The 72,089-nt window shown below is 45.7% G+C and overlaps 1 protein-coding gene across 1 annotated transcript; it reads left to right on the plus strand.

Annotated features, from left to right (window-relative positions):
* The first annotated feature begins 18,679 nt into the window (after positions 1 to 18,679).
* Positions 18,680 to 19,534, plus strand: LOC134070475 (coxsackievirus and adenovirus receptor homolog). Its single transcript, XM_062526853.1, has one exon. It carries the CDS (start codon positions 18,680 to 18,682, stop codon positions 19,532 to 19,534), a length of 855 nt encoding a protein of 284 aa, XP_062382837.1.
* The last annotated feature ends 52,555 nt before the right edge of the window (positions 19,535 to 72,089 follow it).

Genomic DNA, 72,089 nt, shown 5'->3' on the forward strand with positions numbered 1-72,089 from the left:
GCTACTTCAACTTCCAACTATATCACACCGATGCAGGCAAGGACCCTCTACTTCAAGTCTGCGGGGAAATAGGCACCCAAAGCTGGGTAGGCATTAAGGTGTAATTCCAAAAAATGCTACTTCAACTTCCAACTATTTCACACCGATGCAGGCAAGGACAGTCTGCGGGGAAACAGGCACCCAAAGCTGGGTAGATTTTATTCCGGATTTGCTACTTCAACTTTCAACTACATCACACCGATGCAGGCAAGGACAGTCTGCGGGGAAACAGGCACCCAAAGCTGGGTAGATTTTATTCCGGATTTGCTACTTCAACTTCCAACTACATCACACCGATGCAGGCAAGGACAGTCTGCGGGGAAACAGGCACCCAAAGCTGGGTAGGTGTTATTCCGGATTTGCTACTTCAACTTCCAACTACATCACACCGATGCAGGCAAGGACAGTCTGCGGGGAAATAGGCACCCAAAGCTGGGTAGATTTTATACCGGAATTGCTACTTCAACTTCCAACTACATCACACCGATGAAGGCAAGGATAGTCTGCGGGGAAACAGGCACCCAAAGCTGGGTAGGTGTTATTCCGGAATTGCTACTTCAACTTCCAACTATATCACACCGATGCAGGCAAGGACCCTCTACTTCAAGTCTGCGGGGAAATAGGCACCCAAAGCTGGGTAGGCATTAAGGTGTTATTCCAAAAAATGCTACTTCAACTTCCAACTATTTCACACCGATGCAGGCAAGGACAGTCTGCGGGGAAACAGGCACCCAAAGCTGGGTAGGCATTAGGGTGTTATTCTGGAATTGCTACTTCAACTTCCAACTACATCACACCGATGCAGGCAAGGACAGTCTGCGGGGAAACATGCACCCAAAGCTGGGTAGATTTTATTCCGGATTTGCTACTTCAACTTCCAACTACATCACACCGATGAAGGCAAGGACAGTCTGCGGGGAAACAGGCACCCAAAGCTGGGTAGGTGTTATTCCGGATTTGCTACTTCAACTTCCAACTACATCACACCGATGCAGGCAAGGACAGTCTGCGGGGAAACAGGCACCCAAAGCTGGGTAGATTTTATTCCGGAATTGCTACTTCAACTTCCAACTACATCACACCGATGCAGGCAAGGACAGTCTGCGGGGAAACAGGCACCCAAAGCTGGGTAGATTTTATTCCGGAATTGCTACTTCAACTTCCAACTACATCACACCGATGAAGGCAAGGACAGTCTGCGGGGAAACAGGCACCCAAAGCTGGGTAGATTTTATTCCGGATTTGCTACTTCAACTTCCAACTACATCACACCGATGCAGGCAAGGACCCTCTACTTCAAGTCTGCGGGGAAATAGGCACCCAAAGCTGGGTAGGTGTTATTCCGGATTTGCTACTTCAACTTCCAACTACATCACACCGATGCAGGCAAGGACAGTCTGCGGGGAAATAGGCACCCAAAGCTGGGTAGATTTTATACCGGAATTGCTACTTCAACTTCCAACTACATCACACCGATGAAGGCAAGGACAGTCTGCGGGGAAACAGGCACCCAAAGCTGGGTAGGTGTTATTCCGGAATTGCTACTTCAACTTCCAACTATATCACACCGATGCAGGCAAGGACCCTCTACTTCAAGTCTGCGGGGAAATAGGCACCCAAAGCTGGGTAGGCATTAAGGTGTTATTCCAAAAAATGCTACTTCAACTTCCAACTATTTCACACCGATGCAGGCAAGGACAGTCTGCGGGGAAACAGGCACCCAAAGCTGGGTAGGTGTTATTCCGGAATTGCTACTTCAACTTCCAACTACATCACACCGATGCAGGCAAGGACAGTCTGCGGGGAAACAGGCACCCAAAGCTGGGTAGGTGTTATTCCGGAATTGCTACTTCAACTTCCAACTATATCACACCGATGCAGGCAAGGACAGTCTGCGGGGAAACAGGCACCCAAAGCTGGGTAGGTGTTATTCCGGAATTGCTACTTCAACTTCCAACTATATCACACCGATGCAGGCAAGGACCCTCTACTTCAAGTCTGCGGGGAAATAGGCACCCAAAGCTGGGTAGGCATTAAGGTGTTATTCCGAAAAATGCTACTTCAACTTCCAACTATTTCACACCTATGCAGGCAAGGACAGTCTGCGGGGAAACAGGCACCCAAAGCTGGGTAGGTGTTATTCCGGAATTGCTACTTCAACTTCCAACTACATCACACCGATGCAGGCAAGGACAGTCTGCGGGGAAACAGGCACCCAAAGCTGGGTAGGCATTAGGGTGTTATTCCGGAATTGCTACTTCAACTTCCAACTACATCACACCGATGCAGGCAAGGACAGTCTGCGGGGAAACAGGCACCCAAAGCTGGGTAGATTTTATTCCGGATTTGCTACTTCAACTTCCAACTACATCACACCGATGCAGGCAAGGACAGTCTGCGGGGAAACAGGCACCCAAAGCTGGGTAGGTGTTATTCCGGAATTGCTACTTCAACTTCCAACTATATCACACCGATGCAGGCAAGGACCCTCTACTTCAAGTCTGCGGGGAAATAGGCACCCAAAGCTGGGTAGGCATTAAGGTGTTATTCTGGAAATGCTACTTCAACTTCCAACTATTTCACACCGATGCAGGCAAGGACAGTCTGCGGGGAAACAGGCACCCAAAGCTGGGTAGAGTTTATTCCGGATTTGCTACTTCAACTTTCAACTACATCACACCGATGCAGGCAAGGACAGTCTGCGGGGAAACAGGCACCCAAAGCTGGGTAGATTTTATTCCGGATTTGCTACTTCAACTTCCAACTACATCACACCGATGCAGGCAAGGACAGTCTGCGGGGAAACAGGCACCCAAAGCTGGGTAGGTGTTATTCCGGATTTGCTACTTCAACTTCCAACTACATCACACCGATGCAGGCAAGGACAGTCTGCGGGGAAATAGGCACCCAAAGCTGGGTAGATTTTATACCGGAATTGCTACTTCAACTTCCAACTACATCACACCGATGAAGGCAAGGATAGTCTGCGGGGAAACAGGCACCCAAAGCTGGGTAGGTGTTATTCCGGAATTGCTACTTCAACTTCCAACTATATCACACCGATGCAGGCAAGGACCCTCTACTTCAAGTCTGCGGGGAAATAGGCACCCAAAGCTGGGTAGGCATTAAGGTGTTATTCCAAAAAATGCTACTTCAACTTCCAACTATTTCACACCGATGCAGGCAAGGACAGTCTGCGGGGAAACAGGCACCCAAAGCTGGGTAGGCATTAGGGTGTTATTCTGGAATTGCTACTTCAACTTCCAACTACATCACACCGATGCAGGCAAGGACAGTCTGCGGGGAAACATGCACCCAAAGCTGGGTAGATTTTATTCCGGATTTGCTACTTCAACTTCCAACTACATCACACCGATGAAGGCAAGGACAGTCTGCGGGGAAACAGGCACCCAAAGCTGGGTAGGTGTTATTCCGGATTTGCTACTTCAACTTCCAACTACATCACACCGATGCAGGCAAGGACAGTCTGCGGGGAAACAGGCACCCAAAGCTGGGTAGATTTTATTCCGGAATTGCTACTTCAACTTCCAACTACATCACACCGATGAAGGCAAGGACAGTCTGCGGGGAAACAGGCACCCAAAGCTGGGTAGATTTTATTCCGGATTTGCTACTTCAACTTCCAACTACATCACACCGATGCAGGCAAGGACCCTCTACTTCAAGTCTGCGGGGAAATAGGCACCCAAAGCTGGGTAGGTGTTATTCCGGATTTGCTACTTCAACTTCCAACTACATCACACCGATGCAGGCAAGGACAGTCTGCGGGGAAACAGGCACCCAAAGCTGGGTAGATTTTATTCCGGAATTGCTACTTCAACTTCCAACTACATCACACCGATGAAGGCAAGGACAGTCTGCGGGGAAACAGGCACCCAAAGCTGGGTAGATTTTATTCCGGATTTGCTACTTCAACTTCCAACTACATCACACCGATGCAGGCAAGGACCCTCTACTTCAAGTCTGCGGGGAAATAGGCACCCAAAGCTGGGTAGGTGTTATTCCGGATTTGCTACTTCAACTTCCAACTACATCACACCGATGCAGGCAAGGACAGTCTGCGGGGAAATAGGCACCCAAAGCTGGGTAGATTTTATACCGGAATTGCTACTTCAACTTCCAACTACATCACACCGATGAAGGCAAGGACAGTCTGCGGGGAAACAGGCACCCAAAGCTGGGTAGGTGTTATTCCGGAATTGCTACTTCAACTTCCAACTATATCACACCGATGCAGGCAAGGACCCTCTACTTCAAGTCTGCGGGGAAATAGGCACCCAAAGCTGGGTAGGCATTAAGTTGTTATTCCAAAAAATGCTACTTCAACTTCCAACTATTTCACACCGATGCAGGCAAGGACAGTCTGCGGGTAAACAGGCACCCAAAGCTGGGTAGGTGTTATTCCGGAATTGCTACTTCAACTTCCAACTACATCACACCGATGCAGGCAAGGACAGTCTGCGGGGAAACAGGCACCCAAAGCTGGGTAGGTGTTATTCCGGAATTGCTACTTCAACTTCCAACTATATCACACCGATGCAGGCAAGGACAGTCTGCGGGGAAACAGGCACCCAAAGCTGGGTAGGTGTTATTCCGGAATTGCTACTTCAACTTCCAACTATATCACACCGATGCAGGCAAGGACCCTCTACTTCAAGTCTGCGGGGAAATAGGCACCCAAAGCTGGGTAGGCATTAAGGTGTTATTCCGAAAAATGCTACTTCAACTTCCAACTATTTCACACCTATGCAGGCAAGGACAGTCTGCGGGGAAACAGGCACCCAAAGCTGGGTAGGTGTTATTCCGGAATTGCTACTTCAACTTCCAACTACATCACACCGATGCAGGCAAGGACAGTCTGCGGGGAAACAGGCACCCAAAGCTGGGTAGGCATTAGGGTGTTATTCCGGAATTGCTACTTCAACTTCCAACTACATCACACCGATGCAGGCAAGGACAGTCTGCGGGGAAACAGGCACCCAAAGCTGGGTAGATTTTATTCCGGATTTGCTACTTCAACTTCCAACTACATCACACCGATGCAGGCAAGGACAGTCTGCGGGGAAACAGGCACCCAAAGCTGGGTAGGTGTTATTCTGGAATTGCTACTTCAACTTCCAACTACATCACACCGATGCAGGCAAGGACAGTCTGCGGGGAAACAGGCACCCAAAGCTGGGTAGATTTTATTCCGGATTTGCTACTTCAACTTCCAACTACATCACACCGATGCAGGCAAGGACAGTCTGCGGGGAAACAGGCACCCAAAGCTGGGTAGGTGTTATTCCGGAATTGCTACTTCAACTTCCAACTATATCACACCGATGCAGGCAAGGACCCTCTACTTCAAGTCTGCGGGGAAATAGGCACCCAAAGCTGGGTAGGCATTAAGGTGTTATTCTGGAAATGCTACTTCAACTTCCAACTATTTCACACCGATGCAGGCAAGGACAGTCTGCGGGGAAACAGGCACCCAAAGCTGGGTAGATTTTATTCCGGATTTGCTACTTCAACTTTCAACTACATCACACCGATGCAGGCAAGGACAGTCTGCGGGGAAACAGGCACCCAAAGCTGGGTAGATTTTATTCCGGATTTGCTACTTCAACTTCCAACTACATCACACCGATGCAGGCAAGGACAGTCTGCGGGGAAACAGGCACCCAAAGCTGGGTAGGTGTTATTCCGGATTTGCTACTTCAACTTCCAACTACATCACACCGATGCAGGCAAGGACAGTCTGCGGGGAAATAGGCACCCAAAGCTGGGTAGATTTTATACCGGAATTGCTACTTCAACTTCCAACTACATCACACCGATGAAGGCAAGGATAGTCTGCGGGGAAACAGGCACCCAAAGCTGGGTAGGTGTTATTCCGGAATTGCTACTTCAACTTCCAACTATATCACACCGATGCAGGCAAGGACCCTCTACTTCAAGTCTGCGGGGAAATAGGCACCCAAAGCTGGGTAGGCATTAAGGTGTTATTCCAAAAAATGCTACTTCAACTTCCAACTATTTCACACCGATGCAGGCAAGGACAGTCTGCGGGGAAACAGGCACCCAAAGCTGGGTAGGCATTAGGGTGTTATTCTGGAATTGCTACTTCAACTTCCAACTACATCACACCGATGCAGGCAAGGACAGTCTGCGGGGAAACATGCACCCAAAGCTGGGTAGATTTTATTCCGGATTTGCTACTTCAACTTCCAACTACATCACACCGATGAAGGCAAGGACAGTCTGCGGGGAAACAGGCACCCAAAGCTGGGTAGGTGTTATTCCGGATTTGCTACTTCAACTTCCAACTACATCACACCGATGCAGGCAAGGACAGTCTGCGGGGAAACAGGCACCCAAAGCTGGGTAGATTTTATTCCGGAATTGCTACTTCAACTTCCAACTACATCACACCGATGAAGGCAAGGACAGTCTGCGGGGAAACAGGCACCCAAAGCTGGGTAGATTTTATTCCGGATTTGCTACTTCAACTTCCAACTACATCACACCGATGCAGGCAAGGACCCTCTACTTCAAGTCTGCGGGGAAATAGGCACCCAAAGCTGGGTAGGTGTTATTCCGGATTTGCTACTTCAACTTCCAACTACATCACACCGATGCAGGCAAGGACAGTCTGCGGGGAAATAGGCACCCAAAGCTGGGTAGATTTTATACCGGAATTGCTACTTCAACTTCCAACTACATCACACCGATGAAGGCAAGGACAGTCTGCGGGGAAACAGGCACCCAAAGCTAGGTAGGTGTTATTCCGGAATTGCTACTTCAACTTCCAACTATATCACACCGATGCAGGCAAGGACCCTCTACTTCAAGTCTGCGGGGAAATAGGCACCCAAAGCTGGGTAGGCATTAAGGTGTTATTCCAAAAAATGCTACTTCAACTTCCAACTATTTCACACCGATGCAGGCAAGGACAGTCTGCGGGGAAACAGGCACCCAAAGCTGGGTAGGTGTTATTCCGGAATTGCTACTTCAACTTCCAACTACATCACACCGATGCAGGCAAGGACAGTCTGCGGGGAAACAGGCACCCAAAGCTGGGTAGGTGTTATTCCGGAATTGCTACTTCAACTTCCAACTATATCACACCGATGCAGGCAAGGACAGTCTGCGGGGAAACAGGCACCCAAAGCTGGGTAGGTGTTATTCCGGAATTGCTACTTCAACTTCCAACTATATCACACCGATGCAGGCAAGGACCCTCTACTTCAAGTCTGCGGGGAAATAGGCACCCAAAGCTGGGTAGGCATTAAGGTGTTATTCCGAAAAATGCTACTTCAACTTCCAACTATTTCACACCTATGCAGGCAAGGACAGTCTGCGGGGAAACAGGCACCCAAAGCTGGGTAGGTGTTATTCCGGAATTGCTACTTCAACTTCCAACTACATCACACCGATGCAGGCAAGGACAGTCTGCGGGGAAACAGGCACCCAAAGCTGGGTAGGCATTAGGGTGTTATTCCGGAATTGCTACTTCAACTTCCAACTACATCACACCGATGCAGGCAAGGACAGTCTGCGGGGAAACAGGCACCCAAAGCTGGGTAGATTTTATTCCGGATTTGCTACTTCAACTTCCAACTACATCACACCGATGCAGGCAAGGACAGTCTGCGGGGAAACAGGCACCCAAAGCTGGGTAGGTGTTATTCTGGAATTGCTACTTCAACTTCCAACTACATCACACCGATGCAGGCAAGGACAGTCTGCGGGGAAACAGGCACCCAAAGCTGGGTAGATTTTATTCCGGATTTGCTACTTCAACTTCCAACTACATCACACCGATGCAGGCAAGGACAGTCTGCGGGGAAACAGGCACCCAAAGCTGGGTAGGTGTTATTCCGGAATTGCTACTTCAACTTCCAACTATATCACACCGATGCAGGCAAGGACCCTCTACTTCAAGTCTGCGGGGAAATAGGCACCCAAAGCTGGGTAGGCATTAAGGTGTTATTCTGGAAATGCTACTTCAACTTCCAACTATTTCACACCGATGCAGGCAAGGACAGTCTGCGGGGAAACAGGCACCCAAAGCTGGGTAGATTTTATTCCGGATTTGCTACTTCAACTTTCAACTACATCACACCGATGCAGGCAAGGACAGTCTGCGGGGAAACAGGCACCCAAAGCTGGGTAGATTTTATTCCGGATTTGCTACTTCAACTTCCAACTACATCACACCGATGCAGGCAAGGACAGTCTGCGGGGAAACAGGCACCCAAAGCTGGGTAGGTGTTATTCCGGATTTGCTACTTCAACTTCCAACTACATCACACCGATGCAGGCAAGGACAGTCTGCGGGGAAATAGGCACCCAAAGCTGGGTAGATTTTATACCGGAATTGCTACTTCAACTTCCAACTACATCACACCGATGAAGGCAAGGATAGTCTGCGGGGAAACAGGCACCCAAAGCTGGGTAGGTGTTATTCCGGAATTGCTACTTCAACTTCCAACTATATCACACCGATGCAGGCAAGGACCCTCTACTTCAAGTCTGCGGGGAAATAGGCACCCAAAGCTGGGTAGGCATTAAGGTGTTATTCCAAAAAATGCTACTTCAACTTCCAACTATTTCACACCGATGCAGGCAAGGACAGTCTGCGGGGAAACAGGCACCCAAAGCTGGGTAGGCATTAGGGTGTTATTCTGGAATTGCTACTTCAACTTCCAACTACATCACACCGATGCAGGCAAGGACAGTCTGCGGGGAAACATGCACCCAAAGCTGGGTAGATTTTATTCCGGATTTGCTACTTCAACTTCCAACTACATCACACCGATGAAGGCAAGGACAGTCTGCGGGGAAACAGGCACCCAAAGCTGGGTAGGTGTTATTCCGGATTTGCTACTTCAACTTCCAACTACATCACACCGATGCAGGCAAGGACAGTCTGCGGGGAAACAGGCACCCAAAGCTGGGTAGATTTTATTCCGGAATTGCTACTTCAACTTCCAACTACATCACACCGATGAAGGCAAGGACAGTCTGCGGGGAAACAGGCACCCAAAGCTGGGTAGATTTTATTCCGGATTTGCTACTTCAACTTCCAACTACATCACACCGATGCAGGCAAGGACCCTCTACTTCAAGTCTGCGGGGAAATAGGCACCCAAAGCTGGGTAGGTGTTATTCCGGATTTGCTACTTCAACTTCCAACTACATCACACCGATGCAGGCAAGGACAGTCTGCGGGGAAATAGGCACCCAAAGCTGGGTAGATTTTATACCGGAATTGCTACTTCAACTTCCAACTACATCACACCGATGAAGGCAAGGACAGTCTGCGGGGAAACAGGCACCCAAAGCTGGGTAGGTGTTATTCCGGAATTGCTACTTCAACTTCCAACTATATCACACCGATGCAGGCAAGGACCCTCTACTTCAAGTCTGCGGGGAAATAGGCACCCAAAGCTGGGTAGGCATTAAGGTGTTATTCCAAAAAATGCTACTTCAACTTCCAACTATTTCACACCGATGCAGGCAAGGACAGTCTGCGGGGAAACAGGCACCCAAAGCTGGGTAGGTGTTATTCCGGAATTGCTACTTCAACTTCCAACTACATCACACCGATGCAGGCAAGGACAGTCTGCGGGGAAACAGGCACCCAAAGCTGGGTAGGTGTTATTCCGGAATTGCTACTTCAACTTCCAACTATATCACACCGATGCAGGCAAGGACAGTCTGCGGGGAAACAGGCACCCAAAGCTGGGTAGGTGTTATTCCGGAATTGCTACTTCAACTTCCAACTATATCACACCGATGCAGGCAAGGACCCTCTACTTCAAGTCTGCGGGGAAATAGGCACCCAAAGCTGGGTAGGCATTAAGGTGTTATTCCGAAAAATGCTACTTCAACTTCCAACTATTTCACACCTATGCAGGCAAGGACAGTCTGCGGGGAAACAGGCACCCAAAGCTGGGTAGGTGTTATTCCGGAATTGCTACTTCAACTTCCAACTACATCACACCGATGCAGGCAAGGACAGTCTGCGGGGAAACAGGCACCCAAAGCTGGGTAGGCATTAGGGTGTTATTCCGGAATTGCTACTTCAACTTCCAACTACATCACACCGATGCAGGCAAGGACAGTCTGCGGGGAAACAGGCACCCAAAGCTGGGTAGATTTTATTCCGGATTTGCTACTTCAACTTCCAACTACATCACACCGATGCAGGCAAGGACAGTCTGCGGGGAAACAGGCACCCAAAGCTGGGTAGGTGTTATTCTGGAATTGCTACTTCAACTTCCAACTACATCACACCGATGCAGGCAAGGACAGTCTGCGGGGAAACAGGCACCCAAAGCTGGGTAGATTTTATTCCGGATTTGCTACTTCAACTTCCAACTACATCACACCGATGCAGGCAAGGACAGTCTGCGGGGAAACAGGCACCCAAAGCTGGGTAGGTGTTATTCCGGAATTGCTACTTCAACTTCCAACTATATCACACCGATGCAGGCAAGGACCCTCTACTTCAAGTCTGCGGGGAAATAGGCACCCAAAGCTGGGTAGGCATTAAGGTGTTATTCTGGAAATGCTACTTCAACTTCCAACTATTTCACACCGATGCAGGCAAGGACAGTCTGCGGGGAAACAGGCACCCAAAGCTGGGTAGGTGTTATTCCGGAATTGCTACTTCAACTTCCAACTACATCACACCGATGCAGGCAAGGACAGTCTGCGGGGAAACAGGCACCCAAAGCTGGGTAGGTGTTATTCCGGAATTGCTACTTCAACTTCCAACTATATCACACCGATGCAGGCAAGGACCCTCTACTTCAAGTCTGCGGGGAAATAGGCACCCAAAGCTGGGTAGGCATTAAGGTGTTATTCCAGAAATGCTACTTCAACTTCCAACTATATCACACCGATGTAGGCAAGGACCCTCTACTTCAAGTCTGCGGGGAAATAGACACCCAAAGCTGGGTAGGCATTAAGGTTTTATTCCGGAATTGCTACTTCAAATTCCAACTATATCACACCGATGCAGGCAAGGACCCTCTACTTCAAGTCTGCGGGGAAATAGACACCCAGAGCTGGGTAGGCATTAAGGTGTTATTCCAGAATTGCTACTTCAACTTCCAACTATATCACACCGATGTAGGCAAGGACCCTCTACTTCAAGTCTGCGGGGAAATAGACACCCAAAGCTGGGTAGGCATTAAGGTTTTATTCCGGAATTGCTACTTCAAATTCCAACTATATCACACCGATGCAGGCAAGGACCCTTTACTTCAAGTCTGCGGGGAAATAGGCACCCAAAGTTGGGTAGGCATTAAGGTGTTATTCCGGAATTGCTACTTCAACTTCCAACTATATCACACCGATGCAGGCAAGGACCCTCTACTTCAAGTCTGCGGGGAAATAGACACCCAAAGCTGGGTAGGCATGAAGGTTTTATTCCGGAATTGCTACTTCAAATTCCAACTATATCACACCGATGCAGGCAAGGACCCTCTACTTCAAGTCTGCGGGGAAATAAGCACCCAAAGCTGGGTAAGCATTAAGGTGTTATTCCGGAATTGCTACTTCAACTTCCAACTATATCACACGGATGCAGTCAAGGACCCTCTACTTCAAGTCTGTGGGGAAATAGGCACCCAAAGCTGGGTAGGCATTAAGGTGATATTCAGGAATTTGGACCTTACCTTACAACTTTTTGACATCCAGGCAGGGACCCCCCTACAGAATATCTGCAGGCTAAGCAGCACCCAATTTTGGGTAGGCAGGCAGTAGATATTCCGTAACTTGGACTTCAGATTCCACATTTTTTACTTTTACAACTTCTTACATTTTTGTTGAGATAAAAGAAGAACATTGATTCACTCTTTTTCACTTTTTTTATTGAGACAGTTGGACAACTTTGCTTCAACCATGTGAAGAAGAAAAATAAATAAATAATTTTTAGCCTGTCTGCTAGCACTCTTCATGGACTTCACTGCATTTCATCCCCATCACTTTCTCCCCCTGAGGATGCAGAGTCTCCTGACCCACTCGTGTCACCCCCTGAGGATGTAGAGTCCCCTGACCCACTTTTGTCAGATACAGAGCTAGAGGACTCTGCTCCTGCCTCCTGCTCATTCCCCTGCTCCTTTTCCTCTGGGACCTCAGATGTTGCCTGATCCTCATTTTCCTGACCCTGACCTTGCGCTTGCTCACCTGCCTCCTTTTCCTCAGTCTGCATTGCCATATCTGTACAAATCATCAGACATGTAAAGGATATATCATGACAATGGTTACAAAATCAAGAAAATGCCAAAAATGAGACCTACTTGCGGTGACTGCTCTCACGTATGACAGCAGTACATCAAGCCTCATATTTAGGTGCCTTCTGGCTTCTGGCACATCTGTCTGCAGGAGAGAAACAGAGAAAATCTTTACTCACTGGAATCAAGCTCAGAGCTACTAGGCTGTGCTTCCTTCTGGCCCTGCACCATTACCTCCTTCACCTGACCCTCAGTGTCTTCACACTGCTCTGCCTCAGTTATCCCTGCCTCAGTCTGCACTGCCTCAGTCTGCACAGGCTCAGTCTGCACTACCTCAGTCTGCACAGGCTCCTCTTCGATCCTTGGCATATGATCTGTACAATTCATCAGACATTTAGAAGGCACCCTAAATCGGTTAGGCAGCCAGGTGATATTCCGGAACTGGGACTTCAAAGACATATCATGACAATGGTTACAAAATCAAGAAAACACCACAAATGAGACCTACTTGCAGGTGGTTTGGCAGATTTCATGAGAGACTTCAAGATATCCAGCCTGGTTTGTCTGGTCTGCTTTGATGAAGTCTCAGGCACATAGTAGAGCCTGGCAGTTTTGAGGTCGTGGCCCATTGCCGTAGACACCTTCTGCCTATTCTCAAACGGGAGCACCACATCTGTCTGTGGGAGAGAAAGATTGAAGAATATGTATATAGAAAATGTTTACAACAGCCTTTTGGTAAACTTGATAGATGTATGAAGAAACTACATACATGGGTTGATATGGATGTCCGGATGTCACCCAAAGTTGGGGAACCTGGGAGACCACAGTCCTGCCACACTCGACGCATGAACACTCCCATTCGTGTCATCTCACCCCCTGATGTATTGAAGAAAAGTGTCTGCAGTGCATTGTGATAGCCAGGGAGGCTTGGTCTGACATCGCAAAACTCCCGTAGATTTCTGTAAAGTTCTTTTGCAATGCAGACCTTGGCAGCTCCAAAGCTCTTCGCGGTTTTATGCAAGGGTACCTAAGGAAATGGACAGGCCTTAGAAAAGACAAACTTTACCAGACAGTTTGCAGGAACTATGCAAGATTAGTATACTCACTGTAATGGTAAAAGAACTTTTGTATGGCTCTGCTTTTTGAGCATCCTCCACTGTCATCCCCAGGAATACGCATTTCCTGTGCCCTGTAGTTGCTGCCATGCCCCCCACCAACAGCCCTACCACTGGGGCCAGCAGAGCATGATTGCATGGATCTTCCCTGAGGTCCTGTAGCGCTTTAGGCAACAACACGTTGCTTTGCTGGATGAAGGCCAAGAGGTGTTCAGCCGAAATGAGTTTCCCTGTGTGACAAAACAGAACACCATGTTGAGACCAGATAGTTTTATCAGCATTCTTCTGTTATCAACACCTCTTTTCATTCAAACTTACCACATTTAAGTTTTCGGAACTCCTGTCTTTGAACAACAACTCGGGGACCAAGGCATTTTTTCCAGAGGGACAGCTTTTCTAATAGGCAGTTAATTTTTTTGGAACTGAGCCTATTACTATGCAATTTCATAAATCTCAAGAAGGACTCAATATCCACAATGATATGCACCTGACTTGTTGGCTTCAGTCTGCCATCCATACTTGTGAGGAATCTTGAGAAAAATAAATGGATAGGAATATATGAGCACTTCTAATAAGGACTGAATTTTCAAGACTTTTCATACAGGACAAAATAGTGAAAACAACCCACCTATTCAGGTTGTGCATATCATTCAGGAAATTGAAGTTCTTGTTGATGTCCCCCTTGTTTCCTGACATATAGAGAAGGAAGTCTTTGACATAGCTCTTCCTTTGCTTTATGTTTCTAATTGCCTGCTGGGACTGATTTGGCCCAATGAGGGTGGCTTCAAATCTGTCCAGCACTTTATCTGAAAGATAGTTGTTCACCAAAACGTTACAAACCTTTATTCCTTGAATTTCCCCTTGGGGATCAATAAAGTATTTATCTATCTATCTATCTATCAAACTCCCTAGAATTGGAGATACATATAGGAAGAAAGCTCAGACAGATCCACGACTCAAGGCCTAATAGGGGGCCTCCTGGCCACAGTTCTGTTGAGAAGCAGCAATATGGGGCTATCCCTAGGCCCAACAGTGTGCTCAATGTGGGTACCCCTAAACTTCCCAACAAACACAAACACAAAATAACTTACCCAGATTAGGCCGAGGTGTCTCTTTTGGAATTTCTGAAGGGCGGGAGGTCTCGTATGTAGGTGAATCTGGCAGTGGACTCAGAGAATCTGGCAGTGGACTCAGAGCAAGCAGCGGTGAGGAAGGCACAGATGAGGAAGGCACAAGTGAGGAAGGCTCCAGCATGCTGGGAGAGGCCAGCGGGGAGGGCTGAGGCAGAGGCAAGGACGAAGAAGACTGTGAAGCTGTGGAACCTCGCTCCTTGCAGAGGGCCTTGAGGGAGTCGACCTCCATCCTAAGCATTGACACATCTTGCTTGACGCTAGAGAGTTCACTTGCCAGATGTTCAATTGTTAGGTCTGACGGTGGTATTGGTGGTGGTGCACTTGGGCCTGAGGTGGAAGTAGATGCCTGGAAACCCCCTTTCAAAGCTGCGAGCTCCTGGGAAATAGCTATTCTTTTGGCCTTTGAAAGGGCCTTTCTCAGGCATGAGCCCTATAAAAAGATTGTGTTTCAAATCGTTTTTAATGTAGCAAAACACATTATCCAATAACATATGATCAATTGAAAAAGTTATACCTTCTGATTGTGTTTTTGGATGAGATGTTTGTCCAGCCGTGAATAAAGCTTGTTTTTGCAGTTGGGCATCGGGCAGCGCAGCTTCCCACTGTACCTCACACCAACTTGAAGTCTTCTTTCATTTGCATCAGCAATGTTGTGAACATCACGCAGGTGACGTGAGAGGTTCGTAACCGCATCGGAGCACTGTGGACACTTCTTCTTTAACTGTTATTGATCAGGTATAATAGAGAGAGAAATATATGTGACAATAGCTACGGAGTGTTCGAAAACAACTACATGAACTTCCAGAAAAGTTACACAATATTCCACAACAGCTACGTGGACATCCAGAAAAGCTACAAAATGTTCCACGAGAACTACATGAACTTCCAGAAAAACTACACAATATTCCAAATCAGCTGCATGAACTTCCAGGAAAGCTACACTGTGTTCCAAGAGAGCTACATGAACTTCCAGAGAAGCTACAAAATGTTCCAAGAGAACTACATGAACTTCCAGAAAAACTACACAATATTCCAAATCAACTGCATAAACTTCCAGGAAAGCTGCACTGTGTTCCAAGAGAGCTACATGAACTTCCAGTAAAGCTACGCAATATTCCACGGCAACTACATAAACTGCCAGGAAAGCTACACAATATTCCACAACAGCTACATAAACTGCCAGGAAAGCTGCACAATGTTCCACAACAGCTACATGAACTTCCAGAATAGCTACCCAATATCAACTGCATGAACTTCCAGAAAAGCAGATATAATGAGATATGTCCTTACCCTCATGGTCGCAATTGTCGAAAAGGATGATGAAGTGCCAAGCCTTGCTATTTATACTGATGACGGATTTAACACACCTCCTCATTGGAATGGACCAATTACGTCCACTTCCAAAAAAGCTACATGAACTTCCAGGAGAGCTACACAATGTTCCACAACAGCTACATGAACTTCCAGAAAAGCTACGCTATGTTCATTTAATACAGCTAATAGCCTTGGACAGCTTTATGGATGCAAAGGTGAATAAAAAACATGACTACTTCAGCAATATTTCAAACATTTTAATGAAATATGTGTAGAGTTGACATCAATCTTGCTGTTTGACCATCATTCGAAGTCTGTTACGGATATTTTCAACAGATGCATTCATCTTTCTGCACATTTCACGAAGTGCTGGGTTTTTTTGAAGGGCAATTTCAATATTCCGTTTCCTGATGATCTTCTTCTGGATGTCAAATTGGAAGGCCAGTCTGAGCATGGCTAGGAATTCTGGTGAAAACCACAGCCTTCTCCTAAGTTGCTGTAAAGATTAACAGATCAACTATTAAGCAACAAACTACGTGAATTCAATCAATTCATTATATTTTTTACCCACAGGTCGAACCTTACCTTTCTAGAAGTGTTGGCAAGAGGCAGTTTGCCAGATTGGAGCTTTGTTGTCACTGGATCTTCCTTCCCATTCTCTCCCTTCTTGCTCTTGCTCTTTCCATTCTTCCCTCTTGTTTTCTGAATCTTGTGAGCCTTCTCAGGGATCATTTGCTCTCTTGGAAGGGGTTGAGAAGGACTGCTCTTTTGCAGTTTGCCAGAGTGGAGCTTTGTTGTCACCGGAACTTTCTTCCCTTTCTTTCCCTTCTTGCTCTTTCTTTTCCTTCCTCTCTTTTTCCGACTCTTGCGAGCCTTCTCAGGGATCATTTGCTGTCTTGGAAGGGGCTGAAGAGGACTTCGCAGCAGCTGGGAGAAATCTGCATTTCTCAGAATGCGATCAAGTTCATCCTCTTGGTCGCTCTCAGTAACTGCACTCTCAACCTGTGCACAATATAAAAGGAAGTAAAGCACACTGTAATAAGAGAGTCGATTCCGGAAGAGCAACATCCAGGAATTCCACTTACCCTATAGAATGCAGAGGACTCGGGCTGCTGGTAAGGTGGAATGACTTGAGAGAACCGGTCACCCTCATCTGCTACCTCCTGATCCAGTTTATCCTCCAAACGAATGTTTTTGAGTTCAGCATACATCTTTTGCTCCTCCGATTCCTCAGGTGTTCTGGGTACCTGCCCAGACATGCGCGTGATAAGGAACTGGAACACGTTGCGATGTACAGCTAATGTGAAACAATCAAATTCCAAGAATGCTACTTACCTCTTCCATGTTCTGCGCGTTCTGGTTCTTTTGGCGGGATTTGAATCTGTCCGAGTGTGTGTCATCTAGCACTGTATGGATGTGAAAGGAGAGACGGCAGTATTTAAAGCATTAGCTCACCTACGTCATCTATGAACACGCCTCCTAATTTACTACCACATCCAGAAAAGCTACGCAGTGTTCCAAAACAGCTACATGAACTTCCAGAAAAGCTACGCAATATTCCACGGCAACTACTTAAACTGCCAGGAAAGCTACACAATGTTCCACAACAGCTACATAAACTGCCAGGAAAGCTACACAATGTTCCATAACAGCTACATGAACTTCCAGAAAGGCTACACAATGTTCCAAATCAACTACATGAACATCCAGAAAAGCTATGCAGTGTTCCAAAACAGCTACATGAACTTCCAGAAAAGCTACGCAATATTCCACGGCAACTACTTAAACTGCCAGGAAAGCTACACAATGTTCCACAACAGCTACATAAACTGCCAGGAAAGCTACACAATGTTCCACAACAGCTACATAAACTGCCAGGAAAGCTACACAATGTTCCACAACAGCTACATGAACTTCCAGAAAGGCTACACAATGTTCCAAATCAACTACATGAACATCCAGAAAAGCTACGCAGTGTTCCAAAACAGCTACATGGACTTCCAGAAAAGCTACGCAATATTCCACAACAACTACATAAACTGCCAGGAAAGCTACGAGCCTTGGATAGCTTTATGGCGGCAAAGGTGAATTAAAGACATGACAACTTCACTTATCACTCAAACATTTTAATGTTATTTGTTCAAACATCCTTTATAGTATAGTATGAGAACCACTATGTAATAAATCATGAGCAGCATGGCGAACATGACCACACTGACAGAGAAAGTGTACACATTGCAAGGCGCACACACACATGCACCATCTTCACAGTGGCATCTGTGAGAGAAAAAGAGTATTTTTTGTGAAAATAGTGGGAAATTCACTTGATGAGTGCACACAATATGCAATATCAGTGTATCTAAAGAGGAACCACACTTGCCTGCAGCATCCTCCCCTTTCAGCGTCTTGTTCCCGTTGGCTGCCCAGATCGTTCTGGCGAAGCGGTCGCACCGAAACAGCAACTACATGTGGTCAAGCCAGACAGTAACATAGAATTTCAACTTTTTGACAGTAAGGCTGTTGGACATAATGAAAATAAAACAGAGTGAAAAGTTCCACACACCTGACATGTTTTCGCTGCGGACTCTCTCCAGTAGCTCATTGTCTCGGTAGCCTCCAGCATGCATCGTCTCATTCGGTTTGATTCTGCTCACACGTGGGTTTGGCTATTTATACCCTTGGTGACGTGTAGTGAAATCTTGCAAATCTATTGGTTATTCAAATGAGAACTGAAAACACTAAGTCATGCAGGCCTGTGAAACCTTTAAAATCGGGATGAATCCTAAAGCACCCAACAATGGACTGGCGAATATTTACGATTTTAATAATGCTGACCGGCGAATTTAGCAGCGCCGTCTGGATCAACTCGACGGACAAGAAACTCCTGGAGAAGGCGGTTGGAGGAAGCGCGACACTGGACTGCCAATTCACCCTGGCCCCGGATGACTTTGGAAATCTGGAAATCGAGTGGACTCGGCTCTCTAAACCTGGCCTAACACCGGACTCTGAAATCATTGTGTATTCCGCCGGGCAGATCTACGATCACTACTACGAGCCTCTCAAAGACAGGGTCCACTTCACTTCCATGGATCCAAGGAGCGGAGATGGCTCCATTAACCTGCTACTGCTGACACCCTCAGATTCTGGGACTTACAGGTGCCAAGTGAAGAAGGTCCCTGGTATCCAGAGAATTACGACCATCCTCCGGGTGATGCAGGCTCCCTCCAAGCCAAGTTGTCACTTAAAGGGCACTGCAGAGGTGGGCGGTAATGTGGTGCTGCACTGCAATGCCGTGGAAGGTGCTATCCCCATCGACTACAACTGGCAGAGAACCACCGAACCCTATGCGCAACCATCGCCTGCCCGTTTAGATGTTACTGCTGGCACGTTCCACATTCTCGGGGCAAAAGAGACTGACTCAGGGACCTATCAGTGCACTGCCAGGAACCGGGTTGGAATGGAGAACTGTATTTTGGATCTGAAGATTGTTCATCCTTCCATGGTTGGCATGATTTCAGGAACAGTAGCAGGCATCCTCGTGGTCCTGGCTGTGATTACCTTCATTGTCTACCGCCGCTACAAGTGCAAGGACGATTTGGTGGAAGAAGACACTGCAAATGACATCAGAGAGGATGCAAGTCCTCCAAAACACAGAAAATTAGTCACCGAAAGCACTGTGTAAAGATGATACTAAAAAATAACATGTAATAAAGAAACTTTAAGTGAAAATAAATGAAATAAAAAAAACCCTGAAAAAGCCTTCATTTGTCTTTAAAAAAAAGGGTCCCTGCCTGGATCTAAGTAGCAGAGTTGGAAGTTAATGTCGCATTTCCGGAATTACACCTTATTGCCTACCCGACTTTAGGTGCCCAATTCCCTGCAGACATTCAATAGAGGGTCCCTGCCTGGATCTAAGTAGCAGAGTTGGAAGTTAACGTCGCATTTCTGGAATTACACCTTATTGCCTACCCGACTTTAGGTGCCCAATTCCCCGCAGACATTCAATAGAGGGTCCCTGCCTGGATCTAAGTAGCAGAGTTGGAAGTTAACGTCGCATTTCTGGAATATCACCCTCCTGCCTACCCGACTTTAGGTGCCCAATTCCCCGCAGACATTCAACAGAGGGTCCCTGCATGGATCTAAGTAGCAGAGTTGGAAGTTTAAGTCGCATTTCCGGAATTACACCTTATTGCCTACCCGACTTTAGGTGCCCAATTCCCCGCAGACATTCAATAGAGGGTCCCTGCCTGGATCTAAGTAGCAGAGTTGGAAGTTAACGTCGCATTTCTGGAATATCAACCTCCAGCTTACCCGACTTTAGGTGCCCAATTCCCCGCAGACATTCAATAGAGGGTCCCTGCCTGGATCTAAGTAGCAGAGTTGGAAGTTAACGTCGCATTTCTGGAATATCAACCTCCAGCTTACCCGACTTTAGGTGCCCAATTCCCCGCAGACATTCAATAGAGGGTCCCTGCCTGGATCTAAGTAGCAGAGTTGGAAGTTAACGTCGCATTTCTGGAATATCAACCTCCAGCTTACCCGACTTTAGGTGCCCAATTCCCCGCAGACATTCAATACAGGGTCCCTGCCTGGATCTAAGTAGCAGAGTTGGAAGTTAACGTCGCATTTCTGGAATATCAACCTCCTGCTTACCCGACTTAGGGTGCCCAATTCCCCGCAGAAATTCACGAGAGGGTCCCTGCCTGGATCTTAGTAGCAGAGTTGGAAGTTAACGTTGCATTTCTGGAATATCACCCTCCTGCTTACCCGACTTTGGGTGCCCAATTCCCCGCAGACATTCACGAGAGGGTCCCTGCCTGGATCTAAGTAGCAGAGTTGGAAGTTAATGTCGCATTTCCGGAATATCACCGTATTGCCTACCCGACTTTGGGTGCCCAATTCCCCGCAGACATTCAACAGAGGGTCCCTGCCTGGATCTAAGTAGCAGAGTTGGAAGTTAAAGGCGCATTTCCGGAATATCACCTTATTGCCTACCCGACTTTGGGTGCCCAATTCCCCGCAGACATTCAACAGAGGGTCCCTGCCTGGATCTAAGTAACAGAGTTGGAAGTGGAAGTAACAGTTCTGGAATATGTGCATAAATTCCATGATTTCTCCTCCTCCCTTAAGCCACGCCCCTCCCAGCCCCAGAAGAGTATAAATACAAGGTCCCTAGTGTTACAGACCGCATGGAGAAAAGGAGATGGATAAGAGAAAGCCAGACGGAACACAAGAGCAAAAGGTGCTGGAGAAGATGGCAGAGAGAAAGCCAGACGGAACACAGAAGCAAAAGGTGCTGGAAGGAGGCGAGGGAAAAGACCTGATGCCGAACATGAACCCAAAGCCAGGAGAAACAGAGAGTGGACATCCAGGATCGGGAGGCGGCAAAGGTGGACCTCCGAAGGTCTCAGGAGACACCCAGAGTGAGGGAGGTGCCAAACCCACACCACGCCCGAGATCACCGACTCCCGAGGGCGATATGGAAAAGAGGATTTCATCGAGTCAGCCACAGGATGATGAAGCATCCAAGACTGACAAAAAAGATCCCCCTAAGTATTGGGGTGAATCCCTGCCCATTGACTGACTCCCACACTTTTAAGTTTACCTTTTCATATTTTTTTCTGTTGTTTGGCTTTGCAAATAAAGTTAACAAATGTTCAAAGAAAAAAAAAAGTATTGTTGAAAAATGACGTGAATGAAAAAAATGACAATAAAATATGTTCAAACTAAAAGAAATGTATTGTCAGAAAAATCAAAACAATTACAATAAAAAAACCAAATGAAAAAGGCCTGGATCTAAGTAACAGAGTTGGAAGTTAAAGTCGCATTTCCGGAATATCACCTTATTGCCTACCCGACTTTGGGTGCCCAATTCCCCGCAGACATTCACGAGAGGGTCCCTGCCTGGATCTAAGTAGCAGAGTTGGAAGTTAACGTCGCATTTCTGGAATATCAACCTCCAGCTTACCCGACTTTAGGTGCCCAATTCCCCGCAGACATTCAACAGAGGGTCCCTGCCTGGATCTAAGTAGCAGAGTTGGAAGTTAAAGGCGCATTTCCGGAATATCACCTTATTGCCTACCCGACTTTGGGTGCCCAATTCCCCGCAGTCATTCAATAGAAGGTCCCTGCCTGGATCTAAGTAACAGAGTTGGAAGTTAAAGTCGCATTTCCGGAATATCACCTTGTTGCCTACCCGACTTTAGATGCCCAATTCCCCGCAGACATTCACATGAGGGTCCCTTCCACTGTATGTCTATGGGGAAAAGAGCACCCAGAGTCAGGCAAGGACCCTCCAGTGGATGTCTTGGGGGAAATGATCACTCAGAGTCTGGCAGGAACCCTCCAGTGGATGTCTTGGGGAAAATGAGCACCCAGAGTTGGGCAGAGACCCTACAGTGGATGTCTTGGGGGAAATGAGCACCCAAAGTCAGGCAGGGACCCTCCACTGTATGTCTATGGGGAAAAGAACATCCAGAGTCAGGCAGGGACCCTCCAAAGGATGTCTTGGGGGAAATGAGCACCCAGAGTCTGGCAGGGACCCTCTAGTGGATGTCTAGGGGGAAATGAGCACCCAGAGTCAGGCAGGGACCCTCCAGTGTTTGTCTATGGGGAAATGAGCACCCAGAGTCAGGCAGGGACCCTCCAGTGTTTGTCTATGGGGAAATGAGCACCCAGAGTCAGGCAGGGACCCTCCAGTGTTTGTCTATGGGGAAATGAGCACCCAGAGTCAGGCAGGGACCCTCCAGTGTTTGTCTATGGGGAAAAGAGCATCCAGAGTCAGGCAGGGACCCTCCACTGTATGTCTATGGGGAAAAGAGCATCCAGAGTCAGGCAGGGACCCTCCAATGGATGTCTTGGGGGAAATGAGCACCCAGAGTCTGGCAGGGACCCTCTAGTGGATGTCTAGGGGGAAATGAGCACCCAGAGTCAGGCAGGGACTCTCCAGTGTTTGTCTATGGGGAAATGAGCACCCAGAGTCAGGCAGGGACCCTCCAGTGTTTGTCTATGGGGAAAAGAGCACCCAGAGTCTGGCAGGGACCCTCTAGTGGATGTCTAGGGGGAAATGAGCACCCAGAGTCAGGCAGGGACCCTCCAGTGTTTGTCTATGGGGAAATGAGCACCCAGAGTCAGGCAGGGACCCTCCAGTGTTTGTCTATGGGGAAAAGAGCACCCAGAGTCAGGCAGGGACCCTCCACTGTATGTCTATGGGGAAAAGAACATCCAGAGTCAGGCAGGGACCCTCCAATGGATGTCTTGGGGGAAATGAGAACCCAGAGTCTGGCAGGGACCCTCTAGTGGATGTCTAGGGGGAAATGAGCACCCAGAGTCAGGCAGGGACCCTCCAGTGTTTGTCTATGGGGAAATGAGCACCCAGAGTCAGGCAGGGACCCTCCAGTGTTTGTCTATGGGGAAAAGAGCACCCAGAGTCTGGCAGGGACCCTCTAGTGGATGTTTAGGGGGAAATGAGCACCCAGAGTCAGGCAGGGACCCTCCAGTGTTTGTCTATGGGGAAATGAGCACCCAGAGTCAGGCAGGGACCCTCCAGTGTTTGTCTATGGGGAAAAGAGCATCTAGAGTCAGGCAGGGACCCTCCACTGTATGTCTATGGGGAAAAGAGCACCCAGAGTCTGGCAGGGACCCTCTAGTGGATGTTTAGGGGGAAATGAGCACCCAGAGTCAGGCAGGGACCCTCCAGTGTTTGTCTATGGGGAAATGAGCACCCAGAGTCAGGCAGGGACCCTCCAGTGTTTGTCTATGGGGAAAAGAGCATCCAGAGTCAGGCAGGGACCCTCCACTGTATGTCTATGGAGAAAAAAACATCCAGAGTCAGGCAGGGACCCTCCAATGGATGTCTTGGGGGAAATGAGCACCCAGAGTCTGGCAGGGACCCTCTAGTGGATGTCTAGGGGGAAATGAGCACCCAGAGTCAGGCAGGGACCCTCCAGTGTTTGTCTATGGGGAAATGAGCACCCAGAGTCAGGCAGGGACCCTCCAGTGTTTGTCTATGGGGAAAAGAGCACCCAGAGTCTGGCAGGGACCATCTAGTAGATGTCTAGGGGGAAATGAGCACCCAGAGTCAGGCAGGGACCCTCCAGTGTTTGTCTATGGGGAAATGAGCACCCAGAGTCAGGCAGGGACCCTCCAGTGTTTGTCTATGGGGAAAAGAGCATCCAGAGTTAGGCAGGGACCCTCCACTGTATGTCTATGGAGAAAAGAACATCCAGAGTCAGGCAGGGACCCTCCAATGGATGTCTTGGGGGAAATGAGCACCCAGAGTCTGGCAGGGACCCTCTAGTGGATGTCTAGGGGGAAATGAGCACCCAGAGTCAGGCAGGGACCCTCCAGTGTTTGTCTATGGGGAAATGAGCACCCAGAGTCAGGCAGGGACCCTCCAGTGTTTGTCTATGGGGAAAAGAGCACCCAGAGTCTGGCAGGGACCCTCTAGTAGATGTCTAGGGGGAAATGAGCACCCAGAGTCAGGCAGGGACCCTCCAGTGTTTGTCTATGGGGAAATGAGCACCCAGAGTCAGGCAGGGACCCTCCAGTGTTTGTCTATGGGGAAAAGAGCATCCAGAGTTAGGCAGGGACCCTCCACTGTATGTCTATGGAGAAAAGAACATCCAGAGTCAGGCAGGGACCCTCCAATGGATGTCTTGGGGGAAATGAGCACCCAGAGTCTGGCAGGGACCCTCTAGTGGATGTCTAGGGGGAAATGAGCACCCAGAGTCAGGCAGGGACCCTCCAGTGTTTGTCTATGGGGAAATGAGCACCCAGAGTCAGGCAGGGACCCTCCAGTGTTTGTCTATGGGGAAAAGAGCACCCAGAGTCTGGCAGGGACCCTCTAGTGGATGTTTAGGGGGAAATGAGCACCCAGAGTCAGGCAGGGACCCTCCAGTGTTTGTCTATGGGGAAATGAGCACCCAGAGTCAGGCAGGGACCCTCCAGTGTTTGTCTATGGGGAAAAGAGCATCTAGAGTCAGGCAGGGACCCTCCACTGTATGTCTATGGGGAAAAGAGCACCCAGAGTCTGGCAGGGACCCTCTAGTGGATGTTTAGGGGGAAATGAGCACCCAGAGTCAGGCAGGGACCCTCCAGTGTTTGTCTATGGGGAAATGAGCACCCAGAGTCAGGCAGGGACCCTCCAGTGTTTGTCTATGAGGAAAAGAGCATCCAGAGTCAGGCAGGGACCCTCCACTGTATGTCTATGGAGAAAAAAACATCCAGAGTCAGGCAGGGACCCTCCAATGGATGTCTTGGGGGAAATGAGCACCCAGAGTCTTGCAGGGACCCTCCAGTGTTTGTCTATGGGGAAATGAGCACCCAGAGTCAGGCAGGGACCCTCCAGTGTTTGTCTATGGGGAAAAAAACATCCAGAGTCAGGCAGGGACCCTCCAATGGATGTCTTGGGGGAAATGAGCACCCAGAGTCCGGCAGGGACACTCCACTGTATGTCTATGGGGAAAAGAACATCCAGAGTCAGGCAGGGACCCTCCAATGGATGTCTTGGGGGAAATGAGCACCCAGAGTCCGGCAAGGACCCTCCAGAGGATGTCTAGGGGGAAATGAGCACCCAAAGTCAGGCAGGGACCTTCCACTGACTGTCTTCACCAAAAGTAGTCAATCCGGAATTGCTACCTCTATTTCCACATTTGCTACCTGACCTCCAAAGTCGGGCATCGGCCCTCCAGTGGATGTCTATCGGGAAAGAAGCACCCAAAGTCGGGCAGGGACCCACCAGTGGATGTCTTTGGGGAAATGAGCACTCATAGTCAGGCAGAGACCCTCCAGTGGATGTCTTGGGTTAATGGAGCATCCACAGTTGGGCAGGGACCCTCCAGTGGATGTCTTGGGGGAAATGAGAGCTCATAGTCAGGCAGAGACTCTCCAGTGGATGTCTTGGGTGAATGGAGCATCCACAGTTGGGCAGGGACCCTCCAGTGGATGTCTTGGGGGATATGAGCACCCAGAGTCCAGCAGGGACCCTCCAGTGGATGTCTTGGGGGAAAAGAGCACCCAAAGTCAGGCAGGGACACTCCACTGTATGTCTATGGGGAAAAGAACATCCAGAGTCAGGCAGGGACCCTCCAATGGATGTCTTGGGGGAAATGAGCACCCAAAGTCGGACAGGGACCCTCCAGTGGATGTCTTGGGGGATATGAGCACCCAGAGTCCGGCAGGGACCCTCCAGTGGATGTCTTGGGGGAAAAGAGCACCCAAAGTCAGGCAGGGACACTCCACTGTATGTCTATGGGGAAAAGAACATCCAGAGTCAGGCAGGGACCCTCCAAAGGATGTCTTGGGGGAAATGAGCACCCAGAGTCAGGCAGGGACCCTCCAGTGGATGTCTAGGGGGACATGAGCACCCAAAGTCAGGCAAGTACCTTCCACTGACTGTCTACACCAAAAGTAGTCAATCCGGAATTGCTACATCTACTTCCACATTTGCTACCTGACCTCCAAAGTCGGGCATCGGCCCTCCAGTGGATGTCTGTTGGGAAAGAAGCACCCAAAGTCGGGCAGGGACCCACCAGTGGCTCTCTTGGGGGAAATGAGCACTCATAGTCAGGCAGAGACCCTCCAGTGGATATCTTGGGTGAATGGAGCATCCACAGATGGGCAGGGACCCTCCAGTGGATGTCTTGGGGGAAATGAGCACCTAGTGTGTGTAAATGACCATTGTGTCACCTTTGTGGTATCTCAAATCGGTAGTACGGTTTGTATATGGTTTTCGAGTTTGTGTTCTCGATTCTACTGTTTGACTGAACAGGTGCTTCATTGAGAAATCAGCAATTAGATCAGACAGGTGATGTTTCTGACTCCGCCCACAGAGGCTATATATACCCCTTCCCCTTTTTTCCTCATTTCATTCTTTCCTCTGAAGAAGCCACAGTGTGGCGAAACGTTAGGAAGTCTTAGTGTTTCTTTGTATGTCTAGTGGTTTTTTAACTTTTAATGTTTTAGGATCTTTGATCCTTTCTTTTTAAAGCTACTTGATCTATTCTACGAATAGTTATTTGCAGTTTCATGCAACAGTTGCACAAACACAGGTTTTGGTACCTTGCACTTAAAAATCTTGGGACTCTCCATGAAGAGAGAGTTAGGTAATGTGAGTTGTTTAGATTTGCAGTGAGGTTGCAGTGTTTGAACAGTGTTTGAAAGAGTTTCCTACTCTTTGAGAGTGTTGTTTGAATGCCCTATGTGGGATTTTGAATGGTTTTTGAGTGTATTTTACACCCTAAGCACAAAGTGCCTTTTTCAACTCACCTTGCTTGCTTTCTCAAAGTGGTCGGCCTCCCAGGGTTCTCTTGGGTTCCATCCTGTATACAGTTGTGCTAGGATAGATCAATATGAAATAACCATTAGACTGCATTGAGCATTTCCCTTCTTTCCCTTCCCTTTCCACACTGGAGATAATTTACTTGTTCTCGTCAGTATTTGGTTTACTGATTGCATCCAACTTACCTTTTCGAACACATCGATGGCCCGTAACAAGTCTGGGCGCTTCCCGGTTCGCCGAGCGCCTTGGCGACCCTCCACAGGAGCGCAGTCCACTGCACAACCTAGCAATGACAACAGGTCAGGGAACAAGTTGGAAAAAAGGTATTTTAAGCTGCTTCAAGCAGTACACCATGCTGAGGTAGTACAAGGTACTAGAGTATCCAAATTGTTCCCTGTAGGAATGCGCAGACAGGTGACTAAACTGTCATCTTTCATTAAACCATCTTCTCCTAATGCAGACACTGCCACAAAGATAAAGCTAAATACAGATGAGTGGATGAGGGTTAACATGGACATTCTTGGGGAACATTACGATCAGGTTATAACATCAGCCCTCCATGAATTGCCCCCCTTCGAACAGCAGGCTTTGGACAAGGCTTTAGCCTATGGGAAGAGTAGGTATAAAAATCGGTTAACACAAACCACAGTTTCCACCTTGACTGCTCTTTTGCGAGAGAACGTGGGTGTTCCATCTGAGGTTCTTGGACATGGGGGGAGTTTGCAGCCTGGTCAGAATCCAGAACAGTGGCCACTTTTGAACAGAGGTGTTGATTCCATCAGAGATCCTGGTGTAGGGTCTAGTCATGACATTTATGTCAACCAGGGACTAGACCAGGTAACTCATACTAACCCTGACCTCCTCCACCCTCCTGGTCCTGGCCTTGGTCCTAACTCTGGTTCTGATCCTAACCCAATACTTAACTCTCACCCTAACCCAGTCCACGACTCCACCACTAACCTCAACCCTAGTTCTGGTGCTAACCCACTTACCTCTATTGCTTTGTCCAATACTAGCCCGACACTTACCTCTAACTCAACTGAGCCCTCCACTAAACCTACTGCTGAACTTAACCCAGTACAGCCTGTTCAGACTCAGTTGGACCTAGAATCTGGTAGAAGGTTGAAGATATGCTTGGTTGATATACATCGAAACCACTCACCTGTTACGGGAGAAAGCAGCCAGATTTTCCGTCCCAACTTCGATCTTCGGTTGTCGGGGGGTTCTGTTGTTGAGGAGGATCCAGTGTCGAGGCCTATTACACCACCTGCTGTTCGGGCTCCGGTAGCTCCACTCACCAATGTTGCAGTCCCTGACATGGGTATACAGACCCAGTCGCAGGCTTCTGTGGAGGACTCTGCTACATTGACCTGCCAAAAACCAACCCGTCACCCTAACACACATTATAAAATGACGCAGTGGAGTTTAGTTGTCCAGAAACCCATCTTGGTTTTAGGGGACTCTAATCTGTCTAGGATACCAGAATTTCAACATCCTTTGGTACAGATAGATAGTTTCCCTGGGGCAGCTATCCTTCATCTGAAGGCAATCCTGAAGAAACTGACCCCATGTACATCAGTTCAAAAGGTGGTCTTGTCAGTTGGCATTAATAATTGTTCCAAGAATCACAAAGTGGCTACAATTAAACATCAGTTTCACGAGTTGATTTCTTGTGCAAAAGTGGTCTTTCCCAATGCAGAGATATTGATCCCCTTGATACAGTTTTCACAAGAGCTTGCACCTGAAGTTCAATCCTTGCTAAGGGACACTAACCTTTGGCTTGAGGCGACTTTCAGGACCTTAGTGGGAATCGAAGATGGGCAGTTCCATGTTCGTGTGGGAGACCCAATACATTGGACCACCCACACAGCTAAACACATACTGGAGAGTTGGATGCGTCAGTTAAACTGATACGAGGGGGACCTAGCATTCTTTTGCAGCCCCACTCTAATATTTTAAATTTGTCCCTTACCTTTGAGCTCTTGGAGGCAGAGGTAAGTTTGCTGGAGAGAGGTCTCTATTTCATTCCCACGCCGCTCAAGGTGGATAAGGAAATGCTGTGGAGAGACCTGTTTAAATACCATAGGAAACTGAAACTTCTGGATCATTTTGATTTTGCAACAGACTTTAACCAGGAACCGTTTATAAAACCATCAACTTGGGAGCCTGAATGGGAATCAGTTTCTGAACCCATTAAAACACTCATCAGGAAAGATAGACACATACTGGAGAGAGCTTGCTTTCAAAGTGAGAGGGAGAAAAATATATCCACAGCAGAAAGAGAGGCATTAAAAGAGCTAACATCAAATCAGGATATTGTAATTAAACCCGCAGACAAGGGATCTAAGATAGTGATAATGGATAGAAGCCAATATCTGGTGGAAGCATACAGGCAATTACAGAATACACAACATTACTTACCTCTGACTGGTTCTCTACAGCTGGAATCCCAGAAGAGAATCCGAGAGATTTTGGATCGCCTGTATGCAGACAAGATGATCACAGCCAAACAGAAATATTTTCTGTATGGAGAGGACCCTCCACGCCCTAGGAAGTTCTATCTCCTACCAAAGATCCATAAGGATCCAGCGACGTGGACGGTACCTCACCAAGTTCCACCTGGCAGACCGATCATCTCCGATTGCGGCAGTGAATCCTATAGAATAGCAGATTTTATAGACCACTTTCTTAACCCCTTGTCACAGAAGCATGAGAGCTACGTTAAAGACACCTACGAGTTTATCTCAAAAATAAAAGAACTGGTTGTACAACCTGATGCCATGCTCTTCTCTGTGGATATTGATTCTCTGTATACAAACATCGAAACTCAGTTGGGTCTCAAGGCAGTCAGAGATGTCTTACAGAGGTTTCCTGACCACTCGAGACCAGATGAGGCCCTCCTTGAGCTGCTTGAACTCAGCCTGACGAAAAACGACTTTGAGTTTAACTCAAAGGTTTACCTCCAGGTACACGGTACGGCAATGGGGAAGAAGTTTGCTCCCGCCTACGCTAATATTTATATGGCGGACTGGGAGCGAACTGTCTTCCCCAAATGCAACAAATTACCATCCTTTTATATACGGTACCTGGATGATATTTTTGGCCTTTGGAGCCATACTGAGGGTGAGTTTTTGGAGTTCATTGAGGTGCTCAACCAGCATCATACCTCCATTACAGTGAAATACAACCTGCAACCGGAGAAAATAGAGTTCTTGGACACAGAGGTGTATTTTATTGCAAATGGGAATGGGGAGAAGACACTTGGAACCAGGGTCTACTGCAAGCCGACCGACACTCAGGCGTTGTTGCATAAATCCAGTTACCATCCACGCCATACCTTCAGGGGTATCGTCAAGTCCCAGTTGATTCGCTTCAACAGGATATGCACTGCGCCTGAGGACGTCGAGTCGGCGACCAAGACCCTGTTCCGAGCCCTCAAATTGAGGGGATACAGCAGAACCTTCCTTAGGGACATTAAAGTCGAGACCCAACGACTTTGTGGAAACGAGTTTAACCCTAGAAGAGAGAACGGCACAGTCAGAGAGAAAAATCTGGTCCCTTTTGTGTCAGTCTTCTCTCCCACTTCCCAGGCCCTGAACTCTAAGATTAAGACTCATTTTCATAGGTTGCAGGATTCATGTGTTCCGCTACAAGATTTTAAAATAATTTCAGCTTTCCGGAGGAATAAAAACCTCAAAGATGTTTTGGTCAATGCTTCTTTGGGCAGAGCATCTAAAAGAGACAAATACAGTCAACATTTTAAAACAGTTAAATTTATTTTGAATCGAGCTACTCACCTGGGTGCACCTGTCTCTGATGGTCTGGAGATGAGGACAGTAAATCTGGTTTATTGTATTGAATGTAAGACATGCAATAGGTTATATATTGGTCAAACCAAAAATAGCCTATTAGAAAGGTTAAAACAGCATGTATATTCAATCAATAATACTGTGAAAGCAACCCACCTCTATGAACACTTCAGACTGCATGGTAGTGACAATGTGTCTATCATGGGGTTGGAGGCAGGGTCGCATTGGTCTGAAGGCCAGAGACTAGCTAGGGAGAGACATTGGATTAAGAAATTGGATACAATTCATCCTAATGGTCTCAACCACAAGCTATAGAAAAAAGAGAGGATTCATACAGGAACATACAGGTGGCCTGAATAGGTCTCTCCTGCAAGAGGGTTGCATATATGATACATACAGGATTGCAGACGCAGGAGAGATCTAGGATGGTCACCTGTATAAAAGAGAAAAAAACATTTTAATATACATACAGGAGAACTAATTTTTAGTTAAAAATCATATACTTACCTTATATCCGATGTCACCAGCATCAGGGGATGTCTGAGGACTAACATTATACTGTGGTTTATCTAACCCTTACCCTAACCTTAACCTTTACCCCTACCCCAAACCTTGGGTTACTTACCCATACCTATTCCCAAACCTAACCTTAACCCTTTCCCTAACCTTAACCCTTATCCTAACCCCACATGGGTTTCTAACACCTAACCCATACCCATACCTTTCCCTAACCTTAACCTTTTCCCGGGGCTATTAAATCACAGTATAAACCCAGACACTCACCTCTTTTGTCTGAGATCCACTTGGAGATTTGCCCCTTCGGGCACCTGCAAAAGGAGAGTGACAGAGTATTCAGATTAGAGTCAGTAAACATACACTTACTTCGAGGCTGTTCTCAGATTTGTGTGCCAGCGCATTCCAGCTACTTGTAGTAGCTGGAGCATTTTCCCCTAACCTAACCTGCCAGTGCCACGATCTGAGAACTCCTCTTGAATGGTTGTACCAGAGAGTGTGTGTAAATGACCATTGTGTCACCTTTGTGGTATCTCAAATCGGTAGTACGGTTTGTATATGGTTTTCGAGTTTGTGTTCTCGATTCTACTGTTTGACTGAACAGGTGCTTCATTGAGAAATCAGCAATTAGATCAGACAGGTGATGTTTCTGACTCCGCCCACAGAGGCTATATATACCCCTTCCCCTTTTTTCCTCATTTCATTCTTTCCTCTGAAGAAGCCACAGTGTGGCGAAACGTTAGGAAGTCTTAGTGTTTCTTTGTATGTCTAGTGGTTTTTTAACTTTTAATGTTTTAGGATCTTTGATCCTTTCTTTTTAAAGCTACTTGATCTATTCTACGAATAGTTATTTGCAGTTTCATGCAACAGTTGCACAAACACAGGTTTTGGTACCTTGCACTTAAAAATCTTGGGACTCTCCATGAAGAGAGAGTTAGGTAATGTGAGTTGTTTAGATTTGCAGTGAGGTTGCAGTGTTTGAACAGTGTTTGAAAGAGTTTCCTACTCTTTGAGAGTGTTGTTTGAATGCCCTATGTGGGATTTTGAATGGTTTTTGAGTGTATTTTACACCCTAAGCACAAAGTGCCTTTTTCAACTCACCTTGCTTGCTTTCTCAAAGTGGTCGGCCTCCCAGGGTTCTCTTGGGTTCCATCCTGTATACAGTTGTGCTAGGATAGATCAATATGAAATAACCATTAGACTGCATTGAGCATTTCCCTTCTTTCCCTTCCCTTTCCACACTGGAGATAATTTACTTGTTCTCGTCAGTATTTGGTTTACTGATTGCATCCAACTTACCTTTTCGAACACATCGATGGCCCGTAACAAGTCTGGGCGCTTCCCGGTTCGCCGAGCGCCTTGGCGACCCTCCACAGGAGCGCAGTCCACTGCACAACCTAGCAATGACAACAGGTCAGGGAACAAGTTGGAAAAAAGGTATTTTAAGCTGCTTCAAGCAGTACACCATGCTGAGGTAGTACAAGGTACTAGAGTATCCAAATTGTTCCCTGTAGGAATGCGCAGACAGGTGACTAAACTGTCATCTTTCATTAAACCATCTTCTCCTAATGCAGACACTGCCACAAAGATAAAGCTAAATACAGATGAGTGGATGAGGGTTAACATGGACATTCTTGGGGAACATTACGATCAGGTTATAACATCAGCCCTCCATGAATTGCCCCCCTTCGAACAGCAGGCTTTGGACAAGGCTTTAGCCTATGGGAAGAGTAGGTATAAAAATCGGTTAACACAAACCACAGTTTCCACCTTGACTGCTCTTTTGCGAGAGAACGTGGGTGTTCCATCTGAGGTTCTTGGACATGGGGGGAGTTTGCAGCCTGGTCAGAATCCAGAACAGTGGCCACTTTTGAACAGAGGTGTTGATTCCATCAGAGATCCTGGTGTAGGGTCTAGTCATGACATTTATGTCAACCAGGGACTAGACCAGGTAACTCATACTAACCCTGACCTCCTCCACCCTCCTGGTCCTGGCCTTGGTCCTAACTCTGGTTCTGATCCTAACCCAATACTTAACTCTCACCCTAACCCAGTCCACGACTCCACCACTAACCTCAACCCTAGTTCTGGTGCTAACCCACTTACCTCTATTGCTTTGTCCAATACTAGCCCGACACTTACCTCTAACTCAACTGAGCCCTCCACTAAACCTACTGCTGAACTTAACCCAGTACAGCCTGTTCAGACTCAGTTGGACCTAGAATCTGGTAGAAGGTTGAAGATATGCTTGGTTGATATACATCGAAACCACTCACCTGTTACGGGAGAAAGCAGCCAGATTTTCCGTCCCAACTTCGATCTTCGGTTGTCGGGGGGTTCTGTTGTTGAGGAGGATCCAGTGTCGAGGCCTATTACACCACCTGCTGTTCGGGCTCCGGTAGCTCCACTCACCAATGTTGCAGTCCCTGACATGGGTATACAGACCCAGTCGCAGGCTTCTGTGGAGGACTCTGCTACATTGACCTGCCAAAAACCAACCCGTCACCCTAACACACATTATAAAATGACGCAGTGGAGTTTAGTTGTCCAGAAACCCATCTTGGTTTTAGGGGACTCTAATCTGTCTAGGATACCAGAATTTCAACATCCTTTGGTACAGATAGATAGTTTCCCTGGGGCAGCTATCCTTCATCTGAAGGCAATCCTGAAGAAACTGACCCCATGTACATCAGTTCAAAAGGTGGTCTTGTCAGTTGGCATTAATAATTGTTCCAAGAATCACAAAGTGGCTACAATTAAACATCAGTTTCACGAGTTGATTTCTTGTGCAAAAGTGGTCTTTCCCAATGCAGAGATATTGATCCCCTTGATACAGTTTTCACAAGAGCTTGCACCTGAAGTTCAATCCTTGCTAAGGGACACTAACCTTTGGCTTGAGGCGACTTTCAGGACCTTAGTGGGAATCGAAGATGGGCAGTTCCATGTTCGTGTGGGAGACCCAATACATTGGACCACCCACACAGCTAAACACATACTGGAGAGTTGGATGCGTCAGTTAAACTGATACGAGGGGGACCTAGCATTCTTTTGCAGCCCCACTCTAATATTTTAAATTTGTCCCTTACCTTTGAGCTCTTGGAGGCAGAGGTAAGTTTGCTGGAGAGAGGTCTCTATTTCATTCCCACGCCGCTCAAGGTGGATAAGGAAATGCTGTGGAGAGACCTGTTTAAATACCATAGGAAACTGAAACTTCTGGATCATTTTGATTTTGCAACAGACTTTAACCAGGAACCGTTTATAAAACCATCAACTTGGGAGCCTGAATGGGAATCAGTTTCTGAACCCATTAAAACACTCATCAGGAAAGATAGACACATACTGGAGAGAGCTTGCTTTCAAAGTGAGAGGGAGAAAAATATATCCACAGCAGAAAGAGAGGCATTAAAAGAGCTAACATCAAATCAGGATATTGTAATTAAACCCGCAGACAAGGGATCTAAGATAGTGATAATGGATAGAAGCCAATATCTGGTGGAAGCATACAGGCAATTACAGAATACACAACATTACTTACCTCTGACTGGTTCTCTACAGCTGGAATCCCAGAAGAGAATCCGAGAGATTTTGGATCGCCTGTATGCAGACAAGATGATCACAGCCAAACAGAAATATTTTCTGTATGGAGAGGACCCTCCACGCCCTAGGAAGTTCTATCTCCTACCAAAGATCCATAAGGATCCAGCGACGTGGACGGTACCTCACCAAGTTCCACCTGGCAGACCGATCATCTCCGATTGCGGCAGTGAATCCTATAGAATAGCAGATTTTATAGACCACTTTCTTAACCCCTTGTCACAGAAGCATGAGAGCTACGTTAAAGACACCTACGAGTTTATCTCAAAAATAAAAGAACTGGTTGTACAACCTGATGCCATGCTCTTCTCTGTGGATATTGATTCTCTGTATACAAACATCGAAACTCAGTTGGGTCTCAAGGCAGTCAGAGATGTCTTACAGAGGTTTCCTGACCACTCGAGACCAGATGAGGCCCTCCTTGAGCTGCTTGAACTCAGCCTGACGAAAAACGACTTTGAGTTTAACTCAAAGGTTTACCTCCAGGTACACGGTACGGCAATGGGGAAGAAGTTTGCTCCCGCCTACGCTAATATTTATATGGCGGACTGGGAGCGAACTGTCTTCCCCAAATGCAACAAATTACCATCCTTTTATATACGGTACCTGGATGATATTTTTGGCCTTTGGAGCCATACTGAGGGTGAGTTTTTGGAGTTCATTGAGGTGCTCAACCAGCATCATACCTCCATTACAGTGAAATACAACCTGCAACCGGAGAAAATAGAGTTCTTGGACACAGAGGTGTATTTTATTGCAAATGGGAATGGGGAGAAGACACTTGGAACCAGGGTCTACTGCAAGCCGACCGACACTCAGGCGTTGTTGCATAAATCCAGTTACCATCCACGCCATACCTTCAGGGGTATCGTCAAGTCCCAGTTGATTCGCTTCAACAGGATATGCACTGCGCCTGAGGACGTCGAGTCGGCGACCAAGACCCTGTTCCGAGCCCTCAAATTGAGGGGATACAGCAGAACCTTCCTTAGGGACATTAAAGTCGAGACCCAACGACTTTGTGGAAACGAGTTTAACCCTAGAAGAGAGAACGGCACAGTCAGAGAGAAAAATCTGGTCCCTTTTGTGTCAGTCTTCTCTCCCACTTCCCAGGCCCTGAACTCTAAGATTAAGACTCATTTTCATAGGTTGCAGGATTCATGTGTTCCGCTACAAGATTTTAAAATAATTTCAGCTTTCCGGAGGAATAAAAACCTCAAAGATGTTTTGGTCAATGCTTCTTTGGGCAGAGCATCTAAAAGAGACAAATACAGTCAACATTTTAAAACAGTTAAATTTATTTTGAATCGAGCTACTCACCTGGGTGCACCTGTCTCTGATGGTCTGGAGATGAGGACAGTAAATCTGGTTTATTGTATTGAATGTAAGACATGCAATAGGTTATATATTGGTCAAACCAAAAATAGCCTATTAGAAAGGTTAAAACAGCATGTATATTCAATCAATAATACTGTGAAAGCAACCCACCTCTATGAACACTTCAGACTGCATGGTAGTGACAATGTGTCTATCATGGGGTTGGAGGCAGGGTCGCATTGGTCTGAAGGCCAGAGACTAGCTAGGGAGAGACATTGGATTAAGAAATTGGATACAATTCATCCTAATGGTCTCAACCACAAGCTATAGAAAAAAGAGAGGATTCATACAGGAACATACAGGTGGCCTGAATAGGTCTCTCCTGCAAGAGGGTTGCATATATGATACATACAGGATTGCAGACGCAGGAGAGATCTAGGATGGTCACCTGTATAAAAGAGAAAAAAACATTTTAATATACATACAGGAGAACTAATTTTTAGTTAAAAATCATATACTTACCTTATATCCGATGTCACCAGCATCAGGGGATGTCTGAGGACTAACATTATACTGTGGTTTATCTAACCCTTACCCTAACCTTAACCTTTACCCCTACCCCAAACCTTGGGTTACTTACCCATACCTATTCCCAAACCTAACCTTAACCCTTTCCCTAACCTTAACCCTTATCCTAACCCCACATGGGTTTCTAACACCTAACCCATACCCATACCTTTCCCTAACCTTAACCTTTTCCCGGGGCTATTAAATCACAGTATAAACCCAGACACTCACCTCTTTTGTCTGAGATCCACTTGGAGATTTGCCCCTTCGGGCACCTGCAAAAGGAGAGTGACAGAGTATTCAGATTAGAGTCAGTAAACATACACTTACTTCGAGGCTGTTCTCAGATTTGTGTGCCAGCGCATTCCAGCTACTTGTAGTAGCTGGAGCATTTTCCCCTAACCTAACCTGCCAGTGCCACGATCTGAGAACTCCTCTTGAATGGTTGTACCAGAGAGTGTGTGTAAATGACCATTGTGTCACCTTTGTGGTATCTCAAATCGGTAGTACGGTTTGTATATGGTTTTCGAGTTTGTGTTCTCGATTCTACTGTTTGACTGAACAGGTGCTTCATTGAGAAATCAGCAATTAGATCAGACAGGTGATGTTTCTGACTCCGCCCACAGAGGCTATATATACCCCTTCCCCTTTTTTCCTCATTTCATTCTTTCCTCTGAAGAAGCCACAGTGTGGCGAAACGTTAGGAAGTCTTAGTGTTTCTTTGTATGTCTAGTGGTTTTTTAACTTTTAATGTTTTAGGATCTTTGATCCTTTCTTTTTAAAGCTACTTGATCTATTCTACGAATAGTTATTTGCAGTTTCATGCAACAGTTGCACAAACACAGGTTTTGGTACCTTGCACTTAAAAATCTTGGGACTCTCCATGAAGAGAGAGTTAGGTAATGTGAGTTGTTTAGATTTGCAGTGAGGTTGCAGTGTTTGAACAGTGTTTGAAAGAGTTTCCTACTCTTTGAGAGTGTTGTTTGAATGCCCTATGTGGGATTTTGAATGGTTTTTGAGTGTATTTTACACCCTAAGCACAAAGTGCCTTTTTCAACTCACCTTGCTTGCTTTCTCAAAGTGGTCGGCCTCCCAGGGTTCTCTTGGGTTCCATCCTGTATACAGTTGTGCTAGGATAGATCAATATGAAATAACCATTAGACTGCATTGAGCATTTCCCTTCTTTCCCTTCCCTTTCCACACTGGAGATAATTTACTTGTTCTCGTCAGTATTTGGTTTACTGATTGCATCCAACTTACCTTTTCGAACACATCGATGGCCCGTAACAAGTCTGGGCGCTTCCCGGTTCGCCGAGCGCCTTGGCGACCCTCCACATGAGCGCAGTCCACTGCACAACCTAGCAATGACAACAGGTCAGGGAACAAGTTGGAAAAAAGGTATTTTAAGCTGCTTCAAGCAGTACACCATGCTGAGGTAGTACAAGGTACTAGAGTATCCAAATTGTTCCCTGTAGGAATGCGCAGACAGGTGACTAAACTGTCATCTTTCATTAAACCATCTTCTCCTAATGCAGACACTGCCACAAAGATAAAGCTAAATACAGATGAGTGGATGAGGGTTAACATGGACATTCTTGGGGAACATTACGATCAGGTTATAACATCAGCCCTCCATGAATTGCCCCCCTTCGAACAGCAGGCTTTGGACAAGGCTTTAGCCTATGGGAAGAGTAGGTATAAAAATCGGTTAACACAAACCACAGTTTCCACCTTGACTGCTCTTTTGCGAGAGAACGTGGGTGTTCCATCTGAGGTTCTTGGACATGGGGGGAGTTTGCAGCCTGGTCAGAATCCAGAACAGTGGCCACTTTTGAACAGAGGTGTTGATTCCATCAGAGATCCTGGTGTAGGGTCTAGTCATGACATTTATGTCAACCAGGGACTAGACCAGGTAACTCATACTAACCCTGACCTCCTCCACCCTCCTGGTCCTGGCCTTGGTCCTAACTCTGGTTCTGATCCTAACCCAATACTTAACTCTCACCCTAACCCAGTCCACGACTCCACCACTAACCTCAACCCTAGTTCTGGTGCTAACCCACTTACCTCTATTGCTTTGTCCAATACTAGCCCGACACTTACCTCTAACTCAACTGAGCCCTCCACTAAACCTACTGCTGAACTTAACCCAGTACAGCCTGTTCAGACTCAGTTGGACCTAGAATCTGGTAGAAGGTTGAAGATATGCTTGGTTGATATACATCGAAACCACTCACCTGTTACGGGAGAAAGCAGCCAGATTTTCCGTCCCAACTTCGATCTTCGGTTGTCGGGGGGTTCTGTTGTTGAGGAGGATCCAGTGTCGAGGCCTATTACACCACCTGCTGTTCGGGCTCCGGTAGCTCCACTCACCAATGTTGCAGTCCCTGACATGGGTATACAGACCCAGTCGCAGGCTTCTGTGGAGGACTCTGCTACATTGACCTGCCAAAAACCAACCCGTCACCCTAACACACATTATAAAATGACGCAGTGGAGTTTAGTTGTCCAGAAACCCATCTTGGTTTTAGGGGACTCTAATCTGTCTAGGATACCAGAATTTCAACATCCTTTGGTACAGATAGATAGTTTCCCTGGGGCAGCTATCCTTCATCTGAAGGCAATCCTGAAGAAACTGACCCCATGTACATCAGTTCAAAAGGTGGTCTTGTCAGTTGGCATTAATAATTGTTCCAAGAATCACAAAGTGGCTACAATTAAACATCAGTTTCACGAGTTGATTTCTTGTGCAAAAGTGGTCTTTCCCAATGCAGAGATATTGATCCCCTTGATACAGTTTTCACAAGAGCTTGCACCTGAAGTTCAATCCTTGCTAAGGGACACTAACCTTTGGCTTGAGGCGACTTTCAGGACCTTAGTGGGAATCGAAGATGGGCAGTTCCATGTTCGTGTGGGAGACCCAATACATTGGACCACCCACACAGCTAAACACATACTGGAGAGTTGGATGCGTCAGTTAAACTGATACGAGGGGGACCTAGCATTCTTTTGCAGCCCCACTCTAATATTTTAAATTTGTCCCTTACCTTTGAGCTCTTGGAGGCAGAGGTAAGTTTGCTGGAGAGAGGTCTCTATTTCATTCCCACGCCGCTCAAGGTGGATAAGGAAATGCTGTGGAGAGACCTGTTTAAATACCATAGGAAACTGAAACTTCTGGATCATTTTGATTTTGCAACAGACTTTAACCAGGAACCGTTTATAAAACCATCAACTTGGGAGCCTGAATGGGAATCAGTTTCTGAACCCATTAAAACACTCATCAGGAAAGATAGACACATACTGGAGAGAGCTTGCTTTCAAAGTGAGAGGGAGAAAAATATATCCACAGCAGAAAGAGAGGCATTAAAAGAGCTAACATCAAATCAGGATATTGTAATTAAACCCGCAGACAAGGGATCTAAGATAGTGATAATGGATAGAAGCCAATATCTGGTGGAAGCATACAGGCAATTACAGAATACACAACATTACTTACCTCTGACTGGTTCTCTACAGCTGGAATCCCAGAAGAGAATCCGAGAGATTTTGGATCGCCTGTATGCAGACAAGATGATCACAGCCAAACAGAAATATTTTCTGTATGGAGAGGACCCTCCACGCCCTAGGAAGTTCTATCTCCTACCAAAGATCCATAAGGATCCAGCGACGTGGACGGTACCTCACCAAGTTCCACCTGGCAGACCGATCATCTCCGATTGCGGCAGTGAATCCTATAGAATAGCAGATTTTATAGACCACTTTCTTAACCCCTTGTCACAGAAGCATGAGAGCTACGTTAAAGACACCTACGAGTTTATCTCAAAAATAAAAGAACTGGTTGTACAACCTGATGCCATGCTCTTCTCTGTGGATATTGATTCTCTGTATACAAACATCGAAACTCAGTTGGGTCTCAAGGCAGTCAGAGATGTCTTACAGAGGTTTCCTGACCACTCGAGACCAGATGAGGCCCTCCTTGAGCTGCTTGAACTCAGCCTGACGAAAAACGACTTTGAGTTTAACTCAAAGGTTTACCTCCAGGTACACGGTACGGCAATGGGGAAGAAGTTTGCTCCCGCCTACGCTAATATTTATATGGCGGACTGGGAGCGAACTGTCTTCCCCAAATGCAACAAATTACCATCCTTTTATATACGGTACCTGGATGATATTTTTGGCCTTTGGAGCCATACTGAGGGTGAGTTTTTGGAGTTCATTGAGGTGCTCAACCAGCATCATACCTCCATTACAGTGAAATACAACCTGCAACCGGAGAAAATAGAGTTCTTGGACACAGAGGTGTATTTTATTGCAAATGGGAATGGGGAGAAGACACTTGGAACCAGGGTCTACTGCAAGCCGACCGACACTCAGGCGTTGTTGCATAAATCCAGTTACCATCCACGCCATACCTTCAGGGGTATCGTCAAGTCCCAGTTGATTCGCTTCAACAGGATATGCACTGCGCCTGAGGACGTCGAGTCGGCGACCAAGACCCTGTTCCGAGCCCTCAAATTGAGGGGATACAGCAGAACCTTCCTTAGGGACATTAAAGTCGAGACCCAACGACTTTGTGGAAACGAGTTTAACCCTAGAAGAGAGAACGGCACAGTCAGAGAGAAAAATCTGGTCCCTTTTGTGTCAGTCTTCTCTCCCACTTCCCAGGCCCTGAACTCTAAGATTAAGACTCATTTTCATAGGTTGCAGGATTCATGTGTTCCGCTACAAGATTTTAAAATAATTTCAGCTTTCCGGAGGAATAAAAACCTCAAAGATGTTTTGGTCAATGCTTCTTTGGGCAGAGCATCTAAAAGAGACAAATACAGTCAACATTTTAAAACAGTTAAATTTATTTTGAATCGAGCTACTCACCTGGGTGCACCTGTCTCTGATGGTCTGGAGATGAGGACAGTAAATCTGGTTTATTGTATTGAATGTAAGACATGCAATAGGTTATATATTGGTCAAACCAAAAATAGCCTATTAGAAAGGTTAAAACAGCATGTATATTCAATCAATAATACTGTGAAAGCAACCCACCTCTATGAACACTTCAGACTGCATGGTAGTGACAATGTGTCTATCATGGGGTTGGAGGCAGGGTCGCATTGGTCTGAAGGCCAGAGACTAGCTAGGGAGAGACATTGGATTAAGAAATTGGATACAATTCATCCTAATGGTCTCAACCACAAGCTATAGAAAAAAGAGAGGATTCATACAGGAACATACAGGTGGCCTGAATAGGTCTCTCCTGCAAGAGGGTTGCATATATGATACATACAGGATTGCAGACGCAGGAGAGATCTAGGATGGTCACCTGTATAAAAGAGAAAAAAACATTTTAATATACATACAGGAGAACTAATTTTTAGTTAAAAATCATATACTTACCTTATATCCGATGTCACCAGCATCAGGGGATGTCTGAGGACTAACATTATACTGTGGTTTATCTAACCCTTACCCTAACCTTAACCTTTACCCCTACCCCAAACCTTGGGTTACTTACCCATACCTATTCCCAAACCTAACCTTAACCCTTTCCCTAACCTTAACCCTTATCCTAACCCCACATGGGTTTCTAACACCTAACCCATACCCATACCTTTCCCTAACCTTAACCTTTTCCCGGGGCTATTAAATCACAGTATAAACCCAGACACTCACCTCTTTTGTCTGAGATCCACTTGGAGATTTGCCCCTTCGGGCACCTGCAAAAGGAGAGTGACAGAGTATTCAGATTAGAGTCAGTAAACATACACTTACTTCGAGGCTGTTCTCAGATTTGTGTGCCAGCGCATTCCAGCTACTTGTAGTAGCTGGAGCATTTTCCCCTAACCTAACCTGCCAGTGCCACGATCTGAGAACTCCTCTTGAATGGTTGTACCAGAGAGTGTGTGTAAATGACCATTGTGTCACCTTTGTGGTATCTCAAATCGGTAGTACGGTTTGTATATGGTTTTCGAGTTTGTGTTCTCGATTCTACTGTTTGACTGAACAGGTGCTTCATTGAGAAATCAGCAATTAGATCAGACAGGTGATGTTTCTGACTCCGCCCACAGAGGCTATATATACCCCTTCCCCTTTTTTCCTCATTTCATTCTTTCCTCTGAAGAAGCCACAGTGTGGCGAAACGTTAGGAAGTCTTAGTGTTTCTTTGTATGTCTAGTGGTTTTTTAACTTTTAATGTTTTAGGATCTTTGATCCTTTCTTTTTAAAGCTACTTGATCTATTCTACGAATAGTTATTTGCAGTTTCATGCAACAGTTGCACAAACACAGGTTTTGGTACCTTGCACTTAAAAATCTTGGGACTCTCCATGAAGAGAGAGTTAGGTAATGTGAGTTGTTTAGATTTGCAGTGAGGTTGCAGTGTTTGAACAGTGTTTGAAAGAGTTTCCTACTCTTTGAGAGTGTTGTTTGAATGCCCTATGTGGGATTTTGAATGGTTTTTGAGTGTATTTTACACCCTAAGCACAAAGTGCCTTTTTCAACTCACCTTGCTTGCTTTCTCAAAGTGGTCGGCCTCCCAGGGTTCTCTTGGGTTCCATCCTGTATACAGTTGTGCTAGGATAGATCAATATGAAATAACCATTAGACTGCATTGAGCATTTCCCTTCTTTCCCTTCCCTTTCCACACTGGAGATAATTTACTTGTTCTCGTCAGTATTTGGTTTACTGATTGCATCCAACTTACCTTTTCGAACACATCGATGGCCCGTAACAAGTCTGGGCGCTTCCCGGTTCGCCGAGCGCCTTGGCGACCCTCCACAGGAGCGCAGTCCACTGCACAACCTAGCAATGACAACAGGTCAGGGAACAAGTTGGAAAAAAGGTATTTTAAGCTGCTTCAAGCAGTACACCATGCTGAGGTAGTACAAGGTACTAGAGTATCCAAATTGTTCCCTGTAGGAATGCGCAGACAGGTGACTAAACTGTCATCTTTCATTAAACCATCTTCTCCTAATGCAGACACTGCCACAAAGATAAAGCTAAATACAGATGAGTGGATGAGGGTTAACATGGACATTCTTGGGGAACATTACGATCAGGTTATAACATCAGCCCTCCATGAATTGCCCCCCTTCGAACAGCAGGCTTTGGACAAGGCTTTAGCCTATGGGAAGAGTAGGTATAAAAATCGGTTAACACAAACCACAGTTTCCACCTTGACTGCTCTTTTGCGAGAGAACGTGGGTGTTCCATCTGAGGTTCTTGGACATGGGGGGAGTTTGCAGCCTGGTCAGAATCCAGAACAGTGGCCACTTTTGAACAGAGGTGTTGATTCCATCAGAGATCCTGGTGTAGGGTCTAGTCATGACATTTATGTCAACCAGGGACTAGACCAGGTAACTCATACTAACCCTGACCTCCTCCACCCTCCTGGTCCTGGCCTTGGTCCTAACTCTGGTTCTGATCCTAACCCAATACTTAACTCTCACCCTAACCCAGTCCACGACTCCACCACTAACCTCAACCCTAGTTCTGGTGCTAACCCACTTACCTCTATTGCTTTGTCCAATACTAGCCCGACACTTACCTCTAACTCAACTGAGCCCTCCACTAAACCTACTGCTGAACTTAACCCAGTACAGCCTGTTCAGACTCAGTTGGACCTAGAATCTGGTAGAAGGTTGAAGATATGCTTGGTTGATATACATCGAAACCACTCACCTGTTACGGGAGAAAGCAGCCAGATTTTCCGTCCCAACTTCGATCTTCGGTTGTCGGGGGGTTCTGTTGTTGAGGAGGATCCAGTGTCGAGGCCTATTACACCACCTGCTGTTCGGGCTCCGGTAGCTCCACTCACCAATGTTGCAGTCCCTGACATGGGTATACAGACCCAGTCGCAGGCTTCTGTGGAGGACTCTGCTACATTGACCTGCCAAAAACCAACCCGTCACCCTAACACACATTATAAAATGACGCAGTGGAGTTTAGTTGTCCAGAAACCCATCTTGGTTTTAGGGGACTCTAATCTGTCTAGGATACCAGAATTTCAACATCCTTTGGTACAGATAGATAGTTTCCCTGGGGCAGCTATCCTTCATCTGAAGGCAATCCTGAAGAAACTGACCCCATGTACATCAGTTCAAAAGGTGGTCTTGTCAGTTGGCATTAATAATTGTTCCAAGAATCACAAAGTGGCTACAATTAAACATCAGTTTCACGAGTTGATTTCTTGTGCAAAAGTGGTCTTTCCCAATGCAGAGATATTGATCCCCTTGATACAGTTTTCACAAGAGCTTGCACCTGAAGTTCAATCCTTGCTAAGGGACACTAACCTTTGGCTTGAGGCGACTTTCAGGACCTTAGTGGGAATCGAAGATGGGCAGTTCCATGTTCGTGTGGGAGACCCAATACATTGGACCACCCACACAGCTAAACACATACTGGAGAGTTGGATGCGTCAGTTAAACTGATACGAGGGGGACCTAGCATTCTTTTGCAGCCCCACTCTAATATTTTAAATTTGTCCCTTACCTTTGAGCTCTTGGAGGCAGAGGTAAGTTTGCTGGAGAGAGGTCTCTATTTCATTCCCACGCCGCTCAAGGTGGATAAGGAAATGCTGTGGAGAGACCTGTTTAAATACCATAGGAAACTGAAACTTCTGGATCATTTTGATTTTGCAACAGACTTTAACCAGGAACCGTTTATAAAACCATCAACTTGGGAGCCTGAATGGGAATCAGTTTCTGAACCCATTAAAACACTCATCAGGAAAGATAGACACATACTGGAGAGAGCTTGCTTTCAAAGTGAGAGGGAGAAAAATATATCCACAGCAGAAAGAGAGGCATTAAAAGAGCTAACATCAAATCAGGATATTGTAATTAAACCCGCAGACAAGGGATCTAAGATAGTGATAATGGATAGAAGCCAATATCTGGTGGAAGCATACAGGCAATTACAGAATACACAACATTACTTACCTCTGACTGGTTCTCTACAGCTGGAATCCCAGAAGAGAATCCGAGAGATTTTGGATCGCCTGTATGCAGACAAGATGATCACAGCCAAACAGAAATATTTTCTGTATGGAGAGGACCCTCCACGCCCTAGGAAGTTCTATCTCCTACCAAAGATCCATAAGGATCCAGCGACGTGGACGGTACCTCACCAAGTTCCACCTGGCAGACCGATCATCTCCGATTGCGGCAGTGAATCCTATAGAATAGCAGATTTTATAGACCACTTTCTTAACCCCTTGTCACAGAAGCATGAGAGCTACGTTAAAGACACCTACGAGTTTATCTCAAAAATAAAAGAACTGGTTGTACAACCTGATGCCATGCTCTTCTCTGTGGATATTGATTCTCTGTATACAAACATCGAAACTCAGTTGGGTCTCAAGGCAGTCAGAGATGTCTTACAGAGGTTTCCTGACCACTCGAGACCAGATGAGGCCCTCCTTGAGCTGCTTGAACTCAGCCTGACGAAAAACGACTTTGAGTTTAACTCAAAGGTTTACCTCCAGGTACACGGTACGGCAATGGGGAAGAAGTTTGCTCCCGCCTACGCTAATATTTATATGGCGGACTGGGAGCGAACTGTCTTCCCCAAATGCAACAAATTACCATCCTTTTATATACGGTACCTGGATGATATTTTTGGCCTTTGGAGCCATACTGAGGGTGAGTTTTTGGAGTTCATTGAGGTGCTCAACCAGCATCATACCTCCATTACAGTGAAATACAACCTGCAACCGGAGAAAATAGAGTTCTTGGACACAGAGGTGTATTTTATTGCAAATGGGAATGGGGAGAAGACACTTGGAACCAGGGTCTACTGCAAGCCGACCGACACTCAGGCGTTGTTGCATAAATCCAGTTACCATCCACGCCATACCTTCAGGGGTATCGTCAAGTCCCAGTTGATTCGCTTCAACAGGATATGCACTGCGCCTGAGGACGTCGAGTCGGCGACCAAGACCCTGTTCCGAGCCCTCAAATTGAGGGGATACAGCAGAACCTTCCTTAGGGACATTAAAGTCGAGACCCAACGACTTTGTGGAAACGAGTTTAACCCTAGAAGAGAGAACGGCACAGTCAGAGAGAAAAATCTGGTCCCTTTTGTGTCAGTCTTCTCTCCCACTTCCCAGGCCCTGAACTCTAAGATTAAGACTCATTTTCATAGGTTGCAGGATTCATGTGTTCCGCTACAAGATTTTAAAATAATTTCAGCTTTCCGGAGGAATAAAAACCTCAAAGATGTTTTGGTCAATGCTTCTTTGGGCAGAGCATCTAAAAGAGACAAATACAGTCAACATTTTAAAACAGTTAAATTTATTTTGAATCGAGCTACTCACCTGGGTGCACCTGTCTCTGATGGTCTGGAGATGAGGACAGTAAATCTGGTTTATTGTATTGAATGTAAGACATGCAATAGGTTATATATTGGTCAAACCAAAAATAGCCTATTAGAAAGGTTAAAACAGCATGTATATTCAATCAATAATACTGTGAAAGCAACCCACCTCTATGAACACTTCAGACTGCATGGTAGTGACAATGTGTCTATCATGGGGTTGGAGGCAGGGTCGCATTGGTCTGAAGGCCAGAGACTAGCTAGGGAGAGACATTGGATTAAGAAATTGGATACAATTCATCCTAATGGTCTCAACCACAAGCTATAGAAAAAAGAGAGGATTCATACAGGAACATACAGGTGGCCTGAATAGGTCTCTCCTGCAAGAGGGTTGCATATATGATACATACAGGATTGCAGACGCAGGAGAGATCTAGGATGGTCACCTGTATAAAAGAGAAAAAAACATTTTAATATACATACAGGAGAACTAATTTTTAGTTAAAAATCATATACTTACCTTATATCCGATGTCACCAGCATCAGGGGATGTCTGAGGACTAACATTATACTGTGGTTTATCTAACCCTTACCCTAACCTTAACCTTTACCCCTACCCCAAACCTTGGGTTACTTACCCATACCTATTCCCAAACCTAACCTTAACCCTTTCCCTAACCTTAACCCTTATCCTAACCCCACATGGGTTTCTAACACCTAACCCATACCCATACCTTTCCCTAACCTTAACCTTTTCCCGGGGCTATTAAATCACAGTATAAACCCAGACACTCACCTCTTTTGTCTGAGATCCACTTGGAGATTTGCCCCTTCGGGCACCTGCAAAAGGAGAGTGACAGAGTATTCAGATTAGAGTCAGTAAACATACACTTACTTCGAGGCTGTTCTCAGATTTGTGTGCCAGCGCATTCCAGCTACTTGTAGTAGCTGGAGCATTTTCCCCTAACCTAACCTGCCAGTGCCACGATCTGAGAACTCCTCTTGAATGGTTGTACCAGAGAGTGTGTGTAAATGACCATTGTGTCACCTTTGTGGTATCTCAAATCGGTAGTACGGTTTGTATATGGTTTTCGAGTTTGTGTTCTCGATTCTACTGTTTGACTGAACAGGTGCTTCATTGAGAAATCAGCAATTAGATCAGACAGGTGATGTTTCTGACTCCGCCCACAGAGGCTATATATACCCCTTCCCCTTTTTTCCTCATTTCATTCTTTCCTCTGAAGAAGCCACAGTGTGGCGAAACGTTAGGAAGTCTTAGTGTTTCTTTGTATGTCTAGTGGTTTTTTAACTTTTAATGTTTTAGGATCTTTGATCCTTTCTTTTTAAAGCTACTTGATCTATTCTACGAATAGTTATTTGCAGTTTCATGCAACAGTTGCACAAACACAGGTTTTGGTACCTTGCACTTAAAAATCTTGGGACTCTCCATGAAGAGAGAGTTAGGTAATGTGAGTTGTTTAGATTTGCAGTGAGGTTGCAGTGTTTGAACAGTGTTTGAAAGAGTTTCCTACTCTTTGAGAGTGTTGTTTGAATGCCCTATGTGGGATTTTGAATGGTTTTTGAGTGTATTTTACACCCTAAGCACAAAGTGCCTTTTTCAACTCACCTTGCTTGCTTTCTCAAAGTGGTCGGCCTCCCAGGGTTCTCTTGGGTTCCATCCTGTATACAGTTGTGCTAGGATAGATCAATATGAAATAACCATTAGACTGCATTGAGCATTTCCCTTCTTTCCCTTCCCTTTCCACACTGGAGATAATTTACTTGTTCTCGTCAGTATTTGGTTTACTGATTGCATCCAACTTACCTTTTCGAACACATCGATGGCCCGTAACAAGTCTGGGCGCTTCCCGGTTCGCCGAGCGCCTTGGCGACCCTCCACAGGAGCGCAGTCCACTGCACAACCTAGCAATGACAACAGGTCAGGGAACAAGTTGGAAAAAAGGTATTTTAAGCTGCTTCAAGCAGTACACCATGCTGAGGTAGTACAAGGTACTAGAGTATCCAAATTGTTCCCTGTAGGAATGCGCAGACAGGTGACTAAACTGTCATCTTTCATTAAACCATCTTCTCCTAATGCAGACACTGCCACAAAGATAAAGCTAAATACAGATGAGTGGATGAGGGTTAACATGGACATTCTTGGGGAACATTACGATCAGGTTATAACATCAGCCCTCCATGAATTGCCCCCCTTCGAACAGCAGGCTTTGGACAAGGCTTTAGCCTATGGGAAGAGTAGGTATAAAAATCGGTTAACACAAACCACAGTTTCCACCTTGACTGCTCTTTTGCGAGAGAACGTGGGTGTTCCATCTGAGGTTCTTGGACATGGGGGGAGTTTGCAGCCTGGTCAGAATCCAGAACAGTGGCCACTTTTGAACAGAGGTGTTGATTCCATCAGAGATCCTGGTGTAGGGTCTAGTCATGACATTTATGTCAACCAGGGACTAGACCAGGTAACTCATACTAACCCTGACCTCCTCCACCCTCCTGGTCCTGGCCTTGGTCCTAACTCTGGTTCTGATCCTAACCCAATACTTAACTCTCACCCTAACCCAGTCCACGACTCCACCACTAACCTCAACCCTAGTTCTGGTGCTAACCCACTTACCTCTATTGCTTTGTCCAATACTAGCCCGACACTTACCTCTAACTCAACTGAGCCCTCCACTAAACCTACTGCTGAACTTAACCCAGTACAGCCTGTTCAGACTCAGTTGGACCTAGAATCTGGTAGAAGGTTGAAGATATGCTTGGTTGATATACATCGAAACCACTCACCTGTTACGGGAGAAAGCAGCCAGATTTTCCGTCCCAACTTCGATCTTCGGTTGTCGGGGGGTTCTGTTGTTGAGGAGGATCCAGTGTCGAGGCCTATTACACCACCTGCTGTTCGGGCTCCGGTAGCTCCACTCACCAATGTTGCAGTCCCTGACATGGGTATACAGACCCAGTCGCAGGCTTCTGTGGAGGACTCTGCTACATTGACCTGCCAAAAACCAACCCGTCACCCTAACACACATTATAAAATGACGCAGTGGAGTTTAGTTGTCCAGAAACCCATCTTGGTTTTAGGGGACTCTAATCTGTCTAGGATACCAGAATTTCAACATCCTTTGGTACAGATAGATAGTTTCCCTGGGGCAGCTATCCTTCATCTGAAGGCAATCCTGAAGAAACTGACCCCATGTACATCAGTTCAAAAGGTGGTCTTGTCAGTTGGCATTAATAATTGTTCCAAGAATCACAAAGTGGCTACAATTAAACATCAGTTTCACGAGTTGATTTCTTGTGCAAAAGTGGTCTTTCCCAATGCAGAGATATTGATCCCCTTGATACAGTTTTCACAAGAGCTTGCACCTGAAGTTCAATCCTTGCTAAGGGACACTAACCTTTGGCTTGAGGCGACTTTCAGGACCTTAGTGGGAATCGAAGATGGGCAGTTCCATGTTCGTGTGGGAGACCCAATACATTGGACCACCCACACAGCTAAACACATACTGGAGAGTTGGATGCGTCAGTTAAACTGATACGAGGGGGACCTAGCATTCTTTTGCAGCCCCACTCTAATATTTTAAATTTGTCCCTTACCTTTGAGCTCTTGGAGGCAGAGGTAAGTTTGCTGGAGAGAGGTCTCTATTTCATTCCCACGCCGCTCAAGGTGGATAAGGAAATGCTGTGGAGAGACCTGTTTAAATACCATAGGAAACTGAAACTTCTGGATCATTTTGATTTTGCAACAGACTTTAACCAGGAACCGTTTATAAAACCATCAACTTGGGAGCCTGAATGGGAATCAGTTTCTGAACCCATTAAAACACTCATCAGGAAAGATAGACACATACTGGAGAGAGCTTGCTTTCAAAGTGAGAGGGAGAAAAATATATCCACAGCAGAAAGAGAGGCATTAAAAGAGCTAACATCAAATCAGGATATTGTAATTAAACCCGCAGACAAGGGATCTAAGATAGTGATAATGGATAGAAGCCAATATCTGGTGGAAGCATACAGGCAATTACAGAATACACAACATTACTTACCTCTGACTGGTTCTCTACAGCTGGAATCCCAGAAGAGAATCCGAGAGATTTTGGATCGCCTGTATGCAGACAAGATGATCACAGCCAAACAGAAATATTTTCTGTATGGAGAGGACCCTCCACGCCCTAGGAAGTTCTATCTCCTACCAAAGATCCATAAGGATCCAGCGACGTGGACGGTACCTCACCAAGTTCCACCTGGCAGACCGATCATCTCCGATTGCGGCAGTGAATCCTATAGAATAGCAGATTTTATAGACCACTTTCTTAACCCCTTGTCACAGAAGCATGAGAGCTACGTTAAAGACACCTACGAGTTTATCTCAAAAATAAAAGAACTGGTTGTACAACCTGATGCCATGCTCTTCTCTGTGGATATTGATTCTCTGTATACAAACATCGAAACTCAGTTGGGTCTCAAGGCAGTCAGAGATGTCTTACAGAGGTTTCCTGACCACTCGAGACCAGATGAGGCCCTCCTTGAGCTGCTTGAACTCAGCCTGACGAAAAACGACTTTGAGTTTAACTCAAAGGTTTACCTCCAGGTACACGGTACGGCAATGGGGAAGAAGTTTGCTCCCGCCTACGCTAATATTTATATGGCGGACTGGGAGCGAACTGTCTTCCCCAAATGCAACAAATTACCATCCTTTTATATACGGTACCTGGATGATATTTTTGGCCTTTGGAGCCATACTGAGGGTGAGTTTTTGGAGTTCATTGAGGTGCTCAACCAGCATCATACCTCCATTACAGTGAAATACAACCTGCAACCGGAGAAAATAGAGTTCTTGGACACAGAGGTGTATTTTATTGCAAATGGGAATGGGGAGAAGACACTTGGAACCAGGGTCTACTGCAAGCCGACCGACACTCAGGCGTTGTTGCATAAATCCAGTTACCATCCACGCCATACCTTCAGGGGTATCGTCAAGTCCCAGTTGATTCGCTTCAACAGGATATGCACTGCGCCTGAGGACGTCGAGTCGGCGACCAAGACCCTGTTCCGAGCCCTCAAATTGAGGGGATACAGCAGAACCTTCCTTAGGGACATTAAAGTCGAGACCCAACGACTTTGTGGAAACGAGTTTAACCCTAGAAGAGAGAACGGCACAGTCAGAGAGAAAAATCTGGTCCCTTTTGTGTCAGTCTTCTCTCCCACTTCCCAGGCCCTGAACTCTAAGATTAAGACTCATTTTCATAGGTTGCAGGATTCATGTGTTCCGCTACAAGATTTTAAAATAATTTCAGCTTTCCGGAGGAATAAAAACCTCAAAGATGTTTTGGTCAATGCTTCTTTGGGCAGAGCATCTAAAAGAGACAAATACAGTCAACATTTTAAAACAGTTAAATTTATTTTGAATCGAGCTACTCACCTGGGTGCACCTGTCTCTGATGGTCTGGAGATGAGGACAGTAAATCTGGTTTATTGTATTGAATGTAAGACATGCAATAGGTTATATATTGGTCAAACCAAAAATAGCCTATTAGAAAGGTTAAAACAGCATGTATATTCAATCAATAATACTGTGAAAGCAACCCACCTCTATGAACACTTCAGACTGCATGGTAGTGACAATGTGTCTATCATGGGGTTGGAGGCAGGGTCGCATTGGTCTGAAGGCCAGAGACTAGCTAGGGAGAGACATTGGATTAAGAAATTGGATACAATTCATCCTAATGGTCTCAACCACAAGCTATAGAAAAAAGAGAGGATTCATACAGGAACATACAGGTGGCCTGAATAGGTCTCTCCTGCAAGAGGGTTGCATATATGATACATACAGGATTGCAGACGCAGGAGAGATCTAGGATGGTCACCTGTATAAAAGAGAAAAAAACATTTTAATATACATACAGGAGAACTAATTTTTAGTTAAAAATCATATACTTACCTTATATCCGATGTCACCAGCATCAGGGGATGTCTGAGGACTAACATTATACTGTGGTTTATCTAACCCTTACCCTAACCTTAACCTTTACCCCTACCCCAAACCTTGGGTTACTTACCCATACCTATTCCCAAACCTAACCTTAACCCTTTCCCTAACCTTAACCCTTATCCTAACCCCACATGGGTTTCTAACACCTAACCCATACCCATACCTTTCCCTAACCTTAACCTTTTCCCGGGGCTATTAAATCACAGTATAAACCCAGACACTCACCTCTTTTGTCTGAGATCCACTTGGAGATTTGCCCCTTCGGGCACCTGCAAAAGGAGAGTGACAGAGTATTCAGATTAGAGTCAGTAAACATACACTTACTTCGAGGCTGTTCTCAGATTTGTGTGCCAGCGCATTCCAGCTACTTGTAGTAGCTGGAGCATTTTCCCCTAACCTAACCTGCCAGTGCCACGATCTGAGAACTCCTCTTGAATGGTTGTACCAGAGAGTGTGTGTAAATGACCATTGTGTCACCTTTGTGGTATCTCAAATCGGTAGTACGGTTTGTATATGGTTTTCGAGTTTGTGTTCTCGATTCTACTGTTTGACTGAACAGGTGCTTCATTGAGAAATCAGCAATTAGATCAGACAGGTGATGTTTCTGACTCCGCCCACAGAGGCTATATATACCCCTTCCCCTTTTTTCCTCATTTCATTCTTTCCTCTGAAGAAGCCACAGTGTGGCGAAACGTTAGGAAGTCTTAGTGTTTCTTTGTATGTCTAGTGGTTTTTTAACTTTTAATGTTTTAGGATCTTTGATCCTTTCTTTTTAAAGCTACTTGATCTATTCTACGAATAGTTATTTGCAGTTTCATGCAACAGTTGCACAAACACAGGTTTTGGTACCTTGCACTTAAAAATCTTGGGACTCTCCATGAAGAGAGAGTTAGGTAATGTGAGTTGTTTAGATTTGCAGTGAGGTTGCAGTGTTTGAACAGTGTTTGAAAGAGTTTCCTACTCTTTGAGAGTGTTGTTTGAATGCCCTATGTGGGATTTTGAATGGTTTTTGAGTGTATTTTACACCCTAAGCACAAAGTGCCTTTTTCAACTCACCTTGCTTGCTTTCTCAAAGTGGTCGGCCTCCCAGGGTTCTCTTGGGTTCCATCCTGTATACAGTTGTGCTAGGATAGATCAATATGAAATAACCATTAGACTGCATTGAGCATTTCCCTTCTTTCCCTTCCCTTTCCACACTGGAGATAATTTACTTGTTCTCGTCAGTATTTGGTTTACTGATTGCATCCAACTTACCTTTTCGAACACATCGATGGCCCGTAACAAGTCTGGGCGCTTCCCGGTTCGCCGAGCGCCTTGGCGACCCTCCACAGGAGCGCAGTCCACTGCACAACCTAGCAATGACAACAGGTCAGGGAACAAGTTGGAAAAAAGGTATTTTAAGCTGCTTCAAGCAGTACACCATGCTGAGGTAGTACAAGGTACTAGAGTATCCAAATTGTTCCCTGTAGGAATGCGCAGACAGGTGACTAAACTGTCATCTTTCATTAAACCATCTTCTCCTAATGCAGACACTGCCACAAAGATAAAGCTAAATACAGATGAGTGGATGAGGGTTAACATGGACATTCTTGGGGAACATTACGATCAGGTTATAACATCAGCCCTCCATGAATTGCCCCCCTTCGAACAGCAGGCTTTGGACAAGGCTTTAGCCTATGGGAAGAGTAGGTATAAAAATCGGTTAACACAAACCACAGTTTCCACCTTGACTGCTCTTTTGCGAGAGAACGTGGGTGTTCCATCTGAGGTTCTTGGACATGGGGGGAGTTTGCAGCCTGGTCAGAATCCAGAACAGTGGCCACTTTTGAACAGAGGTGTTGATTCCATCAGAGATCCTGGTGTAGGGTCTAGTCATGACATTTATGTCAACCAGGGACTAGACCAGGTAACTCATACTAACCCTGACCTCCTCCACCCTCCTGGTCCTGGCCTTGGTCCTAACTCTGGTTCTGATCCTAACCCAATACTTAACTCTCACCCTAACCCAGTCCACGACTCCACCACTAACCTCAACCCTAGTTCTGGTGCTAACCCACTTACCTCTATTGCTTTGTCCAATACTAGCCCGACACTTACCTCTAACTCAACTGAGCCCTCCACTAAACCTACTGCTGAACTTAACCCAGTACAGCCTGTTCAGACTCAGTTGGACCTAGAATCTGGTAGAAGGTTGAAGATATGCTTGGTTGATATACATCGAAACCACTCACCTGTTACGGGAGAAAGCAGCCAGATTTTCCGTCCCAACTTCGATCTTCGGTTGTCGGGGGGTTCTGTTGTTGAGGAGGATCCAGTGTCGAGGCCTATTACACCACCTGCTGTTCGGGCTCCGGTAGCTCCACTCACCAATGTTGCAGTCCCTGACATGGGTATACAGACCCAGTCGCAGGCTTCTGTGGAGGACTCTGCTACATTGACCTGCCAAAAACCAACCCGTCACCCTAACACACATTATAAAATGACGCAGTGGAGTTTAGTTGTCCAGAAACCCATCTTGGTTTTAGGGGACTCTAATCTGTCTAGGATACCAGAATTTCAACATCCTTTGGTACAGATAGATAGTTTCCCTGGGGCAGCTATCCTTCATCTGAAGGCAATCCTGAAGAAACTGACCCCATGTACATCAGTTCAAAAGGTGGTCTTGTCAGTTGGCATTAATAATTGTTCCAAGAATCACAAAGTGGCTACAATTAAACATCAGTTTCACGAGTTGATTTCTTGTGCAAAAGTGGTCTTTCCCAATGCAGAGATATTGATCCCCTTGATACAGTTTTCACAAGAGCTTGCACCTGAAGTTCAATCCTTGCTAAGGGACACTAACCTTTGGCTTGAGGCGACTTTCAGGACCTTAGTGGGAATCGAAGATGGGCAGTTCCATGTTCGTGTGGGAGACCCAATACATTGGACCACCCACACAGCTAAACACATACTGGAGAGTTGGATGCGTCAGTTAAACTGATACGAGGGGGACCTAGCATTCTTTTGCAGCCCCACTCTAATATTTTAAATTTGTCCCTTACCTTTGAGCTCTTGGAGGCAGAGGTAAGTTTGCTGGAGAGAGGTCTCTATTTCATTCCCACGCCGCTCAAGGTGGATAAGGAAATGCTGTGGAGAGACCTGTTTAAATACCATAGGAAACTGAAACTTCTGGATCATTTTGATTTTGCAACAGACTTTAACCAGGAACCGTTTATAAAACCATCAACTTGGGAGCCTGAATGGGAATCAGTTTCTGAACCCATTAAAACACTCATCAGGAAAGATAGACACATACTGGAGAGAGCTTGCTTTCAAAGTGAGAGGGAGAAAAATATATCCACAGCAGAAAGAGAGGCATTAAAAGAGCTAACATCAAATCAGGATATTGTAATTAAACCCGCAGACAAGGGATCTAAGATAGTGATAATGGATAGAAGCCAATATCTGGTGGAAGCATACAGGCAATTACAGAATACACAACATTACTTACCTCTGACTGGTTCTCTACAGCTGGAATCCCAGAAGAGAATCCGAGAGATTTTGGATCGCCTGTATGCAGACAAGATGATCACAGCCAAACAGAAATATTTTCTGTATGGAGAGGACCCTCCACGCCCTAGGAAGTTCTATCTCCTACCAAAGATCCATAAGGATCCAGCGACGTGGACGGTACCTCACCAAGTTCCACCTGGCAGACCGATCATCTCCGATTGCGGCAGTGAATCCTATAGAATAGCAGATTTTATAGACCACTTTCTTAACCCCTTGTCACAGAAGCATGAGAGCTACGTTAAAGACACCTACGAGTTTATCTCAAAAATAAAAGAACTGGTTGTACAACCTGATGCCATGCTCTTCTCTGTGGATATTGATTCTCTGTATACAAACATCGAAACTCAGTTGGGTCTCAAGGCAGTCAGAGATGTCTTACAGAGGTTTCCTGACCACTCGAGACCAGATGAGGCCCTCCTTGAGCTGCTTGAACTCAGCCTGACGAAAAACGACTTTGAGTTTAACTCAAAGGTTTACCTCCAGGTACACGGTACGGCAATGGGGAAGAAGTTTGCTCCCGCCTACGCTAATATTTATATGGCGGACTGGGAGCGAACTGTCTTCCCCAAATGCAACAAATTACCATCCTTTTATATACGGTACCTGGATGATATTTTTGGCCTTTGGAGCCATACTGAGGGTGAGTTTTTGGAGTTCATTGAGGTGCTCAACCAGCATCATACCTCCATTACAGTGAAATACAACCTGCAACCGGAGAAAATAGAGTTCTTGGACACAGAGGTGTATTTTATTGCAAATGGGAATGGGGAGAAGACACTTGGAACCAGGGTCTACTGCAAGCCGACCGACACTCAGGCGTTGTTGCATAAATCCAGTTACCATCCACGCCATACCTTCAGGGGTATCGTCAAGTCCCAGTTGATTCGCTTCAACAGGATATGCACTGCGCCTGAGGACGTCGAGTCGGCGACCAAGACCCTGTTCCGAGCCCTCAAATTGAGGGAATACAGCAGAACCTTCCTTAGGGACATTAAAGTCGAGACCCAACGACTTTGTGGAAACGAGTTTAACCCTAGAAGAGAGAACGGCACAGTCAGAGAGAAAAATCTGGTCCCTTTTGTGTCAGTCTTCTCTCCCACTTCCCAGGCCCTGAACTCTAAGATTAAGACTCATTTTCATAGGTTGCAGGATTCATGTGTTCCGCTACAAGATTTTAAAATAATTTCAGCTTTCCGGAGGAATAAAAACCTCAAAGATGTTTTGGTCAATGCTTCTTTGGGCAGAGCATCTAAAAGAGACAAATACAGTCAACATTTTAAAACAGTTAAATTTATTTTGAATCGAGCTACTCACCTGGGTGCACCTGTCTCTGATGGTCTGGAGATGAGGACAGTAAATCTGGTTTATTGTATTGAATGTAAGACATGCAATAGGTTATATATTGGTCAAACCAAAAATAGCCTATTAGAAAGGTTAAAACAGCATGTATATTCAATCAATAATACTGTGAAAGCAACCCACCTCTATGAACACTTCAGACTGCATGGTAGTGACAATGTGTCTATCATGGGGTTGGAGGCAGGGTCGCATTGGTCTGAAGGCCAGAGACTAGCTAGGGAGAGACATTGGATTAAGAAATTGGATACAATTCATCCTAATGGTCTCAACCACAAGCTATAGAAAAAAGAGAGGATTCATACAGGAACATACAGGTGGCCTGAATAGGTCTCTCCTGCAAGAGGGTTGCATATATGATACATACAGGATTGCAGACGCAGGAGAGATCTAGGATGGTCACCTGTATAAAAGAGAAAAAAACATTTTAATATACATACAGGAGAACTAATTTTTAGTTAAAAATCATATACTTACCTTATATCCGATGTCACCAGCATCAGGGGATGTCTGAGGACTAACATTATACTGTGGTTTATCTAACCCTTACCCTAACCTTAACCTTTACCCCTACCCCAAACCTTGGGTTACTTACCCATACCTATTCCCAAACCTAACCTTAACCCTTTCCCTAACCTTAACCCTTATCCTAACCCCACATGGGTTTCTAACACCTAACCCATACCCATACCTTTCCCTAACCTTAACCTTTTCCCGGGGCTATTAAATCACAGTATAAACCCAGACACTCACCTCTTTTGTCTGAGATCCACTTGGAGATTTGCCCCTTCGGGCACCTGCAAAAGGAGAGTGACAGAGTATTCAGATTAGAGTCAGTAAACATACACTTACTTCGAGGCTGTTCTCAGATTTGTGTGCCAGCGCATTCCAGCTACTTGTAGTAGCTGGAGCATTTTCCCCTAACCTAACCTGCCAGTGCCACGATCTGAGAACTCCTCTTGAATGGTTGTACCAGAGAGTGTGTGTAAATGACCATTGTGTCACCTTTGTGGTATCTCAAATCGGTAGTACGGTTTGTATATGGTTTTCGAGTTTGTGTTCTCGATTCTACTGTTTGACTGAACAGGTGCTTCATTGAGAAATCAGCAATTAGATCAGACAGGTGATGTTTCTGACTCCGCCCACAGAGGCTATATATACCCCTTCCCCTTTTTTCCTCATTTCATTCTTTCCTCTGAAGAAGCCACAGTGTGGCGAAACGTTAGGAAGTCTTAGTGTTTCTTTGTATGTCTAGTGGTTTTTTAACTTTTAATGTTTTAGGATCTTTGATCCTTTCTTTTTAAAGCTACTTGATCTATTCTACGAATAGTTATTTGCAGTTTCATGCAACAGTTGCACAAACACAGGTTTTGGTACCTTGCACTTAAAAATCTTGGGACTCTCCATGAAGAGAGAGTTAGGTAATGTGAGTTGTTTAGATTTGCAGTGAGGTTGCAGTGTTTGAACAGTGTTTGAAAGAGTTTCCTACTCTTTGAGAGTGTTGTTTGAATGCCCTATGTGGGATTTTGAATGGTTTTTGAGTGTATTTTACACCCTAAGCACAAAGTGCCTTTTTCAACTCACCTTGCTTGCTTTCTCAAAGTGGTCGGCCTCCCAGGGTTCTCTTGGGTTCCATCCTGTATACAGTTGTGCTAGGATAGATCAATATGAAATAACCATTAGACTGCATTGAGCATTTCCCTTCTTTCCCTTCCCTTTCCACACTGGAGATAATTTACTTGTTCTCGTCAGTATTTGGTTTACTGATTGCATCCAACTTACCTTTTCGAACACATCGATGGCCCGTAACAAGTCTGGGCGCTTCCCGGTTCGCCGAGCGCCTTGGCGACCCTCCACAGGAGCGCAGTCCACTGCACAACCTAGCAATGACAACAGGTCAGGGAACAAGTTGGAAAAAAGGTATTTTAAGCTGCTTCAAGCAGTACACCATGCTGAGGTAGTACAAGGTACTAGAGTATCCAAATTGTTCCCTGTAGGAATGCGCAGACAGGTGACTAAACTGTCATCTTTCATTAAACCATCTTCTCCTAATGCAGACACTGCCACAAAGATAAAGCTAAATACAGATGAGTGGATGAGGGTTAACATGGACATTCTTGGGGAACATTACGATCAGGTTATAACATCAGCCCTCCATGAATTGCCCCCCTTCGAACAGCAGGCTTTGGACAAGGCTTTAGCCTATGGGAAGAGTAGGTATAAAAATCGGTTAACACAAACCACAGTTTCCACCTTGACTGCTCTTTTGCGAGAGAACGTGGGTGTTCCATCTGAGGTTCTTGGACATGGGGGGAGTTTGCAGCCTGGTCAGAATCCAGAACAGTGGCCACTTTTGAACAGAGGTGTTGATTCCATCAGAGATCCTGGTGTAGGGTCTAGTCATGACATTTATGTCAACCAGGGACTAGACCAGGTAACTCATACTAACCCTGACCTCCTCCACCCTCCTGGTCCTGGCCTTGGTCCTAACTCTGGTTCTGATCCTAACCCAATACTTAACTCTCACCCTAACCCAGTCCACGACTCCACCACTAACCTCAACCCTAGTTCTGGTGCTAACCCACTTACCTCTATTGCTTTGTCCAATACTAGCCCGACACTTACCTCTAACTCAACTGAGCCCTCCACTAAACCTACTGCTGAACTTAACCCAGTACAGCCTGTTCAGACTCAGTTGGACCTAGAATCTGGTAGAAGGTTGAAGATATGCTTGGTTGATATACATCGAAACCACTCACCTGTTACGGGAGAAAGCAGCCAGATTTTCCGTCCCAACTTCGATCTTCGGTTGTCGGGGGGTTCTGTTGTTGAGGAGGATCCAGTGTCGAGGCCTATTACACCACCTGCTGTTCGGGCTCCGGTAGCTCCACTCACCAATGTTGCAGTCCCTGACATGGGTATACAGACCCAGTCGCAGGCTTCTGTGGAGGACTCTGCTACATTGACCTGCCAAAAACCAACCCGTCACCCTAACACACATTATAAAATGACGCAGTGGAGTTTAGTTGTCCAGAAACCCATCTTGGTTTTAGGGGACTCTAATCTGTCTAGGATACCAGAATTTCAACATCCTTTGGTACAGATAGATAGTTTCCCTGGGGCAGCTATCCTTCATCTGAAGGCAATCCTGAAGAAACTGACCCCATGTACATCAGTTCAAAAGGTGGTCTTGTCAGTTGGCATTAATAATTGTTCCAAGAATCACAAAGTGGCTACAATTAAACATCAGTTTCACGAGTTGATTTCTTGTGCAAAAGTGGTCTTTCCCAATGCAGAGATATTGATCCCCTTGATACAGTTTTCACAAGAGCTTGCACCTGAAGTTCAATCCTTGCTAAGGGACACTAACCTTTGGCTTGAGGCGACTTTCAGGACCTTAGTGGGAATCGAAGATGGGCAGTTCCATGTTCGTGTGGGAGACCCAATACATTGGACCACCCACACAGCTAAACACATACTGGAGAGTTGGATGCGTCAGTTAAACTGATACGAGGGGGACCTAGCATTCTTTTGCAGCCCCACTCTAATATTTTAAATTTGTCCCTTACCTTTGAGCTCTTGGAGGCAGAGGTAAGTTTGCTGGAGAGAGGTCTCTATTTCATTCCCACGCCGCTCAAGGTGGATAAGGAAATGCTGTGGAGAGACCTGTTTAAATACCATAGGAAACTGAAACTTCTGGATCATTTTGATTTTGCAACAGACTTTAACCAGGAACCGTTTATAAAACCATCAACTTGGGAGCCTGAATGGGAATCAGTTTCTGAACCCATTAAAACACTCATCAGGAAAGATAGACACATACTGGAGAGAGCTTGCTTTCAAAGTGAGAGGGAGAAAAATATATCCACAGCAGAAAGAGAGGCATTAAAAGAGCTAACATCAAATCAGGATATTGTAATTAAACCCGCAGACAAGGGATCTAAGATAGTGATAATGGATAGAAGCCAATATCTGGTGGAAGCATACAGGCAATTACAGAATACACAACATTACTTACCTCTGACTGGTTCTCTACAGCTGGAATCCCAGAAGAGAATCCGAGAGATTTTGGATCGCCTGTATGCAGACAAGATGATCACAGCCAAACAGAAATATTTTCTGTATGGAGAGGACCCTCCACGCCCTAGGAAGTTCTATCTCCTACCAAAGATCCATAAGGATCCAGCGACGTGGACGGTACCTCACCAAGTTCCACCTGGCAGACCGATCATCTCCGATTGCGGCAGTGAATCCTATAGAATAGCAGATTTTATAGACCACTTTCTTAACCCCTTGTCACAGAAGCATGAGAGCTACGTTAAAGACACCTACGAGTTTATCTCAAAAATAAAAGAACTGGTTGTACAACCTGATGCCATGCTCTTCTCTGTGGATATTGATTCTCTGTATACAAACATCGAAACTCAGTTGGGTCTCAAGGCAGTCAGAGATGTCTTACAGAGGTTTCCTGACCACTCGAGACCAGATGAGGCCCTCCTTGAGCTGCTTGAACTCAGCCTGACGAAAAACGACTTTGAGTTTAACTCAAAGGTTTACCTCCAGGTACACGGTACGGCAATGGGGAAGAAGTTTGCTCCCGCCTACGCTAATATTTATATGGCGGACTGGGAGCGAACTGTCTTCCCCAAATGCAACAAATTACCATCCTTTTATATACGGTACCTGGATGATATTTTTGGCCTTTGGAGCCATACTGAGGGTGAGTTTTTGGAGTTCATTGAGGTGCTCAACCAGCATCATACCTCCATTACAGTGAAATACAACCTGCAACCGGAGAAAATAGAGTTCTTGGACACAGAGGTGTATTTTATTGCAAATGGGAATGGGGAGAAGACACTTGGAACCAGGGTCTACTGCAAGCCGACCGACACTCAGGCGTTGTTGCATAAATCCAGTTACCATCCACGCCATACCTTCAGGGGTATCGTCAAGTCCCAGTTGATTCGCTTCAACAGGATATGCACTGCGCCTGAGGACGTCGAGTCGGCGACCAAGACCCTGTTCCGAGCCCTCAAATTGAGGGGATACAGCAGAACCTTCCTTAGGGACATTAAAGTCGAGACCCAACGACTTTGTGGAAACGAGTTTAACCCTAGAAGAGAGAACGGCACAGTCAGAGAGAAAAATCTGGTCCCTTTTGTGTCAGTCTTCTCTCCCACTTCCCAGGCCCTGAACTCTAAGATTAAGACTCATTTTCATAGGTTGCAGGATTCATGTGTTCCGCTACAAGATTTTAAAATAATTTCAGCTTTCCGGAGGAATAAAAACCTCAAAGATGTTTTGGTCAATGCTTCTTTGGGCAGAGCATCTAAAAGAGACAAATACAGTCAACATTTTAAAACAGTTAAATTTATTTTGAATCGAGCTACTCACCTGGGTGCACCTGTCTCTGATGGTCTGGAGATGAGGACAGTAAATCTGGTTTATTGTATTGAATGTAAGACATGCAATAGGTTATATATTGGTCAAACCAAAAATAGCCTATTAGAAAGGTTAAAACAGCATGTATATTCAATCAATAATACTGTGAAAGCAACCCACCTCTATGAACACTTCAGACTGCATGGTAGTGACAATGTGTCTATCATGGGGTTGGAGGCAGGGTCGCATTGGTCTGAAGGCCAGAGACTAGCTAGGGAGAGACATTGGATTAAGAAATTGGATACAATTCATCCTAATGGTCTCAACCACAAGCTATAGAAAAAAGAGAGGATTCATACAGGAACATACAGGTGGCCTGAATAGGTCTCTCCTGCAAGAGGGTTGCATATATGATACATACAGGATTGCAGACGCAGGAGAGATCTAGGATGGTCACCTGTATAAAAGAGAAAAAAACATTTTAATATACATACAGGAGAACTAATTTTTAGTTAAAAATCATATACTTACCTTATATCCGATGTCACCAGCATCAGGGGATGTCTGAGGACTAACATTATACTGTGGTTTATCTAACCCTTACCCTAACCTTAACCTTTACCCCTACCCCAAACCTTGGGTTACTTACCCATACCTATTCCCAAACCTAACCTTAACCCTTTCCCTAACCTTAACCCTTATCCTAACCCCACATGGGTTTCTAACACCTAACCCATACCCATACCTTTCCCTAACCTTAACCTTTTCCCGGGGCTATTAAATCACAGTATAAACCCAGACACTCACCTCTTTTGTCTGAGATCCACTTGGAGATTTGCCCCTTCGGGCACCTGCAAAAGGAGAGTGACAGAGTATTCAGATTAGAGTCAGTAAACATACACTTACTTCGAGGCTGTTCTCAGATTTGTGTGCCAGCGCATTCCAGCTACTTGTAGTAGCTGGAGCATTTTCCCCTAACCTAACCTGCCAGTGCCACGATCTGAGAACTCCTCTTGAATGGTTGTACCAGAGAGTGTGTGTAAATGACCATTGTGTCACCTTTGTGGTATCTCAAATCGGTAGTACGGTTTGTATATGGTTTTCGAGTTTGTGTTCTCGATTCTACTGTTTGACTGAACAGGTGCTTCATTGAGAAATCAGCAATTAGATCAGACAGGTGATGTTTCTGACTCCGCCCACAGAGGCTATATATACCCCTTCCCCTTTTTTCCTCATTTCATTCTTTCCTCTGAAGAAGCCACAGTGTGGCGAAACGTTAGGAAGTCTTAGTGTTTCTTTGTATGTCTAGTGGTTTTTTAACTTTTAATGTTTTAGGATCTTTGATCCTTTCTTTTTAAAGCTACTTGATCTATTCTACGAATAGTTATTTGCAGTTTCATGCAACAGTTGCACAAACACAGGTTTTGGTACCTTGCACTTAAAAATCTTGGGACTCTCCATGAAGAGAGAGTTAGGTAATGTGAGTTGTTTAGATTTGCAGTGAGGTTGCAGTGTTTGAACAGTGTTTGAAAGAGTTTCCTACTCTTTGAGAGTGTTGTTTGAATGCCCTATGTGGGATTTTGAATGGTTTTTGAGTGTATTTTACACCCTAAGCACAAAGTGCCTTTTTCAACTCACCTTGCTTGCTTTCTCAAAGTGGTCGGCCTCCCAGGGTTCTCTTGGGTTCCATCCTGTATACAGTTGTGCTAGGATAGATCAATATGAAATAACCATTAGACTGCATTGAGCATTTCCCTTCTTTCCCTTCCCTTTCCACACTGGAGATAATTTACTTGTTCTCGTCAGTATTTGGTTTACTGATTGCATCCAACTTACCTTTTCGAACACATCGATGGCCCGTAACAAGTCTGGGCGCTTCCCGGTTCGCCGAGCGCCTTGGCGACCCTCCACAGGAGCGCAGTCCACTGCACAACCTAGCAATGACAACAGGTCAGGGAACAAGTTGGAAAAAAGGTATTTTAAGCTGCTTCAAGCAGTACACCATGCTGAGGTAGTACAAGGTACTAGAGTATCCAAATTGTTCCCTGTAGGAATGCGCAGACAGGTGACTAAACTGTCATCTTTCATTAAACCATCTTCTCCTAATGCAGACACTGCCACAAAGATAAAGCTAAATACAGATGAGTGGATGAGGGTTAACATGGACATTCTTGGGGAACATTACGATCAGGTTATAACATCAGCCCTCCATGAATTGCCCCCCTTCGAACAGCAGGCTTTGGACAAGGCTTTAGCCTATGGGAAGAGTAGGTATAAAAATCGGTTAACACAAACCACAGTTTCCACCTTGACTGCTCTTTTGCGAGAGAACGTGGGTGTTCCATCTGAGGTTCTTGGACATGGGGGGAGTTTGCAGCCTGGTCAGAATCCAGAACAGTGGCCACTTTTGAACAGAGGTGTTGATTCCATCAGAGATCCTGGTGTAGGGTCTAGTCATGACATTTATGTCAACCAGGGACTAGACCAGGTAACTCATACTAACCCTGACCTCCTCCACCCTCCTGGTCCTGGCCTTGGTCCTAACTCTGGTTCTGATCCTAACCCAATACTTAACTCTCACCCTAACCCAGTCCACGACTCCACCACTAACCTCAACCCTAGTTCTGGTGCTAACCCACTTACCTCTATTGCTTTGTCCAATACTAGCCCGACACTTACCTCTAACTCAACTGAGCCCTCCACTAAACCTACTGCTGAACTTAACCCAGTACAGCCTGTTCAGACTCAGTTGGACCTAGAATCTGGTAGAAGGTTGAAGATATGCTTGGTTGATATACATCGAAACCACTCACCTGTTACGGGAGAAAGCAGCCAGATTTTCCGTCCCAACTTCGATCTTCGGTTGTCGGGGGGTTCTGTTGTTGAGGAGGATCCAGTGTCGAGGCCTATTACACCACCTGCTGTTCGGGCTCCGGTAGCTCCACTCACCAATGTTGCAGTCCCTGACATGGGTATACAGACCCAGTCGCAGGCTTCTGTGGAGGACTCTGCTACATTGACCTGCCAAAAACCAACCCGTCACCCTAACACACATTATAAAATGACGCAGTGGAGTTTAGTTGTCCAGAAACCCATCTTGGTTTTAGGGGACTCTAATCTGTCTAGGATACCAGAATTTCAACATCCTTTGGTACAGATAGATAGTTTCCCTGGGGCAGCTATCCTTCATCTGAAGGCAATCCTGAAGAAACTGACCCCATGTACATCAGTTCAAAAGGTGGTCTTGTCAGTTGGCATTAATAATTGTTCCAAGAATCACAAAGTGGCTACAATTAAACATCAGTTTCACGAGTTGATTTCTTGTGCAAAAGTGGTCTTTCCCAATGCAGAGATATTGATCCCCTTGATACAGTTTTCACAAGAGCTTGCACCTGAAGTTCAATCCTTGCTAAGGGACACTAACCTTTGGCTTGAGGCGACTTTCAGGACCTTAGTGGGAATCGAAGATGGGCAGTTCCATGTTCGTGTGGGAGACCCAATACATTGGACCACCCACACAGCTAAACACATACTGGAGAGTTGGATGCGTCAGTTAAACTGATACGAGGGGGACCTAGCATTCTTTTGCAGCCCCACTCTAATATTTTAAATTTGTCCCTTACCTTTGAGCTCTTGGAGGCAGAGGTAAGTTTGCTGGAGAGAGGTCTCTATTTCATTCCCACGCCGCTCAAGGTGGATAAGGAAATGCTGTGGAGAGACCTGTTTAAATACCATAGGAAACTGAAACTTCTGGATCATTTTGATTTTGCAACAGACTTTAACCAGGAACCGTTTATAAAACCATCAACTTGGGAGCCTGAATGGGAATCAGTTTCTGAACCCATTAAAACACTCATCAGGAAAGATAGACACATACTGGAGAGAGCTTGCTTTCAAAGTGAGAGGGAGAAAAATATATCCACAGCAGAAAGAGAGGCATTAAAAGAGCTAACATCAAATCAGGATATTGTAATTAAACCCGCAGACAAGGGATCTAAGATAGTGATAATGGATAGAAGCCAATATCTGGTGGAAGCATACAGGCAATTACAGAATACACAACATTACTTACCTCTGACTGGTTCTCTACAGCTGGAATCCCAGAAGAGAATCCGAGAGATTTTGGATCGCCTGTATGCAGACAAGATGATCACAGCCAAACAGAAATATTTTCTGTATGGAGAGGACCCTCCACGCCCTAGGAAGTTCTATCTCCTACCAAAGATCCATAAGGATCCAGCGACGTGGACGGTACCTCACCAAGTTCCACCTGGCAGACCGATCATCTCCGATTGCGGCAGTGAATCCTATAGAATAGCAGATTTTATAGACCACTTTCTTAACCCCTTGTCACAGAAGCATGAGAGCTACGTTAAAGACACCTACGAGTTTATCTCAAAAATAAAAGAACTGGTTGTACAACCTGATGCCATGCTCTTCTCTGTGGATATTGATTCTCTGTATACAAACATCGAAACTCAGTTGGGTCTCAAGGCAGTCAGAGATGTCTTACAGAGGTTTCCTGACCACTCGAGACCAGATGAGGCCCTCCTTGAGCTGCTTGAACTCAGCCTGACGAAAAACGACTTTGAGTTTAACTCAAAGGTTTACCTCCAGGTACACGGTACGGCAATGGGGAAGAAGTTTGCTCCCGCCTACGCTAATATTTATATGGCGGACTGGGAGCGAACTGTCTTCCCCAAATGCAACAAATTACCATCCTTTTATATACGGTACCTGGATGATATTTTTGGCCTTTGGAGCCATACTGAGGGTGAGTTTTTGGAGTTCATTGAGGTGCTCAACCAGCATCATACCTCCATTACAGTGAAATACAACCTGCAACCGGAGAAAATAGAGTTCTTGGACACAGAGGTGTATTTTATTGCAAATGGGAATGGGGAGAAGACACTTGGAACCAGGGTCTACTGCAAGCCGACCGACACTCAGGCGTTGTTGCATAAATCCAGTTACCATCCACGCCATACCTTCAGGGGTATCGTCAAGTCCCAGTTGATTCGCTTCAACAGGATATGCACTGCGCCTGAGGACGTCGAGTCGGCGACCAAGACCCTGTTCCGAGCCCTCAAATTGAGGGAATACAGCAGAACCTTCCTTAGGGACATTAAAGTCGAGACCCAACGACTTTGTGGAAACGAGTTTAACCCTAGAAGAGAGAACGGCACAGTCAGAGAGAAAAATCTGGTCCCTTTTGTGTCAGTCTTCTCTCCCACTTCCCAGGCCCTGAACTCTAAGATTAAGACTCATTTTCATAGGTTGCAGGATTCATGTGTTCCGCTACAAGATTTTAAAATAATTTCAGCTTTCCGGAGGAATAAAAACCTCAAAGATGTTTTGGTCAATGCTTCTTTGGGCAGAGCATCTAAAAGAGACAAATACAGTCAACATTTTAAAACAGTTAAATTTATTTTGAATCGAGCTACTCACCTGGGTGCACCTGTCTCTGATGGTCTGGAGATGAGGACAGTAAATCTGGTTTATTGTATTGAATGTAAGACATGCAATAGGTTATATATTGGTCAAACCAAAAATAGCCTATTAGAAAGGTTAAAACAGCATGTATATTCAATCAATAATACTGTGAAAGCAACCCACCTCTATGAACACTTCAGACTGCATGGTAGTGACAATGTGTCTATCATGGGGTTGGAGGCAGGGTCGCATTGGTCTGAAGGCCAGAGACTAGCTAGGGAGAGACATTGGATTAAGAAATTGGATACAATTCATCCTAATGGTCTCAACCACAAGCTATAGAAAAAAGAGAGGATTCATACAGGAACATACAGGTGGCCTGAATAGGTCTCTCCTGCAAGAGGGTTGCATATATGATACATACAGGATTGCAGACGCAGGAGAGATCTAGGATGGTCACCTGTATAAAAGAGAAAAAAACATTTTAATATACATACAGGAGAACTAATTTTTAGTTAAAAATCATATACTTACCTTATATCCGATGTCACCAGCATCAGGGGATGTCTGAGGACTAACATTATACTGTGGTTTATCTAACCCTTACCCTAACCTTAACCTTTACCCCTACCCCAAACCTTGGGTTACTTACCCATACCTATTCCCAAACCTAACCTTAACCCTTTCCCTAACCTTAACCCTTATCCTAACCCCACATGGGTTTCTAACACCTAACCCATACCCATACCTTTCCCTAACCTTAACCTTTTCCCGGGGCTATTAAATCACAGTATAAACCCAGACACTCACCTCTTTTGTCTGAGATCCACTTGGAGATTTGCCCCTTCGGGCACCTGCAAAAGGAGAGTGACAGAGTATTCAGATTAGAGTCAGTAAACATACACTTACTTCGAGGCTGTTCTCAGATTTGTGTGCCAGCGCATTCCAGCTACTTGTAGTAGCTGGAGCATTTTCCCCTAACCTAACCTGCCAGTGCCACGATCTGAGAACTCCTCTTGAATGGTTGTACCAGAGAGTGTGTGTAAATGACCATTGTGTCACCTTTGTGGTATCTCAAATCGGTAGTACGGTTTGTATATGGTTTTCGAGTTTGTGTTCTCGATTCTACTGTTTGACTGAACAGGTGCTTCATTGAGAAATCAGCAATTAGATCAGACAGGTGATGTTTCTGACTCCGCCCACAGAGGCTATATATACCCCTTCCCCTTTTTTCCTCATTTCATTCTTTCCTCTGAAGAAGCCACAGTGTGGCGAAACGTTAGGAAGTCTTAGTGTTTCTTTGTATGTCTAGTGGTTTTTTAACTTTTAATGTTTTAGGATCTTTGATCCTTTCTTTTTAAAGCTACTTGATCTATTCTACGAATAGTTATTTGCAGTTTCATGCAACAGTTGCACAAACACAGGTTTTGGTACCTTGCACTTAAAAATCTTGGGACTCTCCATGAAGAGAGAGTTAGGTAATGTGAGTTGTTTAGATTTGCAGTGAGGTTGCAGTGTTTGAACAGTGTTTGAAAGAGTTTCCTACTCTTTGAGAGTGTTGTTTGAATGCCCTATGTGGGATTTTGAATGGTTTTTGAGTGTATTTTACACCCTAAGCACAAAGTGCCTTTTTCAACTCACCTTGCTTGCTTTCTCAAAGTGGTCGGCCTCCCAGGGTTCTCTTGGGTTCCATCCTGTATACAGTTGTGCTAGGATAGATCAATATGAAATAACCATTAGACTGCATTGAGCATTTCCCTTCTTTCCCTTCCCTTTCCACACTGGAGATAATTTACTTGTTCTCGTCAGTATTTGGTTTACTGATTGCATCCAACTTACCTTTTCGAACACATCGATGGCCCGTAACAAGTCTGGGCGCTTCCCGGTTCGCCGAGCGCCTTGGCGACCCTCCACAGGAGCGCAGTCCACTGCACAACCTAGCAATGACAACAGGTCAGGGAACAAGTTGGAAAAAAGGTATTTTAAGCTGCTTCAAGCAGTACACCATGCTGAGGTAGTACAAGGTACTAGAGTATCCAAATTGTTCCCTGTAGGAATGCGCAGACAGGTGACTAAACTGTCATCTTTCATTAAACCATCTTCTCCTAATGCAGACACTGCCACAAAGATAAAGCTAAATACAGATGAGTGGATGAGGGTTAACATGGACATTCTTGGGGAACATTACGATCAGGTTATAACATCAGCCCTCCATGAATTGCCCCCCTTCGAACAGCAGGCTTTGGACAAGGCTTTAGCCTATGGGAAGAGTAGGTATAAAAATCGGTTAACACAAACCACAGTTTCCACCTTGACTGCTCTTTTGCGAGAGAACGTGGGTGTTCCATCTGAGGTTCTTGGACATGGGGGGAGTTTGCAGCCTGGTCAGAATCCAGAACAGTGGCCACTTTTGAACAGAGGTGTTGATTCCATCAGAGATCCTGGTGTAGGGTCTAGTCATGACATTTATGTCAACCAGGGACTAGACCAGGTAACTCATACTAACCCTGACCTCCTCCACCCTCCTGGTCCTGGCCTTGGTCCTAACTCTGGTTCTGATCCTAACCCAATACTTAACTCTCACCCTAACCCAGTCCACGACTCCACCACTAACCTCAACCCTAGTTCTGGTGCTAACCCACTTACCTCTATTGCTTTGTCCAATACTAGCCCGACACTTACCTCTAACTCAACTGAGCCCTCCACTAAACCTACTGCTGAACTTAACCCAGTACAGCCTGTTCAGACTCAGTTGGACCTAGAATCTGGTAGAAGGTTGAAGATATGCTTGGTTGATATACATCGAAACCACTCACCTGTTACGGGAGAAAGCAGCCAGATTTTCCGTCCCAACTTCGATCTTCGGTTGTCGGGGGGTTCTGTTGTTGAGGAGGATCCAGTGTCGAGGCCTATTACACCACCTGCTGTTCGGGCTCCGGTAGCTCCACTCACCAATGTTGCAGTCCCTGACATGGGTATACAGACCCAGTCGCAGGCTTCTGTGGAGGACTCTGCTACATTGACCTGCCAAAAACCAACCCGTCACCCTAACACACATTATAAAATGACGCAGTGGAGTTTAGTTGTCCAGAAACCCATCTTGGTTTTAGGGGACTCTAATC

The sequence above is a fragment of the Sardina pilchardus genome, chromosome 22 (genome assembly GCF_963854185.1).
Source record: "Sardina pilchardus chromosome 22, fSarPil1.1, whole genome shotgun sequence".
Classification (NCBI taxonomy): Eukaryota; Metazoa; Chordata; class Actinopteri; order Clupeiformes; family Clupeidae; genus Sardina; species Sardina pilchardus.

Excerpts from the sequence above, each read along its gene's own strand:
- LOC134070475 (XM_062526853.1), top strand. The coding sequence starts at position 18,680 with ATGCTGACCGGCGAATTTAGCAGCGCCGTCTGGATCAACTCGACGGAC.